Below are 72,089 nucleotides of genomic sequence, written 5' to 3'. Positions count from 1 at the left end.
TTGGAGAGTATAATGGCAGTGAGAGTGCCATTGCACCAGAAGAAGAGACCTGGTGGGGAGTAAGTGGGGTGGTTGATGGTTAGGATATGGTGGCAAAAACCTGCCAGAAGGGAATTGGGAGTCACGGATTCCAGAAGGCCAACCCGAGGAATCATGGTGTGGTTATTTTCCTCGGGTTCCCATAAAGGAACATTCTGCAGGGGTTTCATAGGATCCTTTTTATAGGATAAATTGGGCAAGCTGGAGACATCTGCGCTGGAAACTTTTATTGGAACTGCGGCAAGTAAGGGCCGTGCTAGGGAAGCACACAGAAAGCAATTTGCTGGACTTGCAGCGGGGAAAGTTTGGTTTAGGTAGGACAATGTGTCAGTGATGATCTGTAACCAGGTATAGATCAGTGAAGCCTCAGAGTCAGAAGTGTGTTGGCTTTCTAGAGATGTGAGCAGCTGTTGTTCTGAGTGTTTTATGTTGATTGAGACAAGAGAGACTGGGGACTCTATGGAAACATATTCCCGGGTAATGGATAAGGAACCACAGGGAGTGGAGGCATACCCACCGCAATAAAAGGAAGCCTTTACTCCTGCTGCGCAGCGTGGGTTCCCAGAGTCTGGGATGGTAAGCTTGCATTGGTGGGAGGCAGACTCCAGTTTAAATCTTCCTATATTTAATTGCCCTGTATATGAATGCTTCATGACCAATAGGGGCAGCCCCTGTAGGTTTCCAGCCACTGTTTTCAGTAATCCTTATTTTGGTCATATAAAAAAACATAAGTAAGGGCGGCTGGCTTGCTTAATGAGTTCAGAGGAAGAGGAAGAGAGTACAATGTAGATGGCTGAGGAGCACCCTGTTAGGGGACAGTCATAAGTGGTAGCCACGCTGGTGGTCTGGGTGTTTTTTTGTGTGTATGTTTCTCTCACCTTGAATCTCCAGACACATGATCGTGAAGGCGTTACCCTTGGGGTTAGGATGAGGATGAGGATCAGAAAGTTAAGGTACATTTTTGGATATGTTTTCAGCTATGGGTGTAAGGGCAGAAACACGAGAAAGACGAATTTTTAAAGGGTCAGTAGGGTGGGGAGAGCAAGAGTATGTAGGTGTGGATTCTTGCGAGTCCTCTGGTCCAATGTTGCCAGAATCAGTTTCCCGGATGCATGGTTTGAGCCTGGAAATGTGAATCCATGGAGTTAATTGATTATTTGTGAGTTTGAGTTTTGCTGCCGAGGGAGTGCACATGATAACTGAGGCGGGGCCCTCCCATTTGGGGTGTAGTTGGGGTCTTTCACCTGGGGGGCAGTAATATACCTGTTGGCCCGGTATTAGGGTGAGGGGGTTTTGAGTAATGGTTGAGTCAGGTAAAAGCTAGTCCTGGTATTTCCAAAGTTCAGAGCATAGATGGAAAAGGAGAGGTAGAGCATAGGAATCAGGTATAGGTAATTGTTCAGTCTGTATTCCAGGGGGTAATAATGAACGGCTGTATATAACCTCAAATGGGGAAAGGTTGGATGGTTTCTTTGGTAAAGCCCTGAGATGCAACAGGGCCAAGGGGAGGACTTTAGTCCAGTCTAAGCTTAATTCCATGGTGAACTTGGTGAGAGTTTCTTTGAGAGATCGATTAGTTCTTTTAACTTTCCCGGAAGCTTGGGGACGGTAAGGGCAATGGAAATACCAAGGGAGTGATAGTGCGCTAGCTAGCCCCTGAGTTATCTGTGAGGTAAATTCTGGACCTCTATCCGATTGGATGGAAGTGGGCATCCCGAAACGAGGGATTATGTCAGATATCAACCGATCCACAACCGTGGATGCCCGCTTATTGGATGTGGGAAATGCCTGTATCCACCCCGAGAATGTGTCCACTAGTACTAAGAGATATTTGATGTTTTTTACTCTGGGCATGTTTGTGAAGTCAATTTTCCAATCAGCTCCTGGGATGTGACCACAGGATTGATGAGAAGGATAGGGTCTGGATCTTAAGGGGTTGTTGGTATTGGTCCTCTGGCAGATCTGGCATGTGGATGTAACCTGTTGCAGAAAGGTCCAATCGTCAGAGGAAAGAGGGAAAAAAAGATTGAAGGAAAGTTGATAAGCTCTAGGGGCTAGAATGGAACAGTGAATGGAGAAATCTAATGAGCTGGTGAAGGTCAGGAGGTCATTCCCCAGAGGAAGGGTGAGGGTCAGGAGGTCATTCCTCAGAGGAAAGATGGAGTAATGAGGAAGAGGATGGGGCCTGTAGGGCAGCCGACCTGGTCAGCTTTAGAGTTGCCCACTGTGGCAGGAGAAGAGTAGGTCTGATGGGCTTTACAGTGGACTATTCCCAGCTGCAAAGGCAGCATGGAAGCTCATATCAGGTTAGAAATAAGCCTGGCATTTATAATAGCAGTTCCTTTAGTAGTTAGGAGTCCCCTCTCCTTCCAGATAGCCACATGAAAAACCAGTATATGAAAGACATATTTGAAATCAGTGTATAGAGAAAGCTTTTTCCCTCTTGCTAGTTCACATGCTCTTGAGGCAGCTATAAGTTCTGCTTGTTGGTTGGTTGTGTTGGGATTGAGGCAATGAATGGCGCAGGAAGGCACTGGTCTGCGTGTTCCCTTAGGAGTTTGTGTAGAAGTGTGAGATAGGGAAGGTAGGACACAAGGGAAGGAGGAGTGATTGAAAAGCTTTGGGTGGTTAAGAAAGGGCACCCATAGAGTTGCTCAAAGGGGCTAAGGCCTGAGTGAGCCCTTGGGGCTGCCTGAATTCAGGTGAGGGCCAACAGCAGGAGATTGGGCCAGAAGAGCCTAAGTTCAATAGCAAGTTTAGTGAGATGGTCCTTGAGAATGCCATTAGGCCTTTCAACTTTACCCAAGGATTGGGGTTGGTAGGAGATGCGGAGCCTCCAAGTGATGTTGAGGCCTTTGGAGACTAGTTGAACAACCTGAGAAGTAAAGGCTGGACTGTTGTCTGACTGGATGGAGGCGGGAAGTTCAAACCTGGGAATGATCCCCTCAATGAGGATGGAGGCAACAGTGTCAGCAGTTTCCCTGGATGTAGGGAAGGCTTCTATCCAACCTAAAAAAGTATCAACCAGAGTAAGTAGGTAGCGGCATATGAGTGAAGTTGATCTACCAGTCTGCCTGGCTAGTGGTTCCTCATCTGAGGTGTGGGGAGTTTAGGTTTGATGCTTCCTTGTGGGGATGCTGTAGAACAGACAGAATAAGCAGGTGGACCTGCTGGAGAGTAGTTCTTATTCCTATGAAGTAAAAGAGGGTTGTAAAATCTGGAAAAAAAGGTTAGACAGGGTTTTAGATGGGCACAGAGTCTCTGGAGCCAGAGGAGTTGGTCATGAGTCATAGGTCTCCATCTTAGGCACCAGGGCTGGTAGTCTTAAAGAAGTAGTTGATTGACTGACTGGTTGGTGAATCTATATATCTGATCTTGCAGGAACTTCTGTAGGCAGTTTAACAGACGTGGTCCTATTAGTGGTCCTAATAGGAGAAACCTAAAGAGGACTAATAGGGGTCAAGCCAAGGCCATACTTGACTGAATATTCCCCATGGACACTGTTGGCTAGTTGCTGTCTCCTCTTTTCTAGCTGTTTTCTAGCTGTTTTTGTCTTTCATTACTCCTAGGAATGACTTTTTGGCTTAACTGTTTTTGGTAGGTGTTTAAGATCAAGCTGGTCAAAATTGACTTTGTTTCTATCTATTGTTAAGAGTCAGCTGAGTTCCCATAGGGGTCGCTCATGGGGGAACTTGAGAGCAGCTTCTTAGTTCTGTTAGTGCCATTTGCGCTAGGATGGGTCCAGGTCTTGCTTGTGGCTTCCCTTGTAAGCATCAGGGATGTCTCCCTTCTCTGGTGACCCTCCTATTCACAGCAAACGCACGGATTGGCTTTTCATTCTCCAGTGGTCTCATTAATCTCCCTGATCAGGAGGTTATGTGGCCCAGAGTTGCAAAGCTCTTTAGAGAAGTTCCCTGTTCCCTGGATTCAGACTGACTCAGAGGGCAAGAGCCAAACATTGGTTTTCTTGGCCCTTTTAATTTAACTTTAAATTTTGATTATAAACATCCAGCAAAGTCAGTTTCACTTTAAAATAAGAGTACTGGGCTTTACCTGAAGTCTGGCCTACTTTGGAGTCATTCTTACATGTAGTAAGATGGGAGGCACAGCTTTATCTCAGGTAAGGTGGGGCTCTTCATAAATCTTAAGTGCTGTAGTTCTGAAGCTGATCTTTACTTTTTAAATATCATTTTACAAAGCTAAGTAAATTGTTGCTCAAGTTCACATGAATACTAGGCAATACAATATAATATCACATCTAAAACATGAATTAAAGAAAGGCTGAAAGCTTTTAACCTTTTGTAGAAAAGTAGCAAAGTATTTCTGTTTTTGCAGTACACAATTAATCACATCTGTTTACCATTTCATGAAAACATAAACAATGTTTAAGTATATGGAATTATACTGTTGTAGGGACGGACAAAGCAAGGCACCTAAGATAGCACTGAAGATAGGGAAACAGTCCTATTTGGTTGCAACCAGATTCAGAGGACACTGCTTCTGTTGTAATCAATTAATACCCTGAACCCCAAGTTTAGGTAGTTTCAGAATTTTGTACCCAACATGTAAGGGAAGGGGCTCAGAAGTTCATAGTCTGCAGAAGTTCACAAAAAGCAGTTTTTGTTTCTGTTTTTTCCTCTGTTCTGGGCAAGTTAACTTAAGGACACCTGGGAGGGGGAGAACTTTTTCTTTTCTTTCTTTCCTCCCCCTGCCAGCTGTTACCATGGAGCCCAGTTGGTAACTTCCTTATCTTAGAAATGTAGCCATCTCTGTGAAGCCCAGCTCAAGGCCAGGGGCCTTGTTCATATATTTTGTGAAAAACTAGTAAGGGGGTGTCTAGCTTAGGAGTGCTGATTTTTCCAGCCAGTGGCCAAGTAGAACAGGGCAACATGAAAAGACAAAGTTTATCTACACTGAACTCTTTTATAGGGACTTTTTTGCTGAAAGTCCTAAAGTCAGCCATGGTGAAGACTTCTGGAGAAGGTCAGTTAAGACTTTTCTGTGGGCCTGGTAGGGAGGGGGAAGACAGGAAGGTGGGGCTGAGAGCAGCTCTGGTGGATCTGAGAATGAGGAAGGAGAGATGTAAAAGAATAATGGGAAAGGGTTTTGGGATTTTCCCAGCAAGGAAAACTTGAGCAGTAGAACAGGTAGAGCAGAGGGGAAGTTGGGAGTGAGTATCCCAAAAGGCCTGTGAGGGACTTTAAATTCTTAGTAACCTGTTTTCAGTGATGACAAAGCAACTTTAAAGGTCATTTTCACCAGATCCCTGATACGGGTCTGAGGGCTCTCCTCAGCTGGTTTGAGCTTTGGGTTAGCTGATAAGAGGACCTGGTGGGACCCGGTGTGGGCACTGACAGGAGAAGAGAGGAGTGAGTGGGTGGAGGGGTACCTCAGTACCTGCTATCTCAGCAAGGGGGCAATGGTCTGAGAACCGGTGGAGGTTTGGGTTTTTGATCCAGTAATTGGAGGGGAGAAATCAGGTTGCTGAGGTGAGGGTGACAGCAGAGAGTCTGGAGCAGAAGGCTGAGGGTGAGGATCTATTGGAGAAGCATAGTTCAGGGTGTGAGCAAAGGAGGGAAAAGGCCTCCACATAGGGGGATCTCCTTCCACCCTTTTGAGCACTTGCAGAAGTTAAAAAGGTCACGCAGAATTTGAGGATCTAGAGACTCCTCTGGGGGCCATCGTTTTTGGTTGTCTAATTGGTAATATGGCCAATTCTGTGCACTGAATTTGATGAGGAGTTTGGATTTGATGTCCGGAGTGAGGTTAGCCAGAAGGCATTTGAGAGGGGAATCAGCAGGGAGGGAAGAAGAGGTTCCCATGATGACTCTTGGCAGGAAGAGAAGAGGTGAATGGCCTGGACTGGAACAGAATTTGGTTGAGTTTCCTTCAGGCGTCCCCAAAAGGAGAGGTCAACCAAAGAGACTCGGGAAAGCTGGGGCCGGGAGGGCAAATGAGTCATCACCCAAGAGCCCAACCATCAAGACCTTAAGGCCGGGAGTCACAGGACACCTGATGTCAAGGTTTTTCCAGGAGGGGAGAAGGGGATAGAGAGAGTCAGGGAGTGCCTATTCTTCTGTCCCTTATAGCTCATCAACTATGAAATGGGCATCCAGAGAGTCCACCGTAATTGTGAAAGTTGTGGTGGGGTGCGTTCTCTCCTCCAAACTAGGCATCAAGAGCCTTGCTGGACGTTCACAGCCAAGGTCTTTGCATATAGCCATTTGGAGATGGATTCCCAAAGAGGGGTAGGGGGACTCACCGGTTGTCGATCAGAAGTAGTTACCTATTGGAGAGCCGGCGTTGGGTGGAATGTAGCAGCGCTCAAAAAGGTGAACAAGGACGGCGAACCTTGAGAGAGGGGGTCCTCAGAATGAGGAATTTCCCCTCCTGGGTTTCGGCACCAATGAAAGGCCAAGGTTCTTCATCGGAGATTAAAATGCACACAGGCTTCTAACACATGAGTCTTTGAGTGCAAGGGGTGGAATGTGATAGGTTGGATCTTGAATGTCCCCCAAGGGCCAATGTGTTGAAGGCTTGATCCCCAGCCTGTGGCACTATTGGAGGCAGTGGAAACTTCAGGAGGTATGGCTTACTGAAAGTAAGCTAGGTCATTGGGGGCACTTTGAGGGAGCTATGGGACTCCATCTTCTCTCTCTTTGCTTCGCAGCTTCCATGAGGCGAACAAGCCTCCTCCGTCATGTGCTTCCACCATGATTTACTTTCTCACTGTAGGCCCAAAGCAACTGAGTCAAGCAACTACAGACTGAAATCTCTGCAACTGTGAGCCAAAATAAATCTTGCCTCCTTATGAGTTGACTAACACAGTTTCCTTAGAAACAGACTTTTGTATGTTAATTTTTTTATCCTGCAACGTCACTAATTGTTTTCATTAATTCCAATTTTTAAAATATTTAGTATTTTTTATATCTAAGATGTCATCTGCAAAAAGAGATAATTTTACTTCTTCCTTTTCAATTTTGATGCTTTTTATTTCCTTATCTTGCCTAATTGCTGACTTTTATTAAGATATTAACTACAAATGGTAAGAGTGGGCATGCTTGCTTTGTTCTTTTTTTTTCCAGTTTCCAAAATTTTATTATCAATTATGTCAGTAGTTTGCTTACTATTATTAAACTAATTTTTTTAAAAAAGCCCAGACAGAGCTGAGCAATTTACCAGCACCATCATCAAGCAAACTGCAAATCTATCCTTGTCACAGAGCAAGAGGATACTTAAGATCAACCCAAGAACATCTTTAAGTATCCACAGGATCTGAGCTTGCTGTGCACTGCTGCAGCCCCTGCACAGGGTGTAAGTGGTTTTCATCCTTAAAAAGCTTCTGTACACAGAGATGGCTATTGTACCCTGAATAGCATCTTGCTGAGGGGCAATCACCACCTGGCTAATAAAGACTCTCCAATTTGGATAAAATTCAGCCTCAGAGCTTTCTGGAGGATCTGACGTTTCTCTGGCAAGGAGGGAAGGGATTGTCACTTTCCCTTTAGGAGGTTCTTCCTTCACCTGTCTTCCTGGTCTCTTCATATCTTGAATTCTGGGAGTGTACTTTGATTTCCAGCATTGCCATACCAGAGCAGGGATCTCCTGAGGCCACACCTCCACTCTCCTCCCTTGACTCATACCTGCCCTTTGCCAAGCTTGGGCTGGGCTTGAGGCTGCCTCTTGCAATTCCCATGATAATCCTCCCATTCTGGGTTCTTCCCAAAAGACTATAAGTGTAAGACTGAGAAAGCAGGCAGTCCTCCAGTGTAGTTGGAAGGACCACTGAGGGCTCATAGCTGCCACCCAGTGGGGTTCCTTTCCAGGCCTTCTGCATCTCTGCAGGTGAGGGATCAGGGAGGAAACTCTGCAGGGAGGGAACTGACATTTTTTAATCACCTTTTCTCCTAGACCTTTCCAAGGAACTCTTTCTGGGAAACTGGAAACCTTCACAATGGAGTTGGCCCTGGAGTCACAAGAGACTAAGGGAAAGTTCAGTTGTGGAAGGGGCAAGGGTGGTCTCTTATCAGAGTTGTGATTCATGGGATCAAGGACCTAGAGGTGTGGACTCAACCTGTGTCTCACTTGAGACCTTATAATATTTGTTTCTAGCATCAGGTGAGTTCCCAGACTAAGGAAGGAAAGATTCTGGGAGGTCTTCACTGGAGATTGCTGATCCTTGGAGAATGCTAGATTGCTGCTGGGATAGAGGGGTTGTTTGTTTGTTTTTGTGGGTGTTGGACTTTGGAAAAGCATAGTTGGCAGTAAGCCAGGAGCCACAAACATAAGTGAGATTATGCCCTTATTGATCTCAACCAACTTTATGCTCAGATGGTCTTGCAGGATTTTTTTCAGTAGTTTCTTGGTTGAGCCTATAGATATGTCACTTTCTGAGTCACACTTCCATTGTCCTCTTCAAGTCACTTTCTGAATTCTCCTTTTCATTTCCCCAGAACCTTTACTGAGGTGCTTCTTGAATTCCAGGGTAGATCTTCCACATTGCTCTCTAGGTCTTACTCTGGGTCCCTAGGGAGTCTTTCAGAGCAGCAGGACCTCACTTTCTGCACAGCTTTGCTACTTTCACAAGCAAGTTCAGAGGACTGGGTGGCCAGGAAGGGGCCATGCTTATCTTTTGCCTGGCACCCACAACACTTCCTTGAGAATTTTCCCTGAGGCTCTGTCAAGACCTGGGATGCATGAAATTTGCAGGGGGGGGGGGGCAGACTGCTCTTCATTCATAATGAACCTCTCTAGACTTGTTGCTCTGCTTGCTCCTGGAGCTTGGTGCTGTTAGAATCCCCAGGAAGGATGGAGGCAGACTTGAGGGTCAAGAGAGGGGTGATTGCCCTGGTGATGGTTAGAGTGGATTGGTTATTGGCTTCCTGAGCTTTTTGGAACAAAGAGGGTAAAACCTTCCTGTGTTTCTGTTGCTTCTGTAAGGGGTTCCACATGCTGATTTTTAGCTGGGATGAGAGGCCATACCTCCTCCTGGGATATAGGGCAAATTTTTCTATGGGTCCTCTTCTAGGGTGGAGAAAAAGGTGGTAGGTTTGGGAAAGAGGATGTGAGGTCTGTGTGGTTCTGGACCTGAGCCACAGATGGGGGCAGTGTTTGTGTTAAAAAATGAGATTGGGCCACATAGTTGGGCAAGATCTGGTCCTTAGAAAGTTGTGGAGATTTTTGAGCCTGGGATTTAACTGGGAAAGAATCAGAGACTTTGCTAAATGTGACAGCTTTACATTGTGCAGAGGAAGACCTCATAGAGATCCAAGCAGTAGACACCAGGGACTCACTGTGCAGAGAGGGCAGGCCCCAGAACAACTGACTGCCTTTGTGCTCTGAAGGTCCTCCAAGGCCTTGTGGTAAGAGAAATGCTGAAAGAACTAGGAAGCTGCTCTTGTTTCCCTTTTGTGTTCCAGAAGGGTTGTGCAGTGGTGTCTCTCTTTCCCCTCAGTGACTTCAACATGTTTTCCCAGAGAATCCATGTTTGGGGTCATTGATTTGAAAGAGGACCCTTTCTTAGCATTTTTCCTTTCACATTTTTGATTCTACTCTTCTGGTAATTAGCATCTCCAGCAGTTTCTGGATATGAGGGTTGATCAAAGAGAGGTCCCCAGCCTCTACTTACTGGTGTGTGAGGTCTCCCCAGAGTGTGGAGTCTGGTCTATTTTATAAAAAAATATGATAAACTATTTTGAACTATAGTCTCTTCACTGTGCTGTAAAGTACTAAAACTTATTACTTTATCTATTTTGGTACCCATTAACAAATAACTTTTTGTTTTTGGCACCAAAAATTGAACCCCAGGGGAGCTTAACCACTGACCCACATCCCCAGCACCTTTCATTTATTTATTTATTTATTTTTGTTTTGTTTTTTTTTACTTTTGAGACAGGTTCTAGTTAAGTTGCTTTAGACCTCACTAAATTGCTGAGGCTGGCTTTTAACTTGCAATTCTCCTGTCTCAGCCTCCCAATCTGTTGGGATTAAACATGAGTGGCACTACACCTGATGACAATTAGCTTAAAAAAAATCTAAGTATAGTCAGGAAAAAAAGTACCTAGAGTTAAATATTTTAAACCTATTTGTACAATTATGCCAACTTAATTTTGATGCATTGCTTGATATTTTACAAAGTGTAGGATTCACTTTGGAACCTGGGGACATGCAGTTGCCTAATCAGGCCAGATTTTAAGATGTGAACTTGGCATGCAATTTTAAAGAACTCAAGTGAGAGCTACCTCTTACTTTTAGCATTTCCTTTTAGGAAAATGTTGTAGTTTACATCTGGAATGTCCCCCAAAGACTTATGTGTTGGATACTTGGTCCCAGTTGGTGGCACTATTTGGAAGGTGGTAGAGACTTTAGGAGGTTGGGCCCTTTTGGAGATGGGTCACTGGTGCCTTTGAAGTATTATTTTTTCCCTGATTCTCCCCCTACCCCCATTTCCTGGCTATGAGATGAAGAGCTTTATTCTTCCATACCTTCTGGCTCACTAGAGGCCCAGAAACAATGGAGCCCTGTGACTATGGATGAAAATCTCTGAAATCATTAGCCAAAATATTTCTTCCTCTGAGTTTTTCTCAGGTATTTTATACATCCACACAAAGCTGCATAATTCAGAAAAGAGAAATGTTTGACATTTCAGATTATTGGCTGACGTGTGAGTGCAGAAATGTGAATTTCTGCATGTAGAGTAAAATTGATTTAAGCAACCACTTAGTAATATTTATGTACCATACCTAGTTAGGAAAAAACGATGGAGACTACAATAATTTTAATTCTTGAAATACTTTTAAAAGACGTTCTTTCCCTGAATTTTAATGGCAGACTTTTTTTTTTCTACAATACTCACATGATTCTGATAAAAACAAATGGAAGTGCTCATTAAATATTAGAGTAGATGTTGCCAGGTAAAGTTATAGGTACTGAAGCTTAAATGGGAAAGGTACAGCATAAAAGAGTCCAAAAACAAACAAGCAAACTAGTTTGGAGCAAAGTTCACATATCCAGAATAAATCTATTTATTTTACATCTTTTCAGGCTCCCAAACATCACTAAGCAGAGGGTTTTTGTAAACAAAGCAACAGCATTATCTCAAAGTAATGTGCTATAATTGTACACTATGGAAGTAGAATTATAATTTGGATATATTAGAGTTTGGATCTAGAATGTCCTACAAAAGTCCATGAAGTTCCCAGGGTAGTGCTCTTTGGAGCTCACATAACCTGTAAGGGAATGGGGCCTAGGTGAAATCTTTAGGTTATTAGGGGTGTCCTCTTAGAGGGGATTTTAAGACACCATTTTCTGCCTCTCTCTCTTTTTCTTCCTGGCTTTGAGACTAGTAGTTTTGCTTGGCCATGCCCTCCTTCCACTATAAGTTGCCCACCACCAGAAAGCTAAAAATAGGTGTGATCAACCATGGACTTCAAAATTGTGAGGTAGAATACACCTTTTCTCTTTATTAGTTGATTATGTCAGGTATTTATTATAGTGATGGAAAATTGACAAACACCCTAAGGCACCAGTATTCTTAGGAGATCCATTAATGTGCTAATGCGCTAAAAGCTTTGTAGTCTTGACGCAACACCAGAATACAGAATTCATCAGGGGGCTCTCAAAGTGTGAGAGTTGGGACTGCACTTTGAATTCTGTCAATTGGATATCCATGCCCATGACCCTCTACCTCACCATTCTCCTTTCTTTTCGCTAATAAGTCTCCCTGGTACTTTCATGTCGTTTTTCACCCCTAGATTTCACATCAGAAAAATTGTATAATACTTGTTTTTCTGTGAATAGCTTATTTTGCTTAATATTATGATCTCCATTCCATTTATTTTTCTATAAATGACATTATTTTATTGTTCTTTATGGTTGTATAATACTCCACTCTGTGTGTGTGTGTGTGTGTGTGTGTGTGTGATTTTCTTTATCTATTCATCCATAGACGGATATATCTGGTCTGATTCCATAACATGTCTATTTTGAATTGTGATGCAATTCACAAGTAACAGTAAACTATGGGATAGTATGCTTACTTTAATTCTTTTTTAAAAATATTTAATTGATTTTATTTTTTAAATACATGACAGTGGAATGCATTACAATTCTTTTTTTTTAAGAGAGAGAGAGAGAAAGAGAGAAAGAAAGAATTTTTTAATATTTATTTTTTAGTTCTCAGAGGATACAACATCTTTGTTGGTATGTGGTGCTGAGGATAGAACCCGGGCCACACACATGCCAGGCGAGCACGCTACCGCTTGAGCCACATCCCCAGCCCCATTACAATTCTTATTACACATATAGAGCACAATTTTGCATATCTCTGTATATAAAGTATGTTCACACCAGTTCATGTCTTCATGCATGTACTTTGGATAATGATGTCTATCACAGTCCTCCATCGTTGCTAACCCCCGCCCCCTCCCTTCCCCTCCTACCCCTCTGCCCTATCTAGAGTTGTCAATTCCTCCCATGCTCCTCCTCCCTACCCCCACTATGGGTCAGCCTCCTTATATCAGAGAAAACATTCACCATTTGTGTTTTGGGTATTGGCTAACTTCACTTAGCATTATTTTCTCCAATGCCATCCATTAACTAGCAATTTCCATGATTTTATTCTCTTATTGCTGAGTAATATTCCATTGTGTATATATGCCATATTTTTTTAATCCATTCATTTATTGAGGGGCATCTAGGTTGGTTCCAAATTCTAGTTATTGTGAATTGTGCTTCTATAAATATTGCTGGTGGGAATGCAAATTGGTGCAGCCAATATGGAAAGCAGTATGGAGATTCCTTGGAAAACTGGGAATGGAACCACCTTTTGACCCAGCTATCCCTCTCCTTGGTCTATACCCAAAGGACTTAAAAACAGCTGATTTTAATTCTTTCAAGGAATTATATAGCTGGATCATAAGTAGTATTATATTTAATATCCTAAGAAACCTCTGTCCTGATTTCCATATGGCTGTACTAATTTATATTCTCACCAACAGTGTGTGGGTGTTCCACTTCCCTCATATCCTCACCAGCCATCATTTTTGTTGTTGTTGTTGTTGTTTGTTTTCTTGATGATTGCTATTCTTTTTTGCTATTTTTTTTAAATAAGTGACAGTGGAATGCATTACAATTCTTATTACACATATAGAGCACAATTTTTCATATCTCTGGTTGTATAATAGTATATTCACACCAATTCGTGTCTTCATACTTGTACTTTGGATAATGATGATTGCTATTCTGACAGGGTGAGATGGAATCTTGATGTAGTTGTGATTTGCATTTCCCTGATGGCTAAATATGTTGAAAAATTTTTTTGTACAATTATTGTTAATTTGTGCTTCTTTTGAGAAGTTTTTGTTCAATTTATTTGCCCATTTATTGATTGGTTGTGTGATTTTTCTGTTAAGTTTCTTGAGTTTTGTATGTATATATTTGGGGTATTCATTCTCTGTTCAAGAGTGGCTGGCAAAGATTTTTCCATTTTCTATATTCTGTCTGTGTAAACTGCTTCCTTGGCTGTGCAGAAGCTCTTTAAACTGATGCAGTCTCATTTGTTGATTCTTGCTATTATTTTCTGAGAGAAGACTAGAATTCTATTCAGGATGTCATTGCGTGTTCCAATGTCTTGGAGTGTTTCCCTGTGTTTTCTTCTAGTCGTTTGAAAGTTTCATGTATTCTGTTAAGGTCTTTGATTCATTTTGAGTTGACATAGGTGAGAAATAGGGATCTAGTTGCAGTCTTCTACAGGTGGATGTTTAGTTTTCCCAGAATTGTTTGTTAAAGGGACTGTCTTTTCTCCAGCACTTGCTTTTATCACCTTTGTCAAGAATCAGATGGCTGGGTTGTATGGATTGGTTTCTGTGCCATCTATTCCATCTATTTGTCTACATGTCTGCTTTTATGCTAGGACCATGGTATTTTTGTTACTATGACTCTGTGGGATATTTTTTTTTCCTGTGGGATATTTTTAAATTGAATATTGTGAAGTTTACAGCATTGCTGTTTGCTCAGGACTGTTGTTGCTATTCGGGGTCTTTTGTTCTTTGCAGATTTTCTTTTGTAGTTCTATAAAGAATGTTGTTGTTTGATGGTGCTTTCATGAAATCTCACTCATGAATTATTAATAAGAATGATAGAAAGTTCAATTTATAAAAGGATGAAGAGAGACGCACTAGTCAGGCATACTGGCTGTTCCCTACCATGACCTCCTGACTCCAGCAGTGTATTCCCTCCCTGCTCCTCTCACTGGGCCTCAGGGCTCTGCACCTCTCCAAGTTTGGGGCCATTGTGCCCTCTTCAGCCACTGGCTGGCCACCAGCAGATGTCCTAAGTTTGCTTCTGGCCAGGTATGAGTCCTGGCACAGGGGCTACTCCAGAAAGTTGGGGCAAGGCAGGCAGGGTATGAGCCAACACCATGGCCCTGCTAGGCTGCTGGATTGGTGAGGTCCAGTGGTTCATGTTGATATTACTCTTCATTATGGCCCTGGTCATGGGGGGCCTCTACCTGATGCAGTGGGTGCTGGCCAGGGTGTGACCTGCTGCCACAACAGTGGGCAGAGCCCAAAGAGGAGCAGTGCCTGGAGTCAGATGTGCTGCTTTCTTAGATCCTGATTCTGAACAGCTGAAGAAAAAAGTGGTAGGCAGCCTGGATGGTCACCTTGAAACATGAGGTCAAAAGGAGAAGGGACCCCCTGCAGCTCTCCTTTCAGCAGGATCAGTGGCCACAACTCCAGGAACTGGTAGTTGGAGAAGTCTCCAGCATGGTACAGTCAGCCCAGGAGAAGGTGGTGACCTGTCACATGGTAGGCAAGAACCATCAGTTCCTGGTCAGTGCAGCATCCTCAGCAGTGGGCTCAGACATCAGATGTATGACATGCAGCTCTTCCTGGAGCTATGCATGAACTAAAAGAAAGAAGACATCAGATTAGGTGGTCCTGCATCCATGTACCAGAAGTGACCATCCAGATCCAGCCTAAAGCACCAGGAGAAGGCCAGGTAGGTGAGACAAATGCAATAATTGAAACCCTCAAGGATATTTTGAAGAACCTGGTGAGTTCTGCCTCTCTGTCAGTGGTTCCGAGCACCAAGCCGATACATGTAAAAGAAGCTCAGAATCCATAGCACATTTCATGTACTATTCAGGAATCCTGTCCTCCTAAACCTCCAAGGGCTCATGAACTAAAACCACTGGTGAAGAATATCAGGGCCTCACTGCAAAATGATCCTGGTGCTTCAGGTACTATTAACCCTGTGTGCATTGCCCAGCTGAATGATCCTATCCAGAGGTTTACCAGCACCCTAGCCAAGACTCTACTCACCTCATTGGAAGGAAGAATTCACTTTTGAGCTGAACACCAAGTACAGGGAGTTACACCTGCAGATTGCAGAGGACTGGTGGTCCTCAGAGGTCTGCTGGCCATGACCACTATCCCTCTGGACCTATTCAAGAAGCAGTCTTCCAGGCTGCAGAACTTTTTACTGGCCCACCCTCATCAGCTTGGGGCTGGGATCAGTTGCTGAAGAGTTTCCTTACATAGAACCCAGTGACTTCAAATCCTGTCAAACCCCTCCCCCTGTTGCTGCTGCCAAGATAGAAAAGGACCACACTATGATTCCGTGTGGGACTGTGGTCACTAATGTCACTGCCATGAAGACCAAGCCTCACTATAATATGGGGAGCCTGTCCCAGCTGAGCTCTGAGTCTCTGCTGAAGATGTCCATCAGGTGAAGGTCATCAAGAAGGACATCTCCATTGAGGCTATCTTGTGTCATGGTGCGCCTGTCAGCAAGATGTTTTCTTCTTCAGATACAGACCTGCTGGTGTTGAACAGCATCAATCAGATCACTAAAGTTGCCATCCAGCAGCTCACTGAATCTTCAAAGCTGAAACTCAAGTCTCTACAGAAAAAGAGCACTAACATCATTTTGGGGATCTCCAAGATCTCACATCATGCCCTACACTCAGGCAGACGAATGCCAGCCACAGGCTTGGAAGTGATTGTTTCAAGATTACAGAAAGCAACTGTACAGGTATGTCCAGGATCCTGCGTGTCTAGGAGTTTTCCTCTGTTTTGCATTAGATAACTGCCAGTTTGTTAAGTGTTGGTTTTATTTATTAGTACATAAAAATTACACAGAATAGTGGTTTCATTGTGGTATGTTTGTATATGCACATTATGATTTCATAAATTTAAATCCTCAGTACCCCCTTTTCCCTCCTTCCTTCTCCTCCCCTCATTTCCTTCCTTTTCCTTATTGTTCTCCTTTCTATTTTCATGAGTTCTCTTTTTTTTCTTACTAAATTCCACATTTGAGAGAAAACATGATTCTTGACTTTCTGAGTCTACTTTACTTTTGTCTAACACAGTGCTCTCCCATTCCATCCATTTTCCTGCAAATGACATAATTTTATAATTCTTTATGGCTGAATAAAACTTCATTATGTCTATATATCATATTTTCTTTATCTATATCAGTCATCTACTGACTGACACCTAGGCTGGTTACTAACTTGGTAATTCATACAATAATTCACAGTTCACAATAGTGAGTAATGCTGCTACAAGCATGATCAGGCCTGGATCACTATAATATGCTGACCTTAATTCTTTTGGATAAATACTGAGGAGTAAATGGTATAGCTGGATGATATGATGATTTCCTTCCTAATCTTGGGGGGGAATCTCCATAATGATTCCCATAGTGGCTATACTAATTTACATTCCTACAAACTGTGTATGAGAGTTCTTTCCTCCTCCCATTCTGCTAGCATTTATTGTTATTTTTATTTTTGATGGCTGTCTTTCCAAATGGAGTGAAATGAAATCTCAGTGTAGTTTTAATTTCCATTTCCCCGATGACTATGGTTGTCTCAAGGCAACTATATTTTTTAAATGTATTTCATAAATATATATTTTTAATTTTTTACAAATACACAAAACACATTTTTAAATATAATTTTTGACATTTTTTACTTTTTTGAGAAATGTCCGTTTATCTTTTTTTGCCCACTTATTAAAATGGGTGTTTTGATATTGAGTTTTTTTAGTTCTTTGTATATTAGAGATATTAATCTTTTGCCAGAAGAATAACTGGCAAAGATTTTCTCCCTTTCTGTAGATTCTGTCCTTTTGCAATGAATTGTTTCCTTTGCTGTAAAGACATGTTTTCGTTTGATGCCATCTAAATTATTGCTCTTATTTACTGAGTTGTAGAAATCCTGTTAAGGGAATCATTGCCTATACCTGTATGTTGTAGCTTTTCCTTTTTACTCTTCTATCAGTTGCACTTTCTAGTCTTTGGTCCAATTGAGTTGACTTGTGTACAGAGAGAGAGATAGGTATGTATTTTCAATCTTATGAATATCCAGTTTTCCCAGCATCACTTGTTAAGGAGGCTGTCTTGTCTCCAGTGTAACTTTTTTGGCACATTTGTCAACCAGATTTCTGTAGTTGTGTGGGTTTGTTTCTGTGTCTTCTATTCTGTTCCATTGGTCTGTGTGTCTCTATGCCAGTACCAAAGTGATTACTATGACTATGTAGTATAATTAAAAGTCAGGCATTGTGATACCTCCAGCTTTAATCTTTTTGCTCAGATTTTCTATGACTATCCAGGTCTTTTGTTCTTCTGGATAAATATAAGGATTTTTTTTCTGGCTTTGAAAAGAATATCATTGGTATTTCTATTGCACTTGCATTGGATCTGCAGATTGATTTTGGTAATATGGCCATTTTAACAACATTAAATCTCCCTAACCATGAACATGGGAGGTTTTTCTATCTTTTGGTGTCTTCTTCAGCTGGATTTTTTTTTTATTTTTTATTTTTTTGGTAAATTTTCCTTATAGAAGTTTTTAACCTTTTTTGGTTAAATTTGTTGCTAACTATTTTATGTTCTTGGAAGCTATCATTAATGAAAAATTTTCCCTGATTTCTTTTTCAGCAGATCCATCACTACTGAATAGAAAAATGATTGATTTCTATATGTTGATTTTGTATCCTGTTACTTTTCTGAGTTTGTTTATCAGCTTTAGAAGTTTCCTGGTGGAGCTTTTCAGATCTTCTAAGTTTAGGATAATATCATTGCAGACAGGGGTAATTTGACTTTCTTCTTTTCTATCTGAACCACTTTTATTTCCCTTTCTTGCCTAATTGCTGGGGCTAAAGTTTCATGAACTATATTGAATAGGAGTGGTGAGAGTGGACATCCTTGTCTTGTTCCTGATTTTAGAAGAAATCCTTTCAGGTTTTTCCTATTCAGTGCAGTGTTGACATTGTGTTTGTCATATATGGCCTTGATATGGTAAGGACTATCACCAGTGTGGCCAGGAACACCAGCAGTGTCAGCCCAACATTGTGCACATCTTGAGCGGTGGATGGTGGCCTCAAGTTGGCTGGCACGGTGACTTCAGCATTGATTGCCAGGTGCTGCAGGGCACTGCTACCACTTCATCTCTCTGGAGAGCCCAGGACCATGGCACCTGGAGACCCTGGTGGCAGCAATGCCCTTCCATGGTGGACACAGCATATCTGAGGAGAGGGGGTGAGCACTGGAACACATGACAGCCACAAGGCCCTGAATGCCACTGCTGGCGTATCCCCTGGCCTCTAGGGATGCCAGATGTCAATGTCTCCTGGAGGCTGCTGCAGTGGCTTCTTGGGCTCCCAGTATGTTATATTTCTATTCTTGTTTGAGTCAGAATTTTTTAGTTTCTTCTCAGAATCCTTTGTTGACCAAATCATCATTAAAATGTGTATTGTTCAATCTCCATGTCTTTGTATAGTTTCTGTGGTTTTCTACTTCCTGTTAATTTTTAATGTCATTCTATTATCATTGGAATCAGATACATGGAAATATTTCAATATTTTCATATCTGCTAACACTTGCTTTATTGCCTAAAATATGATCTATTTTGGTGAAAACTGAAAAGAGAGTGTATTCAGCAGTTGTTAGATGAAATATTCTGTAATATCTTTTAAATCCATTTGGTTTACACTATGATATAATTCTGTAGTATCTTTGTTAACTTTGTGTCTGGATGACCTATCTATTAGTGAGAGAGATACATTGGAATCACCTGGTATTATTATATTGGGGCCTATATGAACCTTTATGTTGCATAGTGTTTTATGTTATTAGGTGTGCACATCTTGGGCAGGCCAGCATGGTGGCTTCAATGGTGGTTTCCAGGTCCCGCAGAGCACTGATACCCTCTCATCTCTCTGAGGAGCCCAGGACCATGGCATGATTTTTTTCCTTTACTAGTATGTGGTGACCTTCTTTTTCTCCTCTATTTTTTTGCTTGAAATGTGCACTGTTGGATATGAATAGATATTCCTTCTTGTTTTCAGGTGTCATTTACATGAAATGTCATTTTTCATTCTTTTTCTTTTAGCCTGTGAATATCCTTGACCGTAAATGTGTTTCTTGCAGGCAACAGTAATTGGGACTTGTTTTTTTAGTCCAGTCTCATGATCTATGTCTATGATTTGTAGAAATGAGACCATTTGTATTCTCTATGTCTACTTTTTGTAGAAATGAGACCATTTATATTCAGTGTTATTATAGGAGGAATGTGTTATTTCTTGACATTTTGATTTACATTTAATATTTGCTTCTATCCTAATTGTTACATGTTCATCCACACTTCTAATGTAATTTATTCTTATCCAAGATCTCTCATTTGTTTTTAATCTTCTATGTGTAGAATTCTTCTAAGTATCTTCTGCAATGCACACATAGTAGTAATGATTTTTTTTCATTTATGCTCATCTTAGTAGGTGTTTATTTCTTCTTCATCTCTGATACTACAATTCTGGTGGTTTATTGGAGACAGTGATCTTGGTTGGCTGTTATTTTCTTTCAGAATTTGAAATACATTATTCCAAGTCCTCCTGGACATTAGGGTTTCTGTTGAGAAATTGACTGTTGGTTTTTCTGTAAATGTGACTTGGCTTTTGAAATTCTAGTAGCTGTTAAAATCCTTTCTTTGAACTAAAATTTTGACATTGTAATTATAATAGGGTGTGAAGAAGAAGAAGTTCTTTTCTGGTCTGGTGTATTTGAGGTTCTAAATGCTTCTGGTGTCAGGAGGTTCATCTCATTCCCAAAGCTTCAGGCATTTTTCTGCTGTTATATCACTGTCATGATCTTGTATCTCTGATCCTTCTATAATGTCTGAGCATTAAGTTTGATCTCTTAATATTGTTTCAGAGTTCTTGTAAATTATGATTGTAGTTTCTTATTATTTTTAAAATTCTGTCTGAATGTTCAAGGATGTCCGCATGATCTTCAAGCTCTGAAATTCTGTCTTCTACTTAATCTAATATATTAGAAACACATTCAGTTCAGTTTTTTATTTGATTAATTTTGTCTGTCATATCCAAGATTTCTTTAGTTCTTTTTCAATATCTCTATCTCGTCATTAAATTTTTTATATCCTCCTGTACTGATGTCCTTAATTCATTCAATTTTTTTGCATCATCTTAGAATCCATTAATTTTTTTAAAAAGTATATTAGATGTTGATGGGCCTTTATTTTATTCATTCATTGAGAATGGAAACCAGTGCCTCATACATGCAAGGCAAGTACTCTACTGCTGAGCCACAATCCCACCCCCCAGATCCATTAATTAATACATTTTTAATTTTTTTATCCAGTATTTCATCCTCTTTGATATTTTTGGAGTCAGTTGGTGTATTACAGACCTTAAAAAGGTGTCTTATTACATTGTTATTTGTTTGTTTTTAATATTTAAGTTGTAGTTGGATATAATATCTTTAATTAATTCATTTATTTTTATGTGGCACTGAGGCTCAAACCCAGGGTCTCACCCATGCTAGGCAAGGGTTTTACCACTGAGCCACAACCACAGCCCCTAAATTGTTTTTTGCTATCACTTGTATTCTTATTTTGAGATTTGCATATCTGATAGTCTGGGATTTTCTTCCACTTTTATTTGAGGATATTTTTAAGCCCAGCTTTCTCTTAGCAAGATGTTCTAGGATATCAGATTGTTGTGGATTGTTGAATATATTTCTCAGTGGTTTTTGTCACATAATTACTCTGCTAATTTTTTGTGATTATTAGTGATCAAAGCAAACATTCAAAGTTGTGTAGTTTGTCAGAGCTTGAGAATTCCCCTTTCTCTGTAGATTTCACAGGATCTTTCTAGTGGATCCGGAAATTATGTTGCATATATCAGGGTATAGACATACCCTCCATGATTGCTCTTCTACATTTGACAATTCTGTATATTCTAAGAGTGTATAGGAGTGACTTTTGTTGAGGACTTTCTGTTATTTCTCTCTGCTGTGGCTGTGTGATAAGCAAGAATTATATAAACTAACTAGTTTTAAAAGATGGCAAAAATACATTTCATTAAGAAGGAAGAAAATGGGAAAGGAAAGCGAAAGAAATGTCCCCTTAGAGAGAGCAAAGGCTGGGCAGATGATGCAACCCTTACTCTCGTATTGCTAGACAGACTGCTGCTGGAGTGGCCTAGATTCAAAGCTTATTTAAATAGCTCTTGACTACTCAGCCTCACAAGGTAGGATTGAATGGTAAGTACTGTCTGCTGAAGTTTGGTTAGGACAGACTAGACTGATGCATCCCCAGATTGGGGCTGATATCGAATTCTAAATGGGAAACTCTGGCGGCTGAGGTCAAACTCTGTGTTGAACTTTGTTGGGTGGAGTCTACTACACTGAAATTAGGAGAACACACCCCTAGGGACTGGCAGATGCTCTAGGGTCTGTATCTCAGGTGACTTCTGACAATTCTACTTATAGAATCTCCTGGGTGGAGAGGTTGTGACAAGTCTTGTGCACTCCACCATCAACTATGGCCTTTCAAGGCTCAGTCCTCAAATGCAATTATGTCCACCTGTTCAGCTTCCAAATCCTCCTCAGCTGATTGTGCAAGCCATCAGACTGAAAGGGAAAGCAAGTTTCTCTCCACTCCAAATCTCTGACCTCAATCCCCCTCTGATTTCAATGGATTTCTGCCAGGTGTACCCTGGCCACATGATAGGAGTTGGCAAGGACAGTCTGGCAATATTTGCTGTGATCTCCCTGGTTCCTGCAGCAGCACTAAGCAATACATCAACAAATTTGATACATGTTTTTAAGAAAGCTACCCTGGCTGCATGTGGAGAGTGGGTGGCATCAAAGGTAGATGCTCGTATCTCCTGCTGAGGTCAAGAACAGGTCACTTGGATTTGGATGATGACAGAGGAAAAATACTTACATGGCTGGATTGGAAGCAGCCTTAGAAGAGGACTGGAATAACTGGCTATTGGGAGACAAAGATGTCAGGAATTCTACTGGGTCTGCCTTAGACAACTGGTGAGATAATAATACCTTACACACAAAGGATCAGGTGTGGGATCATTTGTTTGGTTTTACACCTGGTATGTTTGTGGTGTGCTTGAGGATTCATAATGAGGCTGACAAATTATCAATAATTCAAAGCTGGGACTGGTTCTGTAACTATCATTCTCTTCATAGGTATTAACAGAAGCCACTGGCATGAGAAAATGGATTATTAGATTTTAAAGTGAAATCTCTATCCCCTTTCAGGTGATGATTTTGGGGACGATCCTGAAGTATAAGTAAATTTATAATTGTAAGGCAATATTACAAATGAATATTAACATTTAGGCTAAACATGAAATTATGTTTTAACATTTAGCCTAAACATGAATTTGCATTTGAATAACCAAGTTGGCTTTCTGGCATATTCTAATTAGTTATATAATTATAAACAATTAATTATATATTCCACAAAGCTCCTCTGAACCAGAGTCAATTTGTAGAGAACTTCCTTTGTTTCCTTTCATTAAAAAGTAACAGTGCATGAAGCCAACTTTTATTCCAGAAGAAAACTTCTCTAAGTTCCATCTCCAAGATCCTTTGCTTTATCTTTCCATCTCGGGCTAGTTTATGACAGCCATTACTTTCTAAACATTTATGTCAAGGTTGACTGCTGGCTCTTCCCACACTTATTGGGTATGTGAACTTTCTCGTAAGTGCTCAATCAGCATATAACAAAGATGTTTAATCATCCCAAAGTAATGCTTTGGATTACTTAATAATCAGGAAATTCAAGCAAAATCATAGGAAGTTCTCTACAAATTCATTATTGCAACAAATGGAATTTTTAATTTAATGCCTGGAATGTATTGCAAGAAATGTCCTTTTAAAGAATTATACTACCTTGTTATATTAATGCTTACACTATGAAATCCAGCCAGATGGCAAACAGAAAACAAAGAATGCAGAAGGAAGCATTAAGAAACAGAATACAAAATAAAGTGACACAAGTATATCCAAACACATTTGACATTCAGCATTTTGTGATAAACTTCTCTAATAAAGCAAAGAGTCTATAGTTAATAAAGTTACATAAAGGGGCTTAAGAAGTCTGCAGGGTGCAGACAAGTGGTAAACCAGGCCTCCTATAGACTTCCATGATACTTTCTGTTTACCCCTAAAATCAGCTTTGTTTGCCTATTTCTTATACATACATGGGTTTTTCATCTTAAAATTTACACGAGTAAAATTGGTTAGATACTCAAATAAACCTGATATATCTGGAAAGAAATAAGACACAAATATCAAAAGTATAGTCAATGATTTGGTCTTACTCTAATCAGTTGAGGAGATGTCCTTAGCTCAGAATTGCTTAGGTAATTGTAGTTTTCATTCCCCAAGAAAGCAATAATCTTAATGAACTTTTTTTAGATGAGTTTAAATGTTATTTCAGTTTCTGATGTTGTGTCCTTACTTAGGGGACAATGCAGCACTCAGTGTAGGTGTGGCACATAGTGGCTGAAGAGTATGTCTGTTGTGTTGAATGAGCTAGAAAGAGCCTCTTAGAGGTCTAGAGAAGCATATGTTTGCTCATATTAATAATTTTTCAAAAAATTAAATAAGATTAGGGGAGTAGGTCTCGTTATAGCTCCCTCTTCTAAAAAAGATAGAATATGACAATAACACGGATTTATTATCACTTTATGCATCACACCTGTGAAAACACAATCTGTTTCATACTCTCCAAAAAAGGACAAATATCATTACAATCAAATAAAATGTGACTAAAAAAGACACACAATCTCATAATTGACCGAAATTTAGAAATACTTGTGACAAGTGAATGGAGATATAATTGAGGTCACTAGAACCAGGTGAATTAGTCTGGGTCATGTTTGTCAATAGAACTGCACTTTGAAGGAAGTGTTTGGGGATAGAACATAAGCATCAACTGAGAAAGAAGATTAGGCAATTATCTGTTCCAGTCCCAAAAAAATCCAAACAAATAGATGGCTGCAAGGAAAATTCAGATTTCAGTTCATTTCTCTTAGATATCAAAATCAGAATCTCCAAAGGTATTGATGTAGTAAAATAGGTTTTACCAATGTGACAATCAGTTTCTCATGTCCTAAAGAAATCTCTACATTCTATTCAATTTCCTTGGTCCTTTGAAGATACAGGAGGCTGATTATTTTCTGATTATCATTCTCTTAAATATCTTATTATGTTCATTATTTCATTATTGCTGTTTGTTTTTCTAGCCTCATGATGGCTTTTAATTTTGTTCATATTCTGGATACTGTGCATAGTCTAAGAGGTAAAGAGAATTAAAGTAAATGTAATTTTGTTTTGTTTGGTACTGGGGATTGAACTCAGGGACACTCAACCACTGAGCCACAGCCACAGCCCTATTTTGTATTTTATTTAGAGACAGGGTCTCACTGAGTTGCTTAGCACCTCGCCTTTGCTGAGGCTGGCTTTGAACTGGAGATCCTCCTGTCTCAGCCTCCCAAGCCACTGGGATTATAGGTGTGCACCACTGCGTCCAGCTGAAAGGGAGTGTAGTTTTAATTATCATGACCAAAGTTATATGACTGATAATCTTAAGGCATTTTTTACAATGGAATGTTTCCATGTACAAGGGCTTTCTAACAAAGACCATCTCACTGAATGGCTTTTTCAAAACAGTCTCAGCTTTATTCATTCTGCACACTATCAAAATGGTGGCATTATAGTATGATGGCCTTATATTATTGTTCTACTTTCTCTGCTATGCTTTTTAATGACATAACTTGCATTTTTATATTACTATAAGTCAGCAGACTACATGATATCAGATTATCTGTTTTCCTACTGTCAAACCACTGTATATGAAGCCTTTCAGAATTTGAATATAAAGTCTTAACTAGCAAGTATTTTACCAGAACTAAAGTATTTGTATGCTTATAAATGATAAAATAGTTATAATAATAAAAAGAATATAAACTTGGTAATCCAGATGGCCCATGGCATGTTCTTGAAAAAACAATCTTTTGAAACTATCAAGTTATACTTTATGCAGGTTTCTAATTCCCAGCCCCTATCATTAGCTCTTGTCTACTAGTAAGTCAGTGAGGATGTGCTAAGCCCCCATGTATTTCTTCATTTGTGATGGCTGAATCTTAGAGAGCAAGTTAAGTGATTTTGCCAACTTCCTGGAGTCTTTCCCTGGCATCCAACTTCACCTGGACAGAATTCTCTGGCCACTGGACTGTGCCAGCGATCACCCAGAATATGAAATGACATCTGCCAATGATGACTAGTGGTGCAATATGCAGTGAATCAAAGAGTGCACTCTCTTCCTCCAAATCATAATCTCTATTTAGAAGATTAATTTTATCAAAATTTAGTCCTGCCTGGGCTTTTTCTTAACACAGAGTCCTTCCTTGTGTAAGTGACAGTTGAAGACAAAGCTTTCATCAGTAACTTGATTATTAATTAAACACCTTTGTCCTGGAGAGAAGCCTTACTCCTTCCATCAGAATATAATGGCAGAAAAGGTGTTTCAGAACATAGAAGCTTAAGTGGCAAATGAGTGTTACTTTGCCTATTAGCTATGGCTCTTTTTCAATGAGTATACTAGTTTTCTTGGGTGGCCATAGCAAAGTGCCTCAAACGGGGGGTATATGTCACAGAAATTTTCTCAAATTTCCCCTTTTTATAGGGACACAATCATATTGGATTGGATTCTACCCAATGTACTCATATTAACTTGAATGTCTCCAAAATCCTGTTTCTCTATGAGTTCATATATGTTGGTACTGGGTTAAGATGTCACAATCTTTTGGGAAGACACAGTTCAACCCACAACAAGTCACATATTGCTCTATCTTTAAATGTTGTCAAATATTATAAAACCTCTTCTTGCTGGTTGTTCTAATGACTACGTAACTACTTGTTCTAATTGATCTTGCTGACTTTGTCAGCAAGAATCTTTTTCTTTCCTGTATTTCTTCCTTTTTTTTCTTTTAATTTTCTGTCAATGACTTGACTAAGAAGTAATTTCCCATTTCTGTTCTTAAATTCTTTGTCTCTATAATGTACACATTTCATCTTTTTTTAACTTTGCATTTTCATAAGCTTTCAATGTTTCCATGTTAGATACTGCTACTCAGTCCTGGGAGTTTGTTTTAATGCTTTTAATCTTTTACATCTCACAAATCCTTTTAACCATTTGAGCTTGGCAACACTCTAAACATAGAAATGCACTTTAAATAGAGAAAAAAATAGTAAAGTTTTACACTAAAAAGAAAGACAAATCATCACTGAGAGTCATTCAGCATCTTGTTTATTAATATCTCCTGTTGTGATATTGGTTAAATGGGAAGCAGGTACATACATATGACATTCACAACTCTGCACTATTTGGCTCTTTTCTGCATGACACCCCTCAGTAGTGTCCTACGACCATCCCATTCTGCATCAGCCTAGCTCCCTGGACTCTGGCAGTGGTTTGCCTTCACCCAATGGGAGATACTTGTGGGGAGAGGTGGGCTGGAAGGGAAAGAGTCCAGGGTGCTCATTGCCTGACCTCTGTGGTCTTATTTGGAGACAGCCCTGGTAGGGGCTGAGTTCTGAGACCATTTCTGAGGTGGTATTTGTTCTTCCATGACAGCCTCAAGCCAAGGTCCAGGAGCCTGCCTCTCCCTGTCACACCTAGATGTGCAGCCTACTTTTAGGTGGTGTTTGTCCATCAATGGTCTCCTCATACTTGCCCACACCTCTGAGAGCAGTCCTTTCCTCAAAGATTCTTCATCAGTCCATCTCTGCCATGTATTCCAAGGTCAGGGGATTCTGACTTAAAATTTGAATACAGTTCTCTTTCTTTTCCTATGAACCTTGCAAGAACAACAAACAATCCCTGAGAAAGCACTTGCCTTTCAGCAAGTTATGAAAATGGCCTATGAAAGACCATTTCCATTCATAAAATAGTTCTTCAAGGGCATTCTACACTTTTGTAGAATGTTCTAAATACAGGGATATAAAGATGTTTTCTTTAGTTCAGTTAGAACATCAGCACCCTGGAAGGTGAGACACTAAGCCCTACTGTAAAAAAAAAAAAAAAAAAGTAAAGGCAAATATTATGTGGGCTTAACCTCAAGGATGCCTTATCTGTACTGGGGCCAGATGTTTATTCAGACATAAACATCACCCACATCAGAATGCTCTGCAGTGACTGATTCCACCTGTACTCATAGGCTGGTGTTCCATGGCTCAAACCAGGGTGGCTGTGTGGATTATTACAATATTGAAATACTTACATAGTGACTGGTGAAGAATCCTGAATGGCCCCCTGCTGCCAGCCTGTCCCTGCATCTCCTCTGACAGTATCTATACCTCCCTGTTCTCCTGGCAGTTGTAGTCCTCTGGGTCAACTCCAACCCTATGGACAGGGAGTTCATTCTTACTGGCTGCAATTTGTGCTATTTTAGTGGTTAAGTTTTTAATATCATCTAGTGGATCCTGCTCTTATTTAGCTTTTTGACATTTTGGAGTTCATCATACAGTTTTCATGTTAATTTGGATTTTTGAAAGTTGTACATTAATTATCTTGACTACTACTTTTTGGCATCCCTTAAGTTTTCCACCCCATCTTCATCTTAATTCACTCTGGAACTGGCCCATCTGTACTCATTCTGGCATTCAGTTTTCAAACTGTTAGAGCTGTTATGTGATTTTAAAAAAAAGCAATGAAATGATGAGAATGGTGTCAGGTGCTGCTGGACAGAGTGACAGAACCATGTGAAGGGACATGGGGCCAAGATTGCCATTGGGGAAGGCAGAGTCCACCTTCTCTTTCTCTCTGCAGAAAGGGGTATATAGTACTCAGCTTGGGCTGCCATAACAAAGTGCCATGACAGAGTCACTTGAAAAATAAAAATTACTGACTCACAGTTCTGGAGGTTGTAAGGCTGAAATCCAGATGTCATTAGGATGTTTTCTTCTGAGAATTATCTCCCTGGATTATTGTATATGCCATCTTCTCCCTATGTTCTCATGTGGTCTTCCTTCTTGCGTGCCTTTGTCTTAATCTCTCCTTTTTCATATGTATGTATGCATTTATTTATTTATTTATCACATATTAATTGTATAAATTAACAGGTCTCATTGTGTAATTTCCATATATACATGTATAATGCATTGTCCTTCTCTCTACCCTTATTCAAGTTCCTCTCTCCCTGCTACCTGCTTCCTGGTCCCTAATAATCCTTTTTTCTGGATATCTTTTTTTGGTTTTTAGTTTCCACATATGAGAAAACACATGAAATACTTGCCTTAATGTGTCTTAATTATTTCCTTTAACAAGATCCAGTTCTGTTTTCCTGCAAATGACAGGATTCATTTTTCTTTGACTGAATCATACTCCATCATTTATGCATACTATATTTGCTTTATTCATGCATCTGTTGACAGGCGCCTTGGCTGAGTTCATATCTTACCGATTGTGAATAGTGTCACAAGAAACATGGTCATTCAGGTGTCTTTTTTATCTGCTGATTTCATTTCTTTTGAATAAATACCAAGCAGTCATATAGCTGGGTCATATGGTAGTTCTATTTTAATTTTCTGAGGACATCCATACTGTTTTCTATAGATGTTGTACTAATTTACATTCTTAACAACATTGTATATAATTTTGTTTACATCCTCATAAGTGTTTTTTTTTTTTTTTATAATACCTATTCTAACTGGAATAACCATCTTACCCAACTTGTTAAGATGTAATTTCCTTGTGGATTTAATTTGAAAATTTTTAATGCCTTAAGAGATTGAGCATTTCATATATAATTATTGGCAATTTGCATTTGAGAACAATCTTGAATAGAATAGTTTGAGAATAGTCTTCTTTTGAGAAGTGTCTATTAGGTCATTTGTCCATTTATATCATATTACTTGATTTTTGGTTGTTAAGTTTTCCCTGTATTCATCCTCTGTCAGATGTATAGCTGGCAAAGATTGACTCCTATTCTCTTTGTTTTCTCTTCACTCTGCTGATTATATTCTTAGCTGTGCAGAAGTTTTTTAATTTGATGCAATCCTGCTAGTTCGTTCTCATTCTGATTCCCTGTGCTGTTGGAGTCCTATCTTGGAAATCATTACTTTTGCTACAGTCTTGAAGCATTTCCCATATGTTTTCTCTAGCAGTTTCAAAGGATCCTGTCTTACATTAAGATCTTTAATCCTGAGTTTATTTTTGTACAGGGTAAGAGATAATGATGTAGTTTTGATCTTCTACATGGGAGTATTCCAGTTTTCCCAGCACCATTTGTTGAAGAAGGCTGTTCTTTCTCCAATATTTTGGCACCTTTGTTGATAATCAGTTCGAGTGTGTATTTACTTCTGAGTTTTCTGTTCTGTTCCACTGATATATTTGCCTCTTTTTATGCCACTTACTATACTGTTTTTGTTCCTATGTCTCTCAGGTATAATGATGTTTCTAGCATTGCTCTTCTTAAAATTGTTTTAGCTATTCTGGATCTTTTTTTGCTGACATATGTATTTTAGAATTTTTTTTCTATTTCTGTGAAGAGTCTCATTGGTATTTTGTTGGGCACTGCATTGTAGATTGCTTTGGATAGTAAGGCCATTTTAATAATACTAGTTCTCCTGATTCATGAACATAGTAGGTATTTCCAACTTTTAATGTGTTCTTCATTATCTTTCTTTAATACTTTATAATTTGCACTGTAGAAGTCTTTCACATTCTCAGGTTTATTCCTAGGTATTTCTTCCTCTTCTTTTCTTTAACTTTCTTCTCCTATTCTTCCCTTTTCCCTATCTTCTTCCCCTCCTCTTTATTCATTGCTATAATAAAATAACTTTCGTGATTACTTTCTCAGAGAATTTCTTATTGGTTTATACAAAAACAACTGACTTTTTAAAAAAATTTTTTTAGTTGTTGGTGGACTTTATTTTATTTGTTTTTATGTGGTGCTGAGGATTGAACCTAATGCCTCACACATGCGAGGCAAGTGCTCTACCACTGAGCCTCAGCCCCAGCCCTCATGATACTATCGATTTGAGTTCTATTTTTATTATTATTTTTATGTAGGCATCATTGCTATAAACTTGTCTATTAGCACTCCTTTCCCTGTTCTGATATGTTGTGGTTCCATTTAATTTCATTCAAGGAGTTTTAAGATATCTTCTATAACCTACTGTTCACTTAATAGGTTTCTCAATCTGCATGTGTTTGTGTGTTTTCTGCAGTTATTTCTAGTTTATTTTCATTGTGATCAGATAAAATACAAGAAATTATTTCATTTACAAAAATCTGGTAGGAAGTGCTGGGGTTATGGATCAGTGGTGGAGCACTCATCTAGCATGTATGAGGCCCTGGGTTCAGTTCTCAGTACCGCATATCATTAAATAAAATAAAGGTCCATCAACAACTGAAATATATATATAAAAAATCTGGTAGGAGTTGCTCCATGGCCTAACATTTGGTCTATTTTGGGAAACATTTACTGTGCTGAAGAAAATGTGTATTTTGTAACTGTTGGGTGGAATATTTTGTAGATGTTTGTTAAATCCATTTGATCTATGCATGGGCTGTCTCTCATCTAGCGAGGAGGTCCACAAAACAGGGTAGAGAAGAGAGTGAGTCACTAATCACGACCTCCAGAGACCATGCAGGAAGCAGGTCTGATTTTATTGCATAGTTAATATGTATATATTCAGGCAGTAGCTAAGCAGATTACAGGCAGCCACCAATACAATTTCTGACCAACTGTTCTTGCAGCAACCAATTGAGGAGCTGGTCGTGGAATAAGCACTGGGACTACAACACATGGCCTCATGCCCAGGACTGTGCCTACAAGAGTAAGCAGTTTACGGCTCACACGCCTAGCATGAGGGGAGTGGTTTGCGGCTCAGGCGTCCTTAATGTATGCCATGTATACAGTACTTCATGCACTCGTCCTCACAGATCTATAGTATAATGTAAATCTGATGTTTCTTTGTAGATTTTTTTTTTGGTCTGAATTTATTGTGACCTATCTTTCCAAATTGTTCAAGGGATTAGTACATAGTGCACATGATTAGTACATATGATTATATTCATATATAGACTATAAATTTTAAAAATCCAAAAAAAATATTTATTCTATCTTTCCCTTTATCTCTACTCATGTTTGTTTTTAAAAGTTGGGTGCTCCAAGACTTATTGCTTATACATTTATAATAATTATATCCTTGTAATGAATTATTCCCTTGATCAATATATAGTGACTTTCTTGTATCTTCTGATTTTGTTTTAAAGTCTATTTTATCAATTATAAATGTAGCTACTCATTTTTGCTTTTGGAGTCCCTTTTCTCAGAGCATCATTTTCCATCCTTTCACTATTGGTGTGTGTATGTTTTTGCATATGAAGTAAGTTTCTTGTAGGCAGCATATTGTTAGGTCTTGATTTTTAATTCATTTAACCAATCTGCATCTTTTATATGGAAAATTAAAATCATTTACATTCAGCGTGATTATCAAAAGGTATATACTTGTTCCTGTCATTTTGCTCTTTTTCCTTCTGGTGGTTTTGAATATTCCATGTTTTTTTTTCTTCCTGTCTTATTCATCTTGATGTTTTACTATATTGATATTGTGTGATTCTTCACTATTTCTCATTTGCTTCTGAGTAGCTTCATGACTGCTTCTCTAGTAGGATTTATTTTTTCACATTTGGTGATGATTTGATCTTCCTTCTTATTCTGGAAGTATTCAAGCATTCCCTTTTGTATTATTTTAGCATTTCATCACTGTTGACACAATATCTGAGGAAAACTCTTAAAGAAAGAAAGATTTATTTTTACCTCATGGCTTCAGAGGTTTCATTCTGAGGTTGGCCAGCTCCATTTCTTTGTGCCTAAGGTGAGGCCAAACATCATGTCAGATGGACTTGGCAGAGGAAAGTTGCTCATCTTCTGGAAGCTATGAATCAGAAAGAGGGACAGGAAGAGGCTGGTGACAAGATATAATTCCCAAGGTCCTGCCCCCAAGGACCCACTCTCTTCAACTAGATCTGACTTCCTACAGTTTTCCACTACCTCCTAATTATCCATTCATATTATGAAGTCAGCAATGGATTAATCCATTTAGGAGTCAGATCCCTCAAGATTCCATCATTTTCTAAAAGCCCCATGCCTCTATACTATTGCATTGGAGACCAAGCTGCCAGAGTATGAGCCTTTTGGGGACACTCTGGATCCAAACCATAACAAGTATCTTAAGTGATACTAGTCTAATGGTCATTAATTCCCTGAATTTATTCTTATCCAAGGTCTTTATTTCTTGAAGACTAATACTGCTGGATATAGAAGTCATTTTTGGCACTCTATTCATTACCCAGACTACTTTCTTCTTTTTAATGATCACCAGTCAGAATACTATTCAATTTATTGCAGGAAATAGAAAAAGAAGCAATAATTACAAGCTCATTCTATGAGGCCAATATCACCCTGATCCCAAAACCAGGCAAAGACACATCAAAGAAAGAAAACTTCAGACCAATATCTCTAATGAATATAGATGCAAAAATTCTCAATAAAATTCTGGTAACTTGAATACAAAAACACATCAAAAAGATTGTGCACCATGATCAAGTGGGATTCATCCCAGGGATGCAAGGTCAGTTCAACATATGGAAATTAATAAATGTAATTCATCACATCAATAGACTTAAAGATAAGAATCATATGATCATCTCGATAGATGCAGAAAAAGCATTTGACAAAATACGGCACCACTTTATTTTCAAAACACTAGAAAAACTAGGGATAACAGGAACATATCTCAATATCATAAAGGATATCTACACTAAGCCTCAGGCCAATATCATTCTAAACGGAGAAAAATTGAAGACATCCCCTCTAAAAACTGGAACAAGACAGAGATGCCCTCTTTCACCACTTCTATTCAACATAGTTCTTGAAACTCTGGCCAGAGCAATTAGACAGATAAAAGAAATCAAAGTATAGGAAAAGAAGAACTTAAATTAGCACTCTTTGCTGATGATATGATTCTATACCTAGAAGACCCAAAAAACTCCACCAGAAAATTTCTAGAACTAGTAAATGAATTCAGCAAAGTAGCAGGATATAAAAATCAACACCCATAAATCAAAGGCATTTCTGTATATCAGTGACAAAGCCTCTGAGAAGGAAATGAGGAAAACTACACCATTCACAATATCCTCAAAAAAAAATAAGATACTTGCAAATCAACTTAATGAAAGAGGTGAAAGATCTATACCATGAAAACTACAGAACCCTAAAGAAGGAAATCAAAGAATACCTTAGAAGATGGAAAGATCTACCTTGCTCTTGGATAGGCAGAATTAATTAATATTATTAAAATGACCATACTACCAAAAGCACAATACAGATTTAATGCAATTCCGATCAAAATCCCAATGGCATTTCTCATAGAAATAGAAAAGGCAATTAAGAAATTCATCTGGAAAAATAGGAGACCCAGAATAGCTAAAGCAATCCTTAGCAGGAAGAGTGAGGCAGGTGGCATCGCTATACCAGACCTTAAACTATACTATAGAGCAATGGTAACAAAAATAGCATGGTATTGGCACCAAAAACAGACTGGTAGACCAATGGTACAGAATAGAGGACACAGAGACTAACCCACAGAATTACAATTATCTTATATTAGACAAAAGTGCAAAAAACATATTGGAGAAAAGATAGCCTCTTCAACAAATGGTGCTGGGAAAACTGGAAATCCATATGCAACAAAATGAAATTAAACCCCTATCTCTCACCATACACAAAACTTAACTCAAAATGGATCAAGGACCTAGGAATTAGACTAGAGACTCTGCGTCTAATAGAAGCAAAAGTAAGCCCTAATCTTCATCATGTGGGATTAGGCTCCAACTTCCTTAATAAGACTCCTATAGCACAAGAATTAAAACCAAGAATCAATAAATGGGATGGAATCAAATTTAAAAGTTTCTTCTCAGCAAAAGAAACAATTGTGAGGTGAACAGAGAGCCTACATCCTAGGAAAAAAATTTTACCCCTCACACATCAGATAGAGCACTAATCTCTAGGGTATATAAAGAACTCTAAAAGCTAAACACCGAAAAAACGAATAACCCAATCAACAAATGGGCCAAGGACCTGAACAGACACTTCTCAGAAGAGGATATACAATCAACAAATATATGAAAAAATGCTCATCATCTGTAGCAATCAGAAATTCAAATCAATACTACTCTAAGATATCATCTCACTCCAGCAGAATAGCAGCTATTATGAAGACAAACAACAATAAGTGTAGGCGAGGATGTGGAGGAAAAGGTACACTCATACACTGCTGGTGGGACTGCAAATTGGTGCAGCCAATTTGGAAAGCAGTATGGAGATTCCTTGAAAATCTGGGAATGGAACCACCATTTTACCCAGCTATTCCACTTCTCAGACTATACCCAAAGGACTTAAAAACAGCATGCTACAGGGACACAGCCACATCAATATTCATAGTAGCACAATTCACAATAGCTAAGCTGTGGAGTCAACCTAGATGTCCTTCAGTGCATGAATGGATAAAAAAAAATGTGGCATATATACACAATGGAATATTACTCAGCATTAAAAAAGAAAAAAAATCATGGCATTTGCAGGTAAATGGGTAGCATTTGGGTAAATAATGTTAAGTGAAGTTAGCCAATCCCCAGAAAACAAATGCCGAATGTTTTCTCTGATATAAGGAGGGTGACTCATAGTGGGGTAGGGATGGAGAGCACGGGAGGATTAGATTAATTCTAGATAGTGAAGAGGGGTGGGAGGTAAAGGAAGGGGGCAGGGGATTAGCAAGGATGGTGGAATGTGAAGGACATCATTATACAAAGTACATATATGAAAACTTGAATTGGATGTCAACATACTTTATTACAAACAGAGTTATGAAAAATTGTGGTATATATATGTGCATTAAGAATTGTAGGGGCTGGAGATGTGGCTCAAGTGGTAGTGCATTCACCTGGCATGCGCGGGGCACTGGGTTTGATCCTCAGCACCACATAAAAATAAAATAAAGATATTGTGCCAACCTAAAACTAAAAAATAAATAATAATTTTAAAAAAGAATTGGAATGCAGGGCTGGGATTGTGGCTCAGCGGTAGAGCACTCGCCTAGCATGCGCAGGGCCCTGGGTTCGATCCTCAGCACCACATGAAAACAAATGAATGGAATAAAGGTATTGTGTCCAACTGCAACTAAAAAAATAAATATTAAAAAAAAGAATCATAATGCAAAAAAAAAAAAGTACGTGTATAAAGGCATAAGTTGGCGTGAACATACTTGATATTTAGAGATACAAAAAATTGTGCTCTGAATGGGTAATAAGAATTGTAGTGTGGCATTATGTAAAAATGTGGATGTGTAACCGATGTGATTCTGCAATCTGTATTTGGGGTAAAAATGGGAGTTCATAACCCACTTGAATCTAATGTATGAAATATGATATGTCAAGAGCTTTGTAATGTTTTGAACAACCAATAAAAAAAAGAATTGTAGTGTATCCCACTGTTGTCGTGTATTTTAAAAAAAAAATAATAAAATAAATTTTAAAAATAATAATAATTTACAGCGGAATGCATTACAATTCTTATTACAAATATACAGCGCAATTTTTCATATCTCTGGTTGTATATAAAGTATGTTGACACCAATTTGTGTCTTCATACATGTACTTTGTTTGGATAATAATGTCCATCACATTCCACCATCCTTGCTAATCCCCTGACCCCTTCCCTTCCCTTTCACCCCTCTTCCCTATCTAGAATTCATCAATTACTCCCATGCTCCCCCTCCTTTCCCCACTATGAATCAGCCTCCTTATATCAGAGAAAATATTCAGCATTTGTTTTTTGGGGATTGGCTAACTTCACTTAGTACTATCTTTTCTAAAGCATCAGTGTTCTCAGGAGGTGAGCATTATGCTGCTTGGAACCAGGATGGTGGAGTGCCTACTGGGGGAGGAGCAGCCTTGCCTCTGGGGCCCAGGCTGGGTGGGGTGCAGTCCAGTCCCTGGTGTGGGTGGGTGGGGCCCTGTCTAACAATGGGTGAAGACCAGATAATGAGGTCCCCAGACATGAGGCCTCCTAGGAGGCTCCAGTGGAGGCCCAACCCAGGACAAGAGCAAATATCCACCAGATGGGGAAGAGGCCTGGGCAGTGGTATCTGGTGTCTGAGTTTTGCTTCCCTCTGCCCCCAGTGCCTGCCACACAAAAGGCTGGTGAAGCCTGCTGTGCTGTGCCCTGGTGTTTTTGCTTTTGAATTGTAACAGAATTATCATAATCTACATTTGGCATTTGACCTCTTGAAGTGGAGTGTTCCAGGGACATGTGGGGCAGAGCACTTGTCTAGCATCAGTGAGCTTCTACATGTTTCTTTTCTTGTCCTGGGGATTTCCCAGGGTCATTTAACCACAGAACCATTTCCCCAGCCCTTTTAAAATTTTATTTTGAGACAGGGCCTCACTAAGTTGCTGAGGCTGGCTTTGAACCTGTGATCCTCATGCTTCGGCCTCCTATGTTGCAAGGATTACAGGCATATGCCACCACTCCCAGCTCTTCCTCACATTTCTAAGGAAACTGGTATGCTCAGCAGCTGGGGTACTCTGCTCTGGCAGGACCTGATGCTGTGGGCAGCCTGGTCTGAACACTCCCATCTACCTGCACTGCTGGGCTGCTTACCTAGTCAGATTCCTGCCCCAGTGCCAATCTGTCTTGAGAACTTGCTCCTGCACCTCAGGACTGGCATGCTTGTCAGAGTGATCTCTGACAGATCCTGGCCTCTCCAGCTGCTCTGGCTGCAATGTACCCTTCTCACCCACCTTTTTCCTCCCCAGTACTGGGAGTATTTCAACTTGTTCATAGTCCAGTAGGATGGGCAGAAGTGGCACCTGTGGGTTCATTTATGATATCCATCAGCAGGGAAGCCAGCCATCTTTTGGGAAATGAGATAGCCACTTGTATTTGTTTTTGTTGGACTGCCTGTAGAGATTTATAGTCCTTGGGGCTGTTTGTGTTGCAGAACACAGGAAGCCAGGCCCTGGCTGGAGGGTTTGGGTGTGCCTAGGGCTCTTGCTCCTTTCTCTGGTCCTGGCAACCCCACCCTTTTGCACTTGGCAGCTTTGTCCTCAGGCTAGAAGCAAAACAGTAGGCCAGGGTCCAACATCCAGCCTACCATTGTGGACCCTCAAGGAGGGGTGGGTGTGTCCAACTCCTATAGGAGTATTGGAGCCAGGAATTGGGTTCCCTAGAGCTGCCTGTCTAGCTAGTGAAGCTGGAGGGAGGCCCATCAGAATCCTGGATTTATTGTTAAATGTCAACTGTGCAAAGGGAAGTGGTCTGGGAGTGGGGGGTGTGACAGAAGACCTTCCAACTTTTTGACAATGTGTTGTGTGTGGCATAGGGCCTGAGTCCTGCACGAGGATTTGGTATAGGGTTTGAGTCCTGTGCATGGGCCTCCTTTAGTGTGTGTGCCTGAGGGTCTTCTTCCTCCAGCACTCTGGGCCCCAGGTCTATATAGTCCCTGCCTTCCAGAATGTGCAGGGAGGAGATGCAATGGTAAAAGAGCTGGGAGAAGGAAGAGAGCAGGGGTTGGGTGGGGGAATACCTAGAGCCCAACAGGCCTGGGCCTTGGGCAGTCAGCTCAAAGAAGGTTCCAGGCAGAAAACCAGGCTTGAAATGGTACCATGTCATCAAGACCCAGGTTTAACAATAGACATTCTTTGAAGGGTGAAGTTCAGGCTCAGGTATGCAGTCTTGAGTGGCTATGTACATACTATGTCGGTGACATACTTGGTCAGGCGTGGTTCTTGTTAGACCAGAGGATGAATGGATGGGGTAGTGCTAGGCTAAGGGAGGCAGGCCTCTGCTGGGAGATGCCTGGACTGGAGCTTCCTGCCCCTGAGGAAGGAGGAGGACTTTTCTTGTAGGAAGGAAAGTGCAGATTCTGTTTTAGAGCTGCAGAGTTTGAGGTTCTGTGGACATTGGCCCTGCCTGCCCCTTTCTTTTCTTTTCCTTTCCTCTTCTCCTATACCACCCCTTTATTTTTCTTCTTCCTTGGTACTAGTGATTGAACCCAGAGGTGCTCTATTACTGAGCCAAATCCACGGTCCCTGTTATTTTTACTATGAGACAGGTCCTCACTAAGTTGCTGAGGCTGGGCTCATACTTACAATCCTCTTCCCTCAGCCTTCCCAGTCGCTGGGATTACAGGCACATGCACTTGGCATCCCAGCCTCTGTCTGTCTGATTTGCTGTCTCTTTGCTACTGGACCTGAGTCCCTGGCCACATCCTGCCTGGCAGATAGCAGAGACCACACCAGGGCCTTCAGGGATGACAGGGCTGACCTCTGCAGGGGTTTTCCCTGTGTGGCCTTCTGGTTTCCCTGCTTTTTTCCTGATCTGACATGTTCTTTATCTGTGTAGATTGTGAGAACTGTAACTCCTTGGTGGCCCCAGCCCTGGAGAAAGAAATGGAGGGTGGGAAAGCACTAAAGGAAGATGGGGACCTATGCTTGCCCCAGGTTGCAGTGATTGATGAGAAAATGCAACTGGGCCCAGTTTTGACAACAGGTCCTGGACCATACAAAGAGTAAGTGAGTTGCACCGCCTCCCCTGTAAGGGTAAAAGAAATTGAAGTTAAAGTGTAAAAGACCGGGCATTGTAAAGTTTCTAAGCTGCAAGGCCTGAGTTAAAATGTAAAGGACCAGGTATTGTTAAGTTCCTATGCTACATGCAAAACCTGAAATTCCTGTAGCTGTTAAGACAATGCTTGGAACCTCCCAGTAAATATTTCCCCTGACCGCCTGGTTGTTTAATAACTTAAGGGCCCTGTGTGGCCTTGCACATAGGCATCGCAGGGCCTGGACCAGTCAGTTTGAATGTGTACCCCGCTTTAGAACTGACCTATCACCCCCGCTGGACCTGTTCCTGCCAATGAATGAACTAATCATGTTTAGGAGTTGTTGTTTGACTTTCCCGTGGTGTATGGTGATTTGTTAAAGGAGACTGTGATGTATGTAAAGTCCCACCCTCTCCAAAAAGTGTACTTAAGCATTGCACAACCCCTGCTCTGGGCTCTGGTCTGCTTTCCTTTCTTGAGTGAGCACGGAGCCCCAGCATGCTGGAATCTCAATAAACCCCTTTTGCTGTTGCATGAGTCGCGGTCCCTTGGTGGTCTCTTCCTCCGACGTTCGCCGGACCCTTACACCCCCTGTTCCTGCCCCTGCTCTGTGTTTCCCTGATGGCTGAGCTAGGCCAGCTCTGAGTCACCCTTACCGCCGCCATATATCCCCTGCTCCTCCAACTTTTTCCTGGCAACTTTACTGCACAGCAGTCTAGCTGGCCCCGAAAGTGCCACCACATGGGCAGTGGCCTGGCTGCCTCTGGTGTGTGGTCCGTCCCCAAAGGAGTCTACTGGCTCCAGTCCTCAGATTTTCACCTTCCTTTCCCAATCCTCAACCAGATATTAATGTGTCTCAGGAGCTGTGGCTGGGCCAAGTGTGGGTCCCACTCTCCTCTGGGTCTCCATGTTGAGGTGCGGGGCTGGGTGCTCCTCTACTATGCTGCCAGCCCATGTATGGGTGCTCGCTGGCTGGCAGATGCTCTTCCTCAGAGGTGATGCCCCATGGAAGGCATTAGACACATTATTGTTTGGTCAGGGACCTCGCTGGAGCCCAGGGAGGGTTCTGGGAGTGTTCAGGAGCATCAGAGGTGCTCCCTGACTCAGCTCCAGCTCATGGACACCCAGAGTGTGACACCTGCTCTCAGGCTTCTTCCTGGGCACAGAGGGGATTGAAACTTTCTGTGCCTGGGCTAGGGCTGGTTTGTGAGGTTCCTTGAAGGGGTGCTCTGTGGTCCAGAGCAAGGCATGAAACAGTGGAGTGCTTTGGTCCATATATGCACGTGTGTGGGCTGTGTATTGTGCACAGGTCTGGAGTGTGTAGGTGTGTAGTGTCTGGTATATGTGTTGTGTGTGAGGTGAATATTGATTTATGCATGTGTATCAGGGTGCAGAGCCTGTGTGTGAGGAAGTGAGGTGTGTGTGTGTGTGTGTGTGTGTGAGAGAGAGAGAGAGAGACAGAGAGAGAGAGACAGAGAGAGAGATGTATGGTTGCATCCTTTCCCTGGAGGAGGAAGGATCCAAAGTTCAAGGGGAATCTCATCAACTTAGTGAGACCCTGTCTCAAAAAAAAAAAAAAAAAAGAAAAGAAAAAGAACATAAAAAAGGACTGGGACATGAGCCCTGATGTAAAAGACACACTAGACGGATTAAATAATTTAATGTAAAACAGTTCTCCCAGAGTTCAAGAAAAAGTATTGGTGAATGCTATATGTATGAAATTACATGTTCCTAAGCCTCTTCCAATAAATACAAGGTTTCGGGTCCCAGCCAGTGACACTTAGTGGTGGTGGAAGCCACTGTGATACACCATTAGTTCTCAGAAGGACACCAGCTCATTCCTGGAATAGAGGGCAAGAGGTACAGAAGACAGTTTGCAGAAGAGATAAGTGGTGACTAACAGAGGATTACGGACCACCTGAGCCACTGCAGTTCTGTCCATCAGGGATTTGGGCTGTGCTTGTATTGGAAAGAGGCAGCCTGATGCTGCCCAGGTGTGGCCAAGGGGGTCTGGGTCCACAGGGGGGCTATCACTAGCCATCACCCTTGCCCTGGCAGTTGTCTTCCAGAAACTGGCTGGGGTCCCTCCAAGGGGCTTTTCTGGGCCACCCCTGCATTTTCTGTGGCCTTCACGCTACTGTGGCATAGAAGGTACAACCAGGCCCTCCTCAGGGCACCTGCAAGTCCCACACCATGGTGCCTGCCCTCTTAAAGGCCAGAGCCTTGTCTGGGAGCTGCCCCCTCCTAGAGAGCACCTGGCATCTGTTCTAAGGTTGAGGCAGGGTGTGTGTTCTGATGGACCTGGAGGGTCCTCTGTGCCATGATACCTACAGGTATCTTCAAGACCCTGGCATCCATTTCATCCTGGCAGTTGGGACATTGGTTACCTGGACTTAGTTTTCACTTCTGTGAGAAGAAAACAACCTAATCTGAGGCTTAATTATTTGAACTATTAGAAATCTTTTGGTTACAAATTACCAAAAATGCAATTCAAACTGGTTAAGTGGAATTTATTGCTCACATCACAGATAAATTCTGAGACTGTAGGCAAGGCTCAATTTAGGCACCCACATGGTAGCCCTGAAGTCCAGATGCAGCTCTGTCTGCATGACTGCCTCCTTACCCTCCTGACCACTGTCTCTCGTACTCCGGACCATCCCACCCCTTGGTCACATAATGGCATCCACAGTTCTGTGCCTCACTGCTTCATTCAAGGGACAAATGGTGCCCCTTCAGAACAGAGGTAAAGCTTTCCCCAAAAACCTCATTGGCTCTGACAGGCTCTCCAGCCTGGCCTCCAATCTGCTGTGGCCGTGAGGTAGAAGTCGAAGGAGCCCACAAAGGCTGACCCCAGGGCTGGAGCAGAGCTGGTTCCACTCGCCTTGCAGGGTGCAAGGTGAGAACAAGGAGCTGCAGGGACCTTTCTCAGGACAAGGGAGGAGGCAGGGCACTTACCACAATGGTCCAGCACCCACCTGCACCCACCCTGCACTGTCAGTAGGTGGCCCTGAAGACCCTCTTTGCATGATGACAGAGCTTCAGTGCCCTGCTAAACCAGACAGCTTTCTATGACTCTAGACATGCTTTGTCCCTCTGGGTAATTTTCATGGTGACCCTGTGATGTAGGGATATCTGCCCCTCTTAGGAGATGGGGAAACTAGGGCACATGGTGGCTGTCACACCTGTCAAACTGTCTGGACAAACAAGGAAGCTGATCTGGACAGGTGTGTCAGTGCATGTCCCTGTGGCTCTGCCAGGAGGCCCTCCCACAGTAAGGCTCTGGTGATGCCAGGTTGCTAAAAGGACATGCCAAGCACGTGCCAGGTGAGAGCCTCAACATCCTTAGTGTAGCCTCCTCACAGCCCTTACCTGCTACAGGGATGAGCCAGCTGACCCTGGGGGCGTGGGGAGCACACAGCACCCACTTGTCAGCCTCTTCCACTTGGGCCTCCATAGGCAGTTTCACTGCCCACCTGCCCTTGGTGTTTGTGTCCCACTTCCCACTTGCATGAGGACTGACCTTCCTTGTGTGTGTTGCTGGCCTGTCCCCATCCCTGATGCTGCACTCCCTTGTTGATGTTGAAGTCTCTCCATTCCTTGTATGAACCATGCAGATGTGGTGCCACACTCCTGAAATCCCAGATACTTGGGAGGCCAAGTCAAGAGGATCACAAGTTCAAGGCCAGCCTGAGCAACATAATGGGACCCTTTCTCAAAATAAGATTTAAGAAAGGGCCATGGATGTGGCTCAGTGGTTGAGTGCACCTAGGTTCACTCCCCATGACCAAAAAAATAATAATAATAATTCACTTTTAAAAACCACTGTCTAATGTAATTCTGGCATCATTTCCTGACTTTAGCACTGTTGTATTTTGGGGACCAGGCCATTTTGTGTGGTAGAGGCCATCCTGTGCACCAAAGGATTCAAGCAATGTGCCTGGCCCCCACCTGGAAGGTGCTGCTGGTCTTGCCCCCTCCCTACTTCTTAAAGGCATATGTGTCTCTAGGTATTGCCAAGCCCCCCTGGATGGAAAAGGGGGGCTTGAACACCCCTGACCCCACTGAGAACTGTGCTTCAGCAGGAGAAAGGGGACCCAGAGATGCAAAACTCCAAGCTAAATAAATGATAAACTGGAATACTAAGCAATATGCAAAAGCCAGAACAGGGCCAGGGCTGGAGCTAGGGCTTAGTGACAGAGCACTTATGTAGCTTGGCCAAAGTCCTGGGTTCCATCCCAGACCACAAAAAAGAAAAAGTCAGAGAAGGATCACAGAGGAATAGAGAACAAAGGTACAAAGTAGGACTAAACTCCAGGGTGGAGAATCAAATCCAATCCCAAACCAAGAGCCCAAGAGGAGGAGCAGGCAGATCCATAGCTCTGAGGAGCTCTGTGCCTCCTTTCCAGAGACAGGTGGAACAAATGGCAGGAGAAGAAATATGGTACAGATGTTGGGGAGAAAGCTGCAGACTAGCCAGATCCAGGTGGCACCCAGGGGCTTCAGCACTCAGCACAGCAGGACACATGCCCTTCTCATGTGTGCCTGTGGGCATATGCAGCAAGACAGGCTGCATTCTGAGCTGGACCACTCTCAATATCCTGAAAGTACTGCAGTCCTAAGGCACAGGTTCCTAACCACAGCTGATCAGATGGCTCTCTGGAAAATCCTTACATGCCTGGATGTTTAACAGCATGCTTCTAAATAAGGTCATCAAAGAAGACGTGGAAAGCATAACTACACAAGAAAAATTGTAGGGTGCTGGGCTGCCTAGCATGGATGAGGCCCTGGGTTGCCTCCCCAACACCACATTTTTTTTTAAATCCAATGTAAGTATAAAACTTAAAACAAATCTGAATTAAAAATGAAAATAGCACTGCACTCATTTCCACACACAGATAACTGCCATGTGTGGAGTGCCCTGTCCTCCCACCCCCATCCCCACCCTCCCACCCAACCTTCATCCACTAGGAGTCAGCCTGCTGTCTTTAGGAAATAAGACATTGGTTCAATTGTTCTCATCTCTTCTCTATTTTTGGAACTTTTTAAAATGAAAGCCAAATGATTTTTTAAATTTTATTTTTATTTTTTTGGTGCCAGGGATTGAAAGCAGGGGTGCTCAACTACTGAGCCACATCCCTAGCCCCTTATTATTTTTTTTAATTTTGAGACAGGGCCTCACTAAGTTACTGAGAATGGCCTTGAATTTATGATCCTCCTGTCTCAGCCTCCTGAGTTGCTAGGATTACAGTGTGCCACATGCTTGGCTATTTTGTTCAGTTTTCATTTCATTCACTCTGTATGTCTGTTTCCACAATGCATTAATACCATCTTTAAAATATGAGCTTTCTGGACCTTCCCAGCCTTGCTTTTCCTTGTCTTGAGTCTGTTCAGCATTCTCACTGCTGCCCTAATCTCTGTTCCAGTTTCTTCATTCAAGAACCATGGAGAGCAGGAAGCAATTGCTGTCTGTGGATGAGCATCTCTTTTAATTCTGGTTCAGTTTGCTGCCTCTGGGAAGCCTGGTTCCCTATATGGAAAACTCCACTGAATACTTGAGTCTCATCCCTGCTCTGATCCTGGACTGTTTTCTAGGGACTCATTACAGGCTGAAAGAGCTTCAGAAGATCTTTTACCAACACTTGGAGGTTTGTAATTGGGAGTAGGGTGTCAGGTGCTTGCTTAGCAAAAGCAAGTGACAAGCTGAATATTGAGTGTTTGTGGGTCTTCTATCCTGAAGGGCAGGTTGGGGGAAGTTTGGAGAAATAATAATAAGAGAATTGCTGAAAGAAGAAGTCATTATTTCTTAGGGTTAAGGTTTAGTAAATAGAGCACAAGAATCTACTTCCCCAAGTAGATTCTGGTTTAGTAAATAGAGCATAAAAGAATAGTAGGCATTTGTTATTTATGACTGTTAACATATTTATGGCTGTGAACATCAGATGTTTCATAGTTGCTATCTTTCCTTTTATGCTTTTTTGGGTAAAGAAAATGGTATAAGGACTTGGGAATCAATTTAACAAAAGAGGTGAAAGACCTCTACAATGAAAACTACAGAACACTAAAGAAAAAAATTAAAGAAGTCCTTAGAAGATGGAAAGATCTTCCATGCTTCTGGATATACAGAATTAATATTGTCAAAATGGCCAACTTACTCAAAGAGCTATACAGATTCAGTGTGATTCCAATTAAAATCCCAATGTCATTCCTTATAGAAATAGAAAAAGCAATCATTAAATTAATTTCAAAAGTAAGAAACCCAAAATAGCTAAAGCAATCCTTAGCAAGAAGAGGGAAGGAGGTGGCATCCCAATACCAAACTTTAAACTATACTACAGAGCAATAGTAACAAAAACAGCATGGTATTGGCACCAAAATAGACATGTAGACCAATGGTACAGAATACAAGACACAGAAATAAACCCACACAAACACAGTTATCCATGTACAATCAATCAACTAATATATAAAAAGTTCAACATCTCTAGTATTTAGAGAAATGCAAATCAAAACTACTCTAAGATTTTATCTCACTCCAGTCAGAATGACAGTTATCAAGAATACAAACAACAGTAAGTGTTGGCAAAGTTGTGGGGGGAAAGGCGTACTCATACATTGCTGTGGGGCTGCAAATTAGTGCAACCAATCTGGAAAGCAGTATGGAGATTCCTTAGAAAACTTAGAAAGGAACTACCATGTGACCCAGCTATCCCCCTCTTCCGTCTATACTCAAATGACTTAAAATCAGCATACTATAGTGACGCAGCCACATCAATGTTTATAGCAGCTCAATTCACAGTAGCTAAACTGTGGAATCAATTTAGATGCTCTCTAATAGATGAATGGATAAAGAAACTGTGGTATATATACATAATGGAATATTACTCAGCATTAAAAGAGAATAAAATTATGGCATTTGCAAGTAAATGGAAGGAGTTATGCTTAAGTGAAGTAAGCCAATCCTAAAAAAACCAAAGGCCGAAAGTTCCCCCTGTTAAGTAGATATTGATCCATAAGTAGGTGGAAGGAGCATGGAAAAAAAATGGAAGAACTTTGATTGGGCAAAGGGGAGGGTGTGGAGGTAAGGGAACATGGGGGAAGGAAAGATGGTGGAATGAGATGGACATCATTACCCTAAGTACATGTATGACTGCACATATGGTGCAACTGTACATCGTGTACAACCAGAGAAATGAAAATTGTGCTGCAATTGTGTACAATCAATCATAATGCATTCTACTATCATATATAGCTAATTAGAATAAATAAAGTAATTAATTTTTTAAAAAAGAGAATGGTATAAAGGCTGGGATGTAGCTCAGTGGCAAAGCACTTGCCTCACATAAGCAAAGCCCTGGGTTTGAACACCAGTTTCAAAAAAGAAAAGAACCCCAACCAAAAAAAATGGTTTAAATTTACAGCATGCATTTCAGTGGTGGAAAATGAAATTTGGCCCTTGAGCCTTGAAGGCTTGTATGGAGGGAGAACAGGATGAGTCCCTGTGCCCTCCTCCCTTCTCGGCACAGATAGCTGTTTCCTGGTTGAATTTTTCATATTTCCCTTTCTCTTTCCTGCCCTAGCATGTTGGGAATGTTTTCAAAATGCTGATACAACTTACGGATATCTGTCAGGATGTGTAAGTAGAACAGCTGGTACGGCCCCCCTGTGCGGGCTCCTATGTGGTGTGGGCTGCCTCTTGTCAAAGTGGGAGGGTCATACACCATCAAGTGCTCCAGTGTCCTCTGCAGTTACCAATCCAGCCATGCAGGTTTTTTCTTTTTCTTTTAGGAAATGACCAGGGCTTTGGATGTAGTTCAGGAGTTGAGCACTTACCTAGTATGTGCAAGTGCTGGGTTCAGTACCCAGCACTTAAAAAAAAAAAAGCAAGTAACAGCTCTTAAGTGCTGAGATTTTGCTTCGTTCCCACCCAACCATTTGTCCTTTGTGTTTTCATGTATTTTTAAATGATCATTGTCATAGTGCAAATGTATCTGTCCTGCATTTTTTTTTAACATTTAGTTCTATGTTTTTTTGTAAGTTGGACCAGTTTAAAACAAAAATCAAACGTGGCCTTGCAGAATCATTTACTCCCACACCTGTGCATGACCTTTGCCACCTGGAGGAACAGCACATGAAATGCAGACCAGGAATGTGCATCAGGGACCTGATGTTCCTGGAGCCTCTCTGAAGACTGCTGGTGCTCCCTCCTCCAAGCCCCTGGGGTATACAGACATGGGGCACAGCACAGGTTGCATGGCAAGCCCCTGTGACTTTGCAGGGTCCTTTCTCATATCACCAGGCTGTCAGTAAATGTGAAACACCAGGTGGAAGAAATTCTGTGTGCAGTGCACACTCTTCTTCTATACCCTCACTTCCTCCCTCCCTCCTGTATCTCTCTGATTTTTTCTTAAGTTATATCATATTTTAATGATTAGAAATATTTACCCCTTGCTAGTTTTTGAATAAGGCAATGTATTTGCAAATATTTTAACTTGCTTTTGATAGAGTTCCAACTGCTGAGCTAAGACAAAGGAACTGTTCCCTTTTTATCTTAGTCACAGCCTTAAGACCTATTACAATGATTTTCTGGAGGAGGTCAAGTAAATGCCTTACTTGTAGTCACTTATTTTACTTTAAGTAATTAGTTTATTTGTGGGACTGGAGATTGAACCCATTCTACCACTGAGCACACTCCCAGCCCTTTTTATTTCTTATTTTGAGATAGGGTCTTGCTAATTTGCTGAGGCTGGACTTGAAGTTGGCCATCCTCCTGCCTCAGCCTTCTGAGAAGCTGTGAGTGCAGGCATACTTATAGATCTTTTAAAGAGAAGGGACTAGTAATTGATAATTGGTATTATTTTCTCATTTCCCAATGACTTCAATGATGTCTCTGGATTCCTGGTGGGTAGGATCCTTGAAAAGACCTCATTAGAGTCCTATTTGTGTGCCTGAAGCTCCATGAAGCTGTCTGCAAGATCACCAAACACCTGAGGTTTTACAAGATCCCTGCCTTCTCTGCTTAAGTCATTTGCAGAGTTGTTGAACTTAGACCCCCGGTGATGAGTGAAATTTATGGAACAAATGTCATGCCCAGGAGAGGTCCGAGATTTCACACAGCCTGATTTGGAAGGGAACTTGTGGAGTTCTGGGATGCCTGGATGAGACAGAGTGGTTGAGTCAGCTGTCAGGTATTCATTTGATACCTCCTAGATGCTGGGTTCTATTGTATGCAGGCTACTCTTTGCCCCTGGCTCGCCAAGAAAACCACCCCTTCTTTTTCTTTGGTTCTATTGTTTACAAAAAACTACCACCTGTTTCCCTCCCCAAAAACACGTGTCTGCCTTGTCTTTCCACCAAAGCTCTTCTCTTCATGTCATAACACACCATGGCAGCAGAGCCCATGTCCTGCTGCCCTGCTCAGGCCCCTGTGCCCCTCAGCCACAGTCATTCTCGCTCTTGTGTCCGGAAGGAACCTCACTCTTATTCCTGCCACTGGAGATCTGCTGCCCCTGGCCTTAACACTCAGTTCTCTCACCTGTATCTGAGAGCAGCTTTCCTGCTGCTGCATCAGGAGCTTTGCGTTGCTATGCAGCTTCTCCACTATGGGTCCTGAGCTTCTGCTATGGGTGACAAGAGAGTTGCATCTTTGGGCAACTCTTTTTTTAATCTTTTTGCATATCAGAACTGTGACTTTAGGGATGGAGATGCCTCAGCCTTTTGTGCTGCAAGGATTACAGGTGCTAAGAATGAATTTTATTGGTAAGGTATCTACTTTCTCCCGAGTGGTACTATTTAATCCATAACAGGTTGGTGCCAGCTCCCAATAAATGGTGCTTCAGAAGTTTTTTATTATTTAGGGTTTACTTTTCTACAGATGTAAGTGTCCTCATGGTTGGTTGGGGTCCCAGATCTGTGGTCACAAATACTCTATCTGTGCTGCAAAAACAAAATTTTGCCATGTTAAAATTGACCAAAGCAAAAACATACTGGAGCAAGTGGGAACCTCTTGTTGTGTGGTCAGCTGAGTGGCTGTCATGAGGGTCAGAGCACAGTTCAGGGCACTGCTGCTTATTCAGCCTCAGGGTTGTTCCTGCAATTTGTTTATTGACCACCTCTGCTCAGTGTGTGGCTGGGGTCACTCTTGGAGTTGGTGGAATGTTGAGGCCCTGCACAAGGGATATGCACACCCTGCTGAGGCATCCAGATTATCCTAGAAGGTGTTCAGAGATATCATGCAATGACCCCGTCTTATTTTCCTTTAAGACACTCAGTGCTGTCCTGCCCTGCTCTCACCCATTCCCTGTGTTCTGTTCACCCTGCCTGGAACCCACGTCCCCTCTCCTGTTGTTGGTATGCCTCCCAGGTTCCTTGTGTTTCTCCACCTCAGCACTTACTGTGGCTGAGGACCATGCTTTTCCCAGCTGTCTGAATGGGTCATCTCTTCCACTCTAGTTGGTTTCTTATGGCAGGAATGGCATCTACTTTGCTACCTTGTTGCTTTGCCCAGGAGAGGGCCTTGGGGTAGTTCAGTGAACCTCGAGGTGGGCAGGAGGCAGCAGATCCAAGTTTTGTGGACTCTGTAAGAACACATGCTGTGCTGCCCTCAGGGCCTCGGGAAAGGCCTCTCTAAAGTGGGGCCTGACATTGGAGTTGCATGTGCTCCCTGGCAGATACCTCTGGAGTGCAGAGAAAGGGGCCAAGGGAGGGTCGGTCACCAGAGGCCTTGAGGCCCTGAAAGGGGGGTGGTTCTGTAGGTGTGGTGATAGAGGTGAGAAGGAGAGAGAGACAATGGCTGTCCCTGCAGAGTGCCCAAGGGAAGAGGACTGGGCTTGTAAGGGTCCGGCGGAGTGTCGGAGAAAGAGACCACCAAGGGACCGCAGCTCATGCAACAGCAAAAGGGGTTTATTGAAATTCCAGCATGCTGGGGCTCCGTGCCCACTCAAGAAGACAGAGCAGCCCAGAGCCCTGAGCCGGGGTTGAACAATGCTTAAGTACACTTTTTTGGGGAGGGCGGGGACTTTACATACATCACAGTCTCCTTTAACAAATCACCATACACCGCGGGAAAGTCAAACAACAATTCTTAGACTTGATTAGTATATACATTGGCGGGAACAGGTCAGGCTGGAGTGATAGGTCATTCCTAAGGAGGGGGTTACATTTAAACTGATTGGTTTGGGCCTTGAATGCCTACGTGACAAGATACACAGAGTCCTAGGCTATAAATCAACTAAATGGCCAGTAGAGCATTGTCTTAACTGCCTCAGGAATTTAACCCATGCTTTGCAGTTTAGAAGCAGGTTTACAATGCCTGGTCCTTTACATTTTAACTCAGGCTTTGCAGCTTAGAAACTTTACAATGCCCAGTCTTTTACACTTTAACTTCAATTTCTTTTACCCTTACAGGCTGGCCTTCAGGCCAGCAGAGTGGTTGCTTCACATCCCTGAGGGAGTTGGGGCTGGGAGTTTGCATGGTCCTCTGGCTCAGGGTTCTGTGGAACCTCTCTGCTCATGGGTACGTTCTCACCCAATCTGGAGAAATCAGAGGGTTCTTGTGTGTACCCCAGCTGTCGGAGACTCTTGGTGAGGTGGAATCTGCTTGGGGAACCTGTAACACCCATGCATTCTCCACTCCTCTCCCATGTTGCCGCTTTTAGGGTCCTGGGGAACCACAGTACTTGTGTCAGATGGGTTTCCAACAAGGACAGAGCTAGGAGGTGGCTTGGATATGGGGAGTAAACCTTTACTCTGGTAAACCTTCTCTCATGTGCCCACAGAATGTGGCAGATCACCCAGGAGCTACAGCCAGGAAGAACTTGCTGACAAGTGTCCTCCAGGGTGTCCTGGCCACCAAAATATCCTGGCTGTGCTTAGTGTTAGAAAAGAGCATGTTCTGGAAGGGCTCAACTGTCCTGTTCACATACCCCGAGGAGATCCAGGTGAGCTTTGCCTGAGGCTGCAGAGCCTCCACAGCACCAGGGTGGGGAATCACCAAGCACAGGGCAAACAGTGCCTCAACCTGGAGGCCTGGGCTCCTCCTGAGCCTTCCCTTGGGCCCTGACCCCTACTCTGAGGAAGGGACAATGCCCCTTTGCCTGGCAGGGGGTAGATGGCTCTGTGTTACAGTGTAATGGGGTGCAGTCACTCTGAGGCAGGAGTTTCCAGGAGGACCATCAGTCTCTGCTTCAGGTCTAAGGCTACAAGTCAGCTGTGTAGCATGGAAAACAGAAGTCCAAGATGATAGGAAGCACCTTTAGCTAGCAGCTAAGCAAAGCCATTTGACAGGATGGACTCATCCCTCACTGCCAGTGACATGGGGAGGATTCCACAGAGGCACCCCAGTGCTGGAGAAGATGACTGAGACCCTATGGGATCTGGGAGCCTGAGTCCCTAAAGGGCTGCTGTGAGAGGAAGTAGAGAAAGGAGGTCCTGCCCACCCCAGTCCTGGTCTCCAGCCTAGTTACCTTATTCCCTGTCCTAGAAGTGGAAGGTTGTTCCCCTTCAGACACAGTCTTCCAGGGAGACTGTAGAACCTGCTCGTGGTCTTCTCACAGAGTTGGGGCAGGAATCATTGTGACATGAGGCAGGGGTACCCCAACTGTATGGACTAGGGTGTCCACAGGGCCAGAGGGTTGTTCATTTCAATCAAGGACACAAAAAAAAAGCCTCCCCCAACTGCCTTGTGAAGTTTGATACCAACAGACTGAAATCCCAGGAAAATGTAATTGGATTACTAAATATTATTCCGGAATTCTAAGTGGTATAATCCCTAGGTATTAAGCATGAGTGAAAGGTAGCCGTGGAGCCACTGACAAGAAAGAATGATTCTAAGTGCATTAGTAATGATTTTTTTTAAAAATTAAATTATTTAAACATCTATTTTGAGGTAGTTGCTGCTGTTATTACTGTTTTACAAGTAAAGTTACTGAGGTCTGGGGAGATGAACATGTTGTTGGTATTGTTGGAAGTCTGTGTCACTGGGAGAAGGGAGATACAAGTAAGGGAGAGAAGAGCTCTGTGGTATGGAAGGAGCTAGAGATAGCAGTAGAAACTCATGGTTTAGATAGTTGCCAGCTCTGTCCATCAAGAATCCTGTGGCAAAGGCATCCTGGGACCATGAACACTACAGAAATAATGACGCCCTGGGACCTGAGCACACCCACATCACATCATGCCTTTTTTCCTTTCTTTTTTGTACTGGAGACTGACCCATGAGAACTTTATCACAGAGATACATCCCCAGCCCTTTTTATTTTTTTAATTTGAGGCAGAGTCTTGCTAAGTTGCCCAGGATGGCCTGGAACTTGTGACCCTTCTGCCTCAGCTTCCTGAGTAGCTGGGATTTCAGGAATGTTCCACCCCACATGGTGCATTCATGTCTTCTAACTGCCGTTTCCCACCACACAATGCTATTCCTGGAAGAAGAGCCACCTCCATTAGTCAGCAGGAGATGCACAGGTGGGCCAAGAGCTCCTTGTGCTGGAATGTCAGGAAGTGCTGAGGCTGCAGGGCCATCACAGGGATAGAGTTAAACACATGTGGTGATCCAGACTCCTCCTCAGATGGCCAAGAGGACTCCATGTGAAGTCTGTGGTTGCCATGGTGGTCTGTCATTGCTAGCTTTTCACTTTTGACAGCTAAGTTGTGGTCATGTTCATGATGGCAGAAATGGGGTTAAGAGAACATAGAAATTATCTTGACTATCTCTGCAGTGTTTTTGTAAGTCTAAAGTTATTACGTATTTTCCCAGAAAATTGTTGAAGATGCTTACATTAGTCAAATCTGGTACAATTTGATTATTAAAATGTAAAATGATAGGAATTGATTAAAATTCATTGATAAACATACTTACAGAAGAAAAAGAGAAAGAAAAAACTTTTTATTCTTTTATTAAAGAATGTACCTGAGAAATATAGAAGAAATAATTGCAATAAAAACTGTCACTCTGTAACCAAGGTGCAGTAGCTGATGCAGGCAGGTATCACCCAGGAATCCTGAGATGGGTGGCAGTGCCAAGAGAGCACAAATTTCCAGTGTCCCACTGAAGATGCCTTTATGGAGGAGGAAAGATGACTTTCACAGTGAAGAAATCTGGCAGACCAGCCTTAACCAAGGGCCAACCTCTCTGTCAGCCCTGATGGCACCAGCAGGTCTCATAGGCCACTTGGTCAGGCATGAAGTGATGCCACACCTGACCTACACAGAGTGCATTTTTATGTGGCTTGACTTAGTAGCATCTCAACCAAACCTATTGTAATTATGGGAAAACTGAGTCAACTGGATCAAGAGACAGTCTACAGAATGGCCTGAACTTTCCAAAATGGGCAACATCAGAAAATATAAGGCCAGGGAACTTCTCTAGAAAATAGATGTGATCAGTAAATAGATGTGATCAGTAAATGTATTGTGTGTCCCAAGGTGGACCCTGGATCCACATGTCAGGTTGACATATGGAGGCATGTGGGTGGGGGCAGCTGTTCTAGGCTCCTGTTCTCCTAACACTGCCTGTCCTGAGCAGTCACAGCGTGTGGATAGGATGCCTACCAGGGCTTGGAAATGTGTTAGGATGCTGCCTTCAAGTGGTTTAGCAAAGTGCTTCTTCTTTTTATTTCTTTTTTTTTTCTACTGGGAATTGAACCCAGAGGCACTCAACCACTGATCCACATCCTCATCCCTTTTCTTCTTTATTTTTTTATTTAGAGACAGAGTCTCATTGAATTGATTAGGGCCTCACTAAGTTGCTGAGGCTGACTTTGAACTTGCGATCCTCTTGCCTTGGCCTCCTGAGCAGCTGGGAGTACAGATGCTCCCAACACCTGGCTGTTGCTGTCTTTTCTGTAGGATATCCCTTTGGTGTTTACTTGTCCCTGTGTCTATCATTTAACACATGGGTTTTGCAGGTCTGGCATTGGCTGGTGGGAATAAACTTTCCTGCAGAGTATGGCTAGAAGGAGTCGCTGCTAGGGGACATGGAAGGGAGGCTCAAGCAGGTACCAGACTTGGGGGACACCATCAGTATGGTAATGAGCCCAGACCACTGTCAGCACCTGGGGCTACAATCCGTGCACAATGTGTGTAGGCCCCGGGATCCACCGCAGCTTTGCACTTCCATTTCTGATCAGGCCTTTGCAATCTGACCACAGAAACATTTCAGAATTCTAGTGTGACATTCCTGAGAAGAGTCAGGGAATGGGATTGTGCTGTCACTGGGGCCCTAGACACGTGTCATCAAGCCCTCCATGTACAGGTGCTCCAAGGGAGCTGTTGGTGACAGGAGCTTTATTAAACATGATGACATGGAGAAACAAAAAATACCCTTCATTTTGAATGAAGGCCTGTGACCCAGGAAAATTGGTTTCTGTATGAGGGTTTTATATGGACCTCATTAAATGGATCTTTTTAGGAAGACAAAAGGAAGGAAAAATGGCTCATTTTTCAAAATCTGCATGTTTTTGCAAGCTGCTGTTCTGGCTGCTTTTTTTGCAGCATGGAAAGACAATCACAAGCTTTGATGCAGATGATCTGGCGTACTGCATCTCCAACTGCCCGTTGTGATTGTTTTCACCCTCTGACTGTGACTGTGCAGTCTAGGGACTGTAGAGTGGTTTTATTGTAGGGACAGATGAGGCAAGGCACCAAAGTTAGCAGGAAATAGTTTTATTTGGCTGCAGCCAAGTTCAGAGGGCACAGCTTTTGCTGTAATAAATCAATCCCCTGAACCCCGAGTTTAGGTAGTTTCAGAGTTTTATACCCAGCATTTAAGGGGAGGGGCTCAGAAGTTCACACTCCGCAGAATTTTACATAAAAGCAGCTTTTTCTTTCACTGTTCTGGGCAAGTTAACCCTTCAAAGACAATACCTGAGAAGACAATACCTTCTCCCTTTTCTCTCCTCCCCCTGCCAGCTACTACCATGGAGCCCAATTGGTAACTTCTCTTATCTTAGAAATGTAGACATCTCTGTGAAGCTCCAGCTCAAGGCCAGAGGCCTTTTTTACATATTTCTACAAACTACTACACTGGATAAATGTTTGTGAAAAACTAGTAAGGGGGTGTCCAGCACTTGGAATGCTCATTTCTTTCAGGCTAGTAGCCAAGTAAAATAGGGCAACAAGAAAATAGGAAGTTTATCTACATTGAACTCCTTTGTAGAGACTCTTTTGCTTATAGTCTTAAAATCATTTTTTTTTTATTATGGTGAAGATTTCTGGAGAAGCCCAGTTAAGATTTTCTGTGGAGAAAGGGGGTGCCACTACAGTTTCTCAGGTGTCACTGATGGCTATGACCTCAGGTACCTTTTCCTATGTTTATTGGCTCTTTCTGTTTTCTATGTCTTTGGAAAAATATCTTGTTAAAATCTTTGGCCCATTTTGTTCATTGGGCTGTATGTCTTTCCTTTGTTGTGGCTTATGAAATTTCTTTGGATAGTCAGGTGCAAATATCCTGTCAGATAAGTGATCTGCCAGTATTTTCTCCCATTTTCTAGATTGTTTTCACTTTGTGGTTTCTGTAGCAGCACAGAGGTTTTTAATTTCCTTTCCCCCCCTCTCTCTTTTTTGTGGTAGTAGGGATTGAAACCAGGGGTGATCTATCACTAGCCCTTTTTGTTTTTTTATTTTGAGACACAGTCTCACAAAGTTGCCCAGGTTGACCTCAAACTTGTAATATTCCTGCCTCAGCTTCCTGAGCAGCTGAGATTACAGGTGTGTCCCACCACTCCTGGGAAGGCTTTTACTTTTGGTAAAATTCAATGTGTCTATTTTTTTTTTCTCTTGTTGCTAGTAATTTTGACATCAAAGAATCTTGTGCTAATCCTAAGTCATGAAGATTTACCTGTGTCTTTCTCTAAAAGGCTTTTGTTTTGTTTTGTTTTGTTTTGGGCACTGAGTGTTAACCTAGGACCGGACGCTAATACATGCTCTGTCACGGGGCAACCCCCTCTGAAAGCTCTAGAGTGTTAGTTCTTAACATTAGTTCCTTTTTCTATGTGGTATGAGGTAAGGGTCCAAGTACATTCTCTTGCATATGGAGATCCAGCTGTTCCAGACCATTTGAGGAAGGCACTGTACTTCACCCCTTCAGTGATGTTGGCACTCTTGTCAAAAAGTCTTTTGACCGCAGCTGAGAGGGTTTACCTCACATCCATCCATTTCTCCACTGCCATTTCTTTCCAATAGGTCATTTTTATTACAAGCATGTCTAAGAGAAATGCAGAAGGTGGCAGTGATCTCAGAGAGCATGTTACTTGGGGTTGTCAGGGTGGGTTCCTACGTGTGCATGCATCTTCAATCTCTGGCACCTAACATAAGGAGCCAGGCCCCATGGAAATGAAGACACTCTAGGAAATATTAAGTATTTTATGCTTTCTCTTCCTTTTCTTTTCTTTCTTTCTTTCTTTTTTTTTTTTTGAGGCACTATAAAACTACCTTAAGTAGATTTCTAAAATGCTATTGGGTACTAAATTGTGTCATTAAAAAACAAATCTGGGGTTCTGGGGTTGTGGCTTAGTGGTAGAGCACTCGCCTAGCACATACAAGGCACTGGGTTCAAGCAAGCCTCAGCACCACATAAAAATAAATAAATAAAATAAAGATATTTTTAAAACAAATCCAGGGCTGGGGATACAGCTCAGTTGCTAGAGTTCTTGCCTTACATGCACAAGATCCTGAGTTCAATCCCCAGCATCACACACACACATAAAAAAAAAAATCTTTTTAATTCATTTTCTTTTAGTCTCATATCAGTATTCTGGGGGAGTCTCATGTCATGATTTGCAGAAATTTGGCAGCCTTGTGTCTTCTGTGATCACCAAGACCTGGCTCAGGAACAACAGAGAAGCCATGGAAGGCCTGGATGAGATTCTCAAACACCTGGTCATGGGGCCAGATGTGAAGCAGCTCTTCAAGTTGTACAGTGAATGCAGGGATAGTTGGGGTTGCCGTCCTCCCTCAGGCAGCAGAACAGGGCAAGGTACTTGACCTGATCCTCAGCCTTCATGCGCCCTTGGAGTGGCCTCTGATGTGTGAGCTTATCCTGTTGCAGTTTATTTTGTACTACTGCAGGGATTCTCAAGACAGGTGAATTTCAAAAGCGATCATGTGTAGTCCAAGAAATATGATCAGTGTAGCATGGGCTCAGGTCTTCAACCCTGAGCACTGTGGTTCTCCTGGCTGACTTTGGCCATTAGGAGAGTCTCCTCCTCCCAGTCAGGAGATGCACTAGGGTAAAATTTTAACCTCACAGGTACAGGCACAGCTGAGTGAAGTGTCAGACATCTGGAAACACCACTGACTGCTGCTGATCCCGTTTGGGCATGGGGCTGGGTGCGAGGTTCTAGCAGCAAGGAGGCAGAAGGCCCACGGGGTCACTGTACTCCTCATCTGATCAGGGATGGTTGAGAAGGTGTCACCCAAAATCACAGAGGATGCCAAAAAGGTGATGGCTGCATGGGCTCTGTCTTTAGGAAGGTTGCTGGAGACGTCCTGGGGTCCATATTGGTTGGACGGTTGGAGCTGATCCTGAAGCATGAAAGTCAGTTTCTGGACCTGAGGCAGTTAGGTGAGCTGAGGCCAGGCTGGTGAGAAGCCCGTGTTCACATGTGTGCTGGCTGTCCTCATCCATGCCACTGAGTGGAAGCCTCCTTGTCCTTCTGGTGGTGACTGTGGGGCACTCCCAGGGAGAGAAAGGGGTGCCATGAAATTTGTTTTCCTTTGTCTGACTTTATCATCGTTTTCCAGAGAGAAAAAGGTTTTCACTCCAAGAGAAAAAATGTGACATGGAAGAGACACTGGACTGGAGGATGGGTGAAGTCATGTTTCGGAAGAGAGAGAAGAGACAGGTGGACAGCCTCCTGAGGCTGTATGGGAAGGTGAAGCACATCATCCAAGGTACTGCTCCCGCAGTCACGCTGGGCACCCTCAAGAGGTGTTTTGGGAATGGAAGTGGGCCACAAATAGTGGGACCTTATCTTGTGGAAGAAGCTTTTAAAAAACATTCTTAGCCAAGTTTTCAATGTGTTTCTTGAGGAAGCAGCTTCACCTTGTATGTTCTTTTTGGTGTGCCTCCACACATGTCGATGTCCCTGATTTCCTGGAGTCAGGTTCCTTTGGTGGCTGTCCATGGGGGGAGGTGTAGATTTCTCTCCAGTCTGTGCCTGGCATGCAAAGGTGCTTGCTGCCCTGTCACTCCCAGTGGTGTTCTGAGTTACTGGCACGTTTTTCAGGGTTAGGCCTTCACCATAGCATGAATACAGAATTCACAGGTGATCCAGGTGGTGGACCACGGCTACTCCACGGTCCTGGCACAAAGTTTCTGTAGCTGGTGGAATTGCATTTCTTGTTTTGTTATTTCCCTTTTCCACTGTCTGAGTGGGTGTCTTTGAAGGGTCTCCCAGGACAGGGGGCTCATCTTCCCTGGAGGGGAGGTGGTCCTCAACCTCCCCTCGCCTCTAGGGCAAGTCCCACATCCCTGGCCTGTGCTTGACTCCTGTTCAACAGAGGGTGCCATCTGCTGCTTGCTGGGATGGGGGCACAGGAAACCAGATACAGAACTGTGCCCCTGCCATAGGTTGATCATTGGACCAAGGACAGAATTTCTTTCAGAGTGCTGTTGAGTGCTGCATTAGGATCAGATGCAGCTTCACCACTTTACAAGCTCCTCTGTATGGAGCTTATTTGTCTTTCTGTGGGTGCTCTTGAGAGCTGTCTGGTCCTGGTGTCCTGAAGTTGTCATAAAACTGTGCCTGGCTGTTGATCTCTTTTCTGTCTCCAGGACTGGGCACTGGCAGATCTTTCTTAGCTGAAGATCTAGTCTTAGAGCTCTCAGGCATTCTCCTAAATTGGTTCATTGTGCTTTCCCTCTTACGGGGTTCACATCAGCAGCTGCTGGGCCTCCTGGCATGGTTGTCTGATTCCTGTAACATCTCTCCTGTTTGGGCTTTGCTTTTTGAGCCTTCTCCTCAACCTCCTCCTGCAGCCTGGGCATTGAAGTTTTCACTTCAGCTCTCACATATATTAAATTTAAAGGCACTCCCTTTTTCTTTGAAAGATTTGTTTATATACTATGCTGTTCTCATGGTTCATGATTACAGTATGTTTTCTTTTAGAGATTATTGGGATTTTTAAAGATTTTCTTGTTTCTTTTCCTTGCATAGTTTTCTGTTTCATCCTGTTGGCTTATTTTTTTTCTTTCTTTTATTTTTTGTATGCTGGAGATGGAACCTAGGCTTTCCTTTTCTTTTTTTCCCCTTTAAATATTTTTTAGTTATACATGGACACAATATCTTTGTTTATTTTTATGTGGGGCTGAGGATCAAACCCAGTGTCTCACATGTGCTGGGCAAGCACTCTACCAGTGAGCTACAATCCCAGCCCAAGCCTAGGCTTTTGTGCTTGCCAGGTAAACACTCTGTCACTGAACTACACAAGCCCTATTGTTTTCCTTTGGCTGTTTTCCTTTTATATCTGTTTCCCACTTTAAAGCTTTTCCTATTCTAGTTAGAGTTTTTGTTTATCTGTGTGTATGAAGACAGTTCTCACAAGTGAATTGACAGGCTGAATGCTTCTGGGCCAAGGTCCATGGGGCTCTTTGGCTGCCCTTGAATTGAACTGGTGCTTCAGGGCTTCTGTTATGGGCTGCTGCCAGGTTTCTGGAGCCAAGAGGGAGAGGAGGAGGGTGGGTCCCTACTTTTACTCCTGCTTTCCTGTCATGGTGGCTGTGTAGTCCTCTTTGTCCTTAGATTGAATACTCCCTGTCCTCTGTAGCTGCCCAAGACAGGTGTATGTCTAGAAGTAGCCTCCAGGCCTGAGAGCCCTGCAGGTGGTCCTTCCTGCCCCTTGCCAGGTGGAGGACAGCCCCCATCTGCCTCCATGGTGGAGGTGGACTCTCACCAACTGCTTCTTAAACAGACTTTGAACCCACTTCCGGTTCCCTATCTGCCTCCAGGTCTAGGGTGACCCTAGCAGCTAGTGTCTTTATGTGCTAGACCTGGCTGAGTCACATCTGCTATGGCCTGAAGGTCTGTGCTCTCAAGCCCCAAGTGTCATTTGCCACTGGTGTGGCCATCTTTCCACCTCCCAGCTTACGTTGCTATCAGGTTCCTTTTCTATTCTCCTCATTCCTACTGGTTATCATCTTTTTTTTTAAATTTGTTTTAATTAGTTATACATGACACTAGAATGCATTTATGCACTTTGATTTATCATACATAGATGGGATATAATTTCATTTTTCTGAATGTACATGTTGCAGAATCATATTGGTCATGTAGTCACATATATACGTACAGTAATAATGTCTGTTTCATTCTACTATATTTCCCCTCCCCTCCCCTTCCAATCTCATCACTGCCCTCCACCTAATCTAAGGTAATGCTATTCTTCCCTAATGCCCCTCACTCCCCACCAACCCCTACTTTATTGTAAATTAACATCCACATAATAAAGAAAACATTCAGCCTTTGGTTTTGTAGGATTGGCTTTTTTCGCTTAACACAGGTATTCCCCAACTCCAACCATTTACTGGCAAATGCCATAATTTCACTCTTCTTTAAAGCTGAGTAATATACCATGGTATATATACCACATTTTATTTATCCATTCATCTATTGAGGGACACCTAGGTTGGTTCCATAGTCTAGCTATTGTGAATTGAGTAGCTATAAACATTGATGTGGCTACATCACTATAGTATGCCGATTTTAAGTCCTTTGGGTATAAACTTAGGAGTGGGATAGCTGGGTCAAATGATAGTTTCATTCCCAGTTTTCTGAGGAATCTCCATACTGCTTTCCATAGTGGTCACACCAATTTGCAGTCCCACCAGCAATGTATGAGTGTACCTTCTTCACAACATTCTTACCTACATTTATTGTTGCCTGTATTCTTGATGATTGCCATTTTTACGGGAGTGAGATGAAATCTTAGACTAATTTTGGTTTACATTTCTCTAATTGCTAGAGATGTTGAACACTTTTTCATATATTTGTTGATCAGTTGTATTTCTTCTTCTGTAAAGTGTCTGTTCATTTCCGTAGCCCATTTATTGATTGGGTTATTTGGTTTTTTTGGTGTTTTTTGAGTTCTTTATGTATATCCTAGAGATTAATGATTTTTTGGAGGTGAATGTGGTTAAGATTTTCTCCCAATCTGCAGGCTCTCTCTTCATGTTATTAATTGTTTCCTTTGCCGAGAAGAAGCTTTTCAATTTGAATCCATCCCACTCATTGATACTTGATTCCACTTCTTGTGCTTTAGGAGTCTTATTAAGGAAATCAGATCCTAAGTTGACATAGTGAAGATTTGGGCCTATTTTTTCTTCTATTAGGTGGCTAAGTCTTTGATCCACTTTAAGTTGAACAATTTCTAAGTGGGATTTGGGAGGGAGCGGAATGGATGTGTATTTCCGATTGTTCTCTCCACACAAGAGCTTACAGTCTGTTCTTTATCATGAAAGCTGATGAATTATCCTATAGAAGGGTGGAGGGGCGGAGGGATGAATTATTTTTTTTATGTTCATAACCTCAGTGATTTTTATATCCATTTTTAATTGCTTTTATTTTTTAAATACATGTCAGCAGAACACATCACAATTCTTATTGTACATATAGAACACAATTTTTCATATCTCTGGTTCCATACATAGTCTATTCACACCAATTCATGTCTTCATACATGTACCTTGGATAATAATGATAATCACATTCAACCGTCATTAATTACCCCATGCCCCCTCCCTTCCCCTCCAACCCTTCTGCCCTATCTAGAGTTCTTCTATTCCTCCTATGCTCCCTCTCCCTATCCCACTGTAAATCAGCCTTCTTATATCACAGAAAATATTCAGCATTTGTTTTTATGGGATTGGCTCATTTTACTTAGCATCATCTTCTCTAACTCCATCCATTTACCCAAATGCCATATTTTATTCTCTTTTATTGCTGAGTAATATTCCATTGTGTATGCCACAATTGTTTTACCCATTCATCTATTGAAGGGCAACTAGGTTGGTTCCACAATTTAGCTATTGTGAATTGTGCTGCTATAAACATTGATGTGGCTGTGTCCCTGTAGTATGCTGTTTTTAAGTCCTTTGGGTATAGACCGAGGAGAGGGATAGCTGGGTCAAATGGTGGCTCCATTCCCAATTTTCCAAGAAATCTCCATACTGCTTTTCATATTGGTTGCACCAATTTGCAGTCCCACCAGCAATGTCTGAGTGTACCTTTTTTCCCACATCCTTGCCAACATTTATTGTTGTTTGGATGCATAATAGCTGCCATTCTGACTGGAGTGAGATGAAATCTTAGAGTGGTTTTGATTTGCATTTCTCTAATTGCTAGAGATGATGAACATTTTTTCATATATTTGTTGGTTGATTGTATATCATCTTCAGAGAAGTGTCTCTTCAGGGGGCTAGGGATGTGGCTCAAGCGGTAGCGCGCTCGCCTGGCATGCGTGCGGCCCGGGTTCTATCCTCAGCACCACATACAAACAAAGATGTTGTGTCTGCCGAAAACTAAAAAATAAATATTAAAAATTAAAAAAAAAAAAGAAGTGTCTCTTCAGGTCCTTGGCCCATTTATTGATTGGGTTATTTGGTTTTTGGTGTTTAGCTTTTTGACTTCTTTATATATCTTAGTGATTAGTGCTCTATCTGATGTGTGAGGGGTAAAAATTTGCTCCCAAGATGTCGGCTCTCAATTCACCTCACAGATTGCTTCTTTTGCTGAGAAGAAACTTTAATTTGAGTCCATCCCATTTATTGATTCTTGATTTTAATTCTTGTGCCACAGGAGTTTTATTAAGGAAGGTAGGGCCTAATCCCACTTGATGGAGATTAGGGCCTACTTTTCTTCTATTAGATGCAGGGTCTCAGGTTGTTTTCCTAAGTCCTTTATCCATTTTGAGTTAAGGTTTGTGCATGGTGAGGGATATGGGTTTAATTTCATTTTCTTGCATATAGATTTCCAGTTTTCTTACCACCATTTGTTGAAGAGGCTATCTTTTCTCCAATGCATGTTCTTGCCACCTTTTTCTAATAAAAGATAATTGTAGTTTTGTGGATTAGTTTCTGTGTTCTCTATTCTGTACCATTGGTCTACCAGTCTATTTTGGTGCCAATACTATGCTGTTTTTGTTACTATTGCTTTGTAGTATAGTTTAAAGTCTGGTATAGTGATGCCACCTGCTTCACTTTTACTGCTAAGGATTGCTTTACTTATTCTTGGTCTCTCATTTTTCCAGATGAATTTCATGATTGCTTTTTCTATTTCTATGAGGAATATCATTGGGATTTTGATCAGAATTACATTAAATCTGTATAGTGCTTTTGATAGTATGGTCATTTTGATAATATTAATTCTGCCTATCCATGAGCAAGGTAGATATTTCCATCTTCTAAGGTCTTATTTGATTTCTTTTTTAAGGTTCTGTAGTTTTCATGGTATAGATCTTTCATCTTTTTCTTTGATTCCCAAGTATTTTTTGAAGCTATTATAAATGGGGTAGTTTTCCTCATTTCCCTCTCAGAGGATTTGTCACTGATATACAGAAATGCATTTGATTTGTGGGTGTTGATCTTATATCCTGCTACTTTCCTGAATTAATTTACTAGTTCTAGAAGTTTTCTGGTAGAGCTTTTTGGGTCCTCTCTGTATAGAATCATGTAGTCAGCAAATAGTGCTAATTTAACTTCTTCTTTTCCTATATATATCCCTTTAATTTCTTAATCTGTATAATTGCTCTGGCCAGTGTTTCAAGAACTATGTTAAATAGAAGGGGTGAAAGAGGGCATCCCTGTCTTGTTCTAATTTTTAGAGGGAATGCCTTCAATTTCTCTCCATTTAGAATGATGTTGGCCTGGAGTTTAGCATAGATAAGCTTTACGATATTGAGATATGTTCCTGTTATTCCTAGGTTTTCTAGTGTTTTGAAAATGAAGGGGTGCTGTATTTTGTCAAATGCTTTTTCTGTGTCTATTGAGATGATCATATGATTCTTATCTTTAAGTCTATTGATGTGATGAATTATGTTTATTGATTTCCTTATGTTGAACCAACCTTGCATACCACGGATGAAACCTACTTGATCATGGTGCACAATCTTTTTGACATGTTTTGTATTTGATTTGCCAGAATTTTATTGAGAATTTTTGCATCTATGTTCATTAGAGTTTTCTTTAAAAGTTTTCTTTCTTTGATGTGTCTTTGCCTGGATTGGGGATCAGGGTGATATTGGCCTCATAGAATGAGTTTGGAAGTGCTGTCTCTTTTTCTATTTTCTGAAATAAGTTGAAGAGTGTTGATATGAGTTCTTCTTTAAAGGTCTTGTAGAGTTTAGGTGTATATCTGTCCAGTCCTAGGCTTTTCTTGGTTGGTAGGCTTCTGATGGCGTGTTCTATCATCACTTGATATTGGTCCATTTAAATTGTGTATATTTTCCTGATTCAATCTGGGAAAGTTGTATGACTTAAGAAATTTGTTGATGCTTTAAATAACTTCTAATTTATTGGAGTATAAGTTTTCAAAATAATTTCTAATTATCCTCTGTGTTTCTGTAGTGTCAGTTGTGATATTACCTTTTTCATCACTTATGCTGGTAATTTGAATTCTCTTTCTCCTTCTCTTCATTAGCATAGCTAAGGGTCTTTCAATTTTATTTATTTTTACAAAGAACCAACTTTTAGTTTTGTCATTTTTTTTCAGTTGTTTCTTTTGTTTTGATTTCATTGATTGCAGCTCTAATTTTAATTATTTCTTGCCTTCTACTGCTTTTGCTGCTGATTTGTTCTTTTTTTTCTAGGGCTTTGAAATATAAAGTAAGGTAAATTATTTGTTGTCTTTTTCTTCTTTTAAGGAAAGAACTACCTGCAATGAAATTTCCTCTTAGAACTTTCATAGTGTCCCAGAGATTTTGATATGTTGTGTCTATGTTCTCATTTACCTCTAAGAATTTTTTAATCTCCTCTTTGATGTCTTCTGCAACCCATTGTTCATTCAGCAGCATATTGTTTAGTCTCCAGGTGTTGGAGTAATTTTTATTTTTTATTTTGTCATTGATTTCCAACTTCATTCCATTATGGTCTGATAAAATGCGTGGTAGTATCTCTACTTTTTTGTATTTGCTAAGAGTTGCTTTGTGGCATAGTATATGGTCTATTTTAGAGAAGGATCCATGTGCTGCTGAGAAGAAAGTGTATCCACTTGATGCAGATTGAAATATTCTATATATGTCAGTTAAGTCTAAGTTATTGATAGTATTATTGAATTCTGTAGTTTTTTAAATCAACTTTTGTTTGCAAGATCTATCCAGTGGTGAGAGAGGTGTGTTAAAGTTGCCCAAGATTATTGTGTTGCGATCAATTTGACTCTTGAACTTGAAAAGAATTTGTTTGATGAACATAGCCACACCATTGTTTGGGGCATATATTTATGATTATTATGTCTTGTTGGTGTATAGTTCCATTGAGCAGTATGTAATGTCCATATTTATCCCTTTTTATTAACTTTGGCTTGAAGTCTACTTTATTTGATATGAGAATGGAAACTCCTGCTTGCTTTCACAGTCCATGTGAGTGATATGATTTCTCGCAACCCTTCACCTTCAGTCTGTGTATGTCTTTTCCTATCAGATGAGTGTCCTGGAGGCAGCATATTCTTGGGTCTGTTTTTTAATCCAGTCTACTAGCCTATATCTTTTGATCAGTGAGTTTAAGTCATTAACATCAAGAGCTACTACTGAGACATATTTGTTTATTTTTGTATTCCTAGCCATGTTTGTTTATTTTTGTTATTTAACTTGACTTGATTTTCTTCTTTGATTGGTTTTCCTTTAGGGTCCTACCTCTCTCTGGTGATTTTCATTGTTGTTTTTGTTTCCTCTTCATGGAATATTTTGCCAAGGATGTTTTGTAGTGTCAGTTTTTTAGCTATAAATTCTTTTAGCTTTTGTTTATCATGCAATATTTTTATTTCATCTTCAAATCTAAAGCTTAATTTTGCTGGATACAAGATTCAGGGTTGGCACCCATTTTCTTTCAGAGCTTGATATTATGTTGTTCCAGGATCTTCTACCTTTCAGGGTGTGTGTTGAAAAATCTGACATTATCCTAATTGGTTTTCCCCTATATGTAATTTGATTCCTTTCTCTTGTGGCTTTTAAAATTCTCTCCTTATTCTGTATGTTGGGCATTTTCATTATAATGTGCCTTGATGTGGAACTGTTGGGATTTTGTACATTCGGCGTTCTGTAGGCTTCTTGGATTTGGATTTCCGTTTCATTCTTCATGTCTAGAAAGTTTTCTGATATTATTTGTGATATTATTTCATTGAATAGATTGCTCATTCCTTCGGTTTGGACCTCTATTTCGATAACTCTTAAATTTCATCTTTTTATGCTATCCAATATTTCTTGAATGTTCTGCTCATGGTTTCTTACCTTTATCACTGTGTGGTCTATATTTTGCCTTCATTGTCTGATGTTGTATATTCTAAGTGGTCTACTCTGTTGGTGATGCTTTCATTTGAGCTTTTAATATGTTTTATTGTTTCTTTCATTTCAAGGATTTCTGTTTGGGTTGTTTTCTTTTTTGGAAACTCTATCTCCCTATTGAGGTATCTTTTGTTTCCTGTATTTGTTTATGTAGCTCCTTGTCAAAGTGACCTTTCACTGCTTGTATTTGCTGTATTATACCTTCATTGAGTTCACAGAACATTTTTACCTTGTACATCGTAAACTCCTTCTCTATCATTTTTCTGCTGTGGCTGCCAATGATTCTAATGATGTGGTGTCCTCATTTGTTTGGGCACTTTCTTCCCTTGTCTTTTCATGTTGCTCCTTTGTCTTCCTTTCCAGCTCTATTGGTCTAGATTGTTATTGTTTTTACCCTGTAAGTTTGTAGTGCTCTTGTAGGGTTCCAAGACTTCTCCTGGCCACTGGAGATTCAATCTTGGAACTGCCCCTGCCTAATATGGTGAGCATGTTGAACCAGGATGGCAGCGGTCTGCTTTCAGCGCCTGGGTGTCTGGTGAGGTGGTGGGGGAGCCAGGCGAAGACATTGTGCTGTGAGTAGGTAGCAGCTGAGAGACTTGAGTGAGAGCAGAGCTGAGTCTTGGTGATCTGCAGATGTGTTGATAGGTGATTCTGCTAAGGCACTCACTGAGCCTTGCATGGGCTAGAACTTCGGGCTTTGGGTCCTGCCCAAATTCTGAGTATCCTGTTCCAATGCTGAGGCCCAGAGTCTTGCGTGGGGTCACAGCACTGGTGTTTTCTGCGGAGAGCAGCTGTATAGTGGTCCTCTAACACTCTCAGAGATGCAGTATTCCGACTAGGTGAGATCTGGATCACAGAGCAACACAGAATGCTATCTCCCTCTGGACCGCCATCTTGAGCTCTGAGATGAATTTTTACTGAAACAAAAATCCCAACAATGGTGTTCACTTATGTTTTCTTAAGGAAATGATTAGAAATACTGGGAAAATAAAATAAGATGCTACTTATGACTAGCAGTTTAACTTCCATGTTTCCTTATGGTTTCCAAAGTGGATTTTGGAGAGATTGAAGTAAGACACTCAGAAGACCTGAACCACAAAAGACTAAATAAAGCCATGAGGGTGAGCCAGTCAGCGTCCTTGGCCTGCAAGCAGATAATGCACTACAACCTGGGCCCCGAGGTCCAGGAAATGGCTGGAAGGGTAGACTCACTGATGGACAGCCACATCTTCCAGATCTTCTAGGAAGCTGCAGAGTCATTGAGTGATCCCAAAGGGGAATCTGAAAGGTAAACCCTTGTGCTTATAGCCTATGAGTACCTGTACTCACCTAGTTACCAGAGGTTCATGAAACTGTATTAGAATCTGAAGTCAGGAGAGGTTACTATTATAGAAATCAATGTCATGATAGATAAATACAATGACCTGACTTTAGACCTCCAGATCATGCATGATTTAGACCCCCAGTCCTAGAGGGGCTGGATCCCTGAGCATGTTGAGCAGATCAAGGAGTACCATAGCCTGCACCAGGCAATCAGTTTGGCCAAGGTCATCTTGTAGATCAAAAAGAATTTTTGATTGACAGTGATTTCAGTATTCTTTACACTTCAATAAAATTTGTAAATTATATGCTGGGGACTCCTGTGTGGTAGAGGCCTACCTCAGAGTCTTTGGAAGCCCCAGGGCTTCTGGGAAGGATGGTGTGGTAGCCCCCTTCAAGGGCTCTCATCGGTACTGCACTAAGGCTGGAACATTTCATGGCCTATATTTTTACTTTTGCTTGAGATAGTGTGACTGTTACTTAGTTAGTTAGTTTTCTTGGGTTGATATGAGAACCAAAAATTCAGGGTAGAGAAACCATCCCCTTTCCAGAGGAATCTCATCTCTTTAGGTTAGAAAAGCACAAAAGGAAATATTTTGTCAGCTGCCCAGGTACCTCTCCTAGTTCCAGTGGAAATGCCAAATGGTACATTGTTCCTATTGTATCTCAAAAGTGAGTCTCTTTTCCTGTTTCTTAGCCTCACGTTTCTTTTTTCTTTTCTTTTCTTCTTTCTTTTTTTTTTTTTTTTTTTTGTTGTTGTTGTAGATGGACAGCATGCCTTTATTTTATTTGTTTATTTTTTGTTTCTGGTGCTGAGGATCGAACCCAGTGCCTCACACATACTAGGCAAGTGCTCTGCCACTGAGCCACAACCCCGGCCCAGCCTCAGGTTTGTAAGGTGTGTGAGGCCCATGTTTCAGTAGAGACAAATGTGATCATGCATAAAATTTAGCACACAGTGTGGAATTGTCCATACCTAAACAAACCTTTTGGTACATCTTTTGGTGAGTAACTCCAGCAAACAGAGAAACCAACAACATGGACTTGGTGGGGCTGCTGTGCAGAACAGGTTTCAAAGCCCTTAAAGGCTTCCTCATGGGACCTTAGGTACTAGGGACACTAGCTCCTGAAGCCCAGCAAGGAGGGCCATGGAGTTTATGCTATCCTTGGTGCAAGAGCATGTTATGCTATTTCCGTAGCAACTGCTGGTCCAGGCACATGGGAGGGCAGGCATGGGTTGTGCAGCCCACAGCAGAGTTTCGTCTTGCAGATTGATGATTTGAGGCCTCCCACCTTGCGAAACTGGACCAGATCAGCCCACAGCTCATCCAGGCCAAGAAGCTGCTGCAGGACATCAGTGAGCCCTGCCGCCAGTATCTGGAGAAGCTGGTCCTGCAGAAGGTGCTGGTAAGCTGGCTGCGTGAGGGCGCTAGGAGGTGTGGGGGATCTCGGCTTCACGTGTTTGCCAAGTGTGGTTCTTGAACTCAAGGACATCCCTCCTCAATCACGTGCATGGGTTAGGTGGAGGGTAGTGTCTGCTTCCAGGCCGGCAGTGGAGTTTGCATCAGGGCCGCTCTTCAGGGTTCTGATTAAAACTGTTTCCTTTGCTGCTCTCTCCATTTGTGGATGCCAGCATTGTTTTCATAACCATCCTAATTCCTTTTGCTCCTTCTAGCTCATTCTGCCAGAGGCTCTTGCCCACAAAGGGGCATTGCTGCAGTATTCTTGTGGAAGTTATGCATTTCTCTCCCAGCCTAGGGCTGGGAAGCCTAAGTGGTTGTGCAGATTAGATAGAGCAGGGGAGGAGAAGTGAGAAAGAAAGTCCAAGGAGGTGGAGCAGAGGCAGCACTCACACACCAGAGAGGCCTGGAGGGCCACCTCCTGCTGGCACTGAGACTGCAGTGGCTCCAGCTCTCATCCAGAGTTGTGCTGCTTCCACCTTGTACTCCTGAGTCTGTTTTGATATACATTCTTTGATTAGCAATTAACCCCAGGAAAATTATCTGAGTTTTTTTTAATAATTGTCAAATATGATTATTAACCAACTGAACCTGTTTTGGTTGAAGTGATGATGTTTGTGGATTAAAGGAAATAAGGTCCATGCAAGCCTAGTACAGTGCCTGGGACATTGTTGGGTAAAAGTTAGATGTTGGTCAGTGGTGTCATCATATCCTGCAAAAGAAAAGGTGTCCTGGAGTCCTAACTTAAAGCAGGAAGTGTAGCAGGCCCTAGATGTTTACTTAGTGTCTACTGATGGCCTCACTAGAGATTGTGCCCAGGGTATGAGTTGTGCAGCATCATGGAGTGGTCCTGTGCTTACCCGCTCTCTGCCCCAGGCAGCACCGAGCTCCAGGTATTTGTGGATCTGGCCTCCATCTCAGCCAGAGAGAACAACATTGACGTGGACCGGGTGGCCTGCTTCCATGATGCTGTACAGGACTATGCGTCTCTGCTGTATAAGCCAGACAAGAAGGCAGGCTTCAGAAAGTTCATGGAACTATTTAAAGAACTCTGGAAGGCTCTGCAAAATGACCCCCATCAGCCCAGTAAGCTAGTGAGTTTTGTTCCATGTTCTAAGAGGTGGTGGTCTTACAGCCCTGGGGAGTGGCTGTGCTTTGAAGGTGCACAGGCATAGAGGCATGTAGGCAGCCATTTAAACTGATGCTTAAAATCAGCTTTTTTTTAATACATGGAAATGCTTTCTTTGTCTTGGTTTGGAAGGGAGTTACAGAACTGTATGTCAAGAGCAGTCTCCACTCTACAGGACAAGTGTGGAAAGAGCACAGTAGGAAGTGTGTGAAAGGGTGTACAGTGGTTTTCTCTGAATAGTAGTAATTGTCCTTTCATTTTGTTATTTTTGAATATTTTTCACAATTGATATTGATTAATTTTTTATCAGAAAAAATAAACATTTAAGTAAACTGCCTATACAGGGGTCTGAGTTAACTTACACTACATAACTTGCCCAAAGATCAGAGATGTCCTGCACTGACCTCAGGATGGTTGGTCCTGCCTGTGGTTGGAGGGTGGGGAGATGGACAGAGTATGCAGTTTGCAGATTTTCTGCTAGAAGCTCACATTCTGTTGCCCTTTTTCCTAAGTTCTTCTGGTCATGCTCAGAGACCATGTCAGGACGTTAAGAACTTAGGGCTCCTGTTCAGTCAAGCATTTCTTCTCGGAGGGCCTGTGTTCTGGGAACTCAGCAGGATGGTGACATCCCATCTGGGAGTATGACCTGTTGCCATCCACCCAATCATTCAGAAGTGCAGGTTACATGCACTCTAAGTGTCAACAAAAAACCGGGTACCAGCATAACCACACTGAGTGGCCAGGGTCCTGAGGGACCAGGCAGAGGCACCTGAGATAGCTGCAGGAACTGGGTGAGCAGCTTCACCTGGAGCCCTGGAGGAGGGTGGGTGGAGTTTGCCCAGCAAGCGAGGAAGACAGTCACTCGAACCCTGGCCTATATTCTCTGCTTTTGTCCCAACAGCGAGATTCTGCCAGGAACTTGGAGTGGCTGAAGACAGTGAAGAAAAGCCATGGGTCTATCAAGTTCTCGTCCCTGTCCCTAGCCACAGTGATCAACAGCAGAGGCATCTGTGAGATCAGGGCATCCAGGTTCCAGATGCGGTGTTGGTGGCGCACACTGGCCTGCTGCAGAGCCAGGGTTTCAGCCACCAGAAAATGGCCTCTAAACATGTTGTGCCTCCCAGATCTCCCCAGATGCCATCCTGTGCCTGATCCTCCCTGGGGGTCACAGTGGCCTGGGGCCAGATCGCTCCTACACTTTGGAAGAGCTGAAGGATCTTTTAAACAAGCTGATGCTGATGTCTGGCAAGAAAGACCACAACAGTATGGAAGTGGAGAGGTTTTCTGAGGTGAGCAGGTGCCCTGTTGCCTCAGGCTGGGCATGCTTACTGCCCTGCTGCTTGCAAAGGGGAAGGGGCAGGGGTTGGCCTCCGGTGGACAGAGTGGCTCCAGAGAGTGGAGCTTGTGGGTCTGCAGGGTGCACCTTGCCTGGAGCCACATCTGAGGTGGGACAGACCCTGGAGGCATAAGCTCCTCCTTAAGAGCATCAGAAGGATCTGTCACCACTGGTGGTTAATCAGCTGCAGTTAGCAGGAAGTGACCAAGTAGATAGCTCTTAGGAAGAAGTACCAATGTCTTTATTTACTCTGTAAACTGGCAAAGTCAAACACCTCAAGATTCTAATGGGCACTCTTAATCAAAATTAAAGTAATCAA

The 72,089-nt window shown here is 41.9% G+C and overlaps 1 pseudogene; it reads left to right on the top strand.

Moving 5' to 3' along the window:
- Positions 1-14,937: 14,937 nt before the first annotated feature.
- On the top strand, positions 14,938-54,597 carry LOC124077231 (C2 domain-containing protein 2-like; annotated as a pseudogene).
- The last annotated feature ends 17,492 nt before the right edge of the window (positions 54,598-72,089 follow it).

The sequence above is a fragment of the Marmota monax genome, unplaced genomic scaffold, assembly GCF_021218885.2.
Source record: "Marmota monax isolate L192 unplaced genomic scaffold, Marmota_monax_Labrador192_F-V1.1 WCK01_AAM20220418_F8-fsc00293, whole genome shotgun sequence".
NCBI lineage: Eukaryota > Metazoa > Chordata > Mammalia > Rodentia > Sciuridae > Marmota > Marmota monax.
This window is presented reverse-complemented; position numbering and strand designations above follow the sequence as displayed.